The sequence below is a fragment of the Vigna angularis genome, chromosome 1 (assembly GCF_016808095.1).
Source record: "Vigna angularis cultivar LongXiaoDou No.4 chromosome 1, ASM1680809v1, whole genome shotgun sequence".
Taxonomy (NCBI): domain Eukaryota; kingdom Viridiplantae; phylum Streptophyta; class Magnoliopsida; order Fabales; family Fabaceae; genus Vigna; species Vigna angularis.
In genome coordinates this window covers 27,865,305-27,928,880 of record NC_068970.1, presented here as the reverse complement: position 1 = coordinate 27,928,880, position 63,576 = coordinate 27,865,305, and the positions used below count along the sequence as shown (strand labels likewise).

The 63,576-nt window shown below is 32.6% G+C and overlaps 4 protein-coding genes and 1 non-coding gene across 10 annotated transcripts; 3 read left to right on the top strand and 2 right to left on the bottom strand.

The window, feature by feature from the left end:
- The first annotated feature begins 9,484 nt into the window (after positions 1-9,484).
- On the top strand, positions 9,485-16,529 carry LOC108342899 (probable E3 ubiquitin ligase SUD1). Of its 4 annotated transcripts, none has more exons than XM_052871521.1 (9): positions 9,485-10,019; positions 10,689-11,381; positions 12,364-13,131; positions 13,220-13,431; positions 13,516-13,878; positions 14,075-14,232; positions 14,299-14,462; positions 14,568-14,714; positions 15,802-16,529. In XM_052871521.1, exons 1-9 carry the CDS (start codon positions 9,657-9,659, stop codon positions 16,306-16,308), a joined length of 3,375 nt encoding a protein of 1,124 aa, XP_052727481.1. In that variant the 5' UTR covers positions 9,485-9,656; the 3' UTR covers positions 16,309-16,529. The 4 variants fall into 4 exon arrangements, with proteins under 4 accessions (XP_052727481.1, XP_052727480.1, XP_017436289.1 ...); XM_052871520.1 differs by having other exon boundaries at positions 14,072-14,232; XM_017580800.2 differs by having other exon boundaries at positions 9,486-10,019; positions 12,367-13,131.
- A 7,349-nt stretch (positions 16,530-23,878) lies between these two features.
- Positions 23,879-25,649, bottom strand: LOC108343562 (caffeoyl-CoA O-methyltransferase). The gene is made up of 5 exons (XM_017581916.2): positions 25,466-25,649; positions 25,271-25,350; positions 25,047-25,191; positions 24,600-24,731; positions 23,879-24,485 (listed from the first exon to the last, which is right to left on the bottom strand). The coding sequence occupies exons 1-5, from the start codon at positions 25,556-25,558 to the stop codon at positions 24,192-24,194; spliced, it is 744 nt and encodes a 247-aa protein (XP_017437405.1). The 5' UTR covers positions 25,559-25,649; the 3' UTR covers positions 23,879-24,191.
- A 9,771-nt stretch (positions 25,650-35,420) lies between these two features.
- TRNAA-UGC (transfer RNA alanine (anticodon UGC)) lies at positions 35,421-35,493 on the top strand. Its single transcript has one exon. It is a non-coding gene; the product is annotated as a tRNA-Ala (tRNA).
- A 4,981-nt stretch (positions 35,494-40,474) lies between these two features.
- LOC128194132 (uncharacterized) lies at positions 40,475-44,876 on the bottom strand. The gene is made up of 6 exons (XM_052868966.1): positions 44,557-44,876; positions 43,517-43,743; positions 42,603-43,209; positions 42,365-42,458; positions 41,554-41,929; positions 40,475-41,112 (listed from the first exon to the last, which is right to left on the bottom strand). Exons 1-6 carry the CDS (start codon positions 44,874-44,876, stop codon positions 40,475-40,477), a joined length of 2,262 nt encoding a protein of 753 aa, XP_052724926.1.
- Positions 44,877-56,212: 11,336 nt separating this feature from the next.
- LOC108341058 (E3 ubiquitin-protein ligase MBR2) lies at positions 56,213-61,778 on the top strand. Of its 3 annotated transcripts, XM_017578670.2 has the most exons (7): positions 56,260-56,459; positions 56,968-57,035; positions 58,489-60,169; positions 60,562-60,612; positions 61,059-61,157; positions 61,239-61,382; positions 61,488-61,778. In XM_017578670.2, exons 3-7 carry the CDS (start codon positions 58,508-58,510, stop codon positions 61,617-61,619), a joined length of 2,088 nt encoding a protein of 695 aa, XP_017434159.1. In that variant the 5' UTR covers positions 56,260-56,459; positions 56,968-57,035; positions 58,489-58,507; the 3' UTR covers positions 61,620-61,778. The 3 variants fall into 3 exon arrangements, with proteins under 3 accessions (XP_017434157.1, XP_017434159.1, XP_017434158.1); XM_017578668.2 differs by lacking the exons at positions 56,260-56,459; positions 56,968-57,035 and adding an exon at positions 56,213-56,252; XM_017578669.2 differs by lacking the exon at positions 56,968-57,035.
- The last annotated feature ends 1,798 nt before the right edge of the window (positions 61,779-63,576 follow it).

Sequence of the window (63,576 nt, the reverse complement as noted above, 5' to 3'; positions counted from 1 at the left end):
CTTTATTTTGATTAAGTAATCGCTTCTACTATAATAATTTCATTGATGATTAATACCTTTCACAGATCTTACAATAACATTTCAAAAATTGTTTTTAGAATTAGTGGACATTCCTTTAAATAGTCTAATAATAACATTTTAAAATTATAAAGTTTTTTAAAGCTATATTTAACCATAATTCTAAAACTGCTTTTTTTTTTCACCACCTACTAATCACCAAATATTTTAAATTAAAACTAATCATTAGTATAATATTATAATATGATATATCTTTTTATATTAACAAGATTAACTATTAATATATAATCAATACAATATACCACAATATAAATGTGTAATGTATCCAATAATTATTTATTTTTTGTTAAATAAAACTTACAACACTAAAAACAAATATTAAGCGCCAGTACATAACAGTTTTTTCTCTGTTTAAAAAAAATAAGCTTCTACGTTAGATATGTATAAATTTAAATTTATTATGCAAGATAACTTGTAATTAAATGATAATATTAAATTTTAATATTAATGAATATATTCTTTTCTTTTAAATAATGAGAAATACCATCCACTATAATTTTTTTTTCTGGTTTAACAAATCTTAATTTTATAATCATTAATAAAAATTAACTAATTATAAGTTGGGTTAATTAAAATTGAACCAACCCAATTTAGAAATTGAAAAACCATAAACAATGAAATATTGAAGTTATACTGAAATTGTATTTGCTTTTTTATTGCAGTAATCGTGGGAGTTGAAGATTGACCAAATTAAAACTAAACTGCAGGACTATTATATTTACTTAATTTATGGATACGAAATGTTTTCTTACATCTTAAAAGATAAATATTAAACCTAATTTAATCTCCCAACACATTTTAATATACTATAAATTGCCTAATCGTCCTAGCATCTTCAATATAACACGTGTAAAAATACGAACACCTGACATGCTTCAGAACTCCATGCCTACTAGGACTTGTATGAGAACATTTCGGAACACTGCCAACAAGACCAACCTTTAATCATGAAAGATCTACGAGAATATTGATGATTTTTATGTAAGCTTTTTCTTTTTCATTCGCTTATGAATGTGGCCCATGTCCAACGGTGGCTTCAACAGTAAGAAAAAGAAACAACCGACCATTGTCTCCGAATACGTGTTTTGAGTTGAACCATTGTTTCTTAACTACTTTTAATTATTGTTTCATTGGTCATTATTTCACACTTACATGGTTTTTTACTGCTGATTTTGCACCCAACGTTAAGCTACTCTGGCAGATTGCCCCACATTACCTCCCAAATAAATTAGCTTTAAGAAAAGTGAAGACCATAAACAATCATACTTTTGACTTTGAAAATCATGAAATGCATACTTTATCACAAAGGGTTTTTGTTTATCATTTTCTTTTTGCAAAGGGAAAATTATGAGCACAGGTTGATGCTCTAGAATGCTAGTTCAGATGCCTCAGTTTCTTATAACACACACAAGTTTAGTTGAGAATAAGATTAAAAGGTACTTCACTAACGTACCCATAGTCTGTGCATTAGTGTTAGTAAACTCGGCTAGCATGACACTCTTACTTTGGTTACTGAACATAAAGACATCAATTATAAATAACAATCAAACCTTACCATACAATAAATTTCAATTAAGAAAATATGGAAAAGTCAAACTAAATTTTTCATTAGAAAAAACATAGATAAAAAAGTGGTTTTCTATTTTATGAGAATAAAAACAGGAATACATAACTATAACTCCTTTATGTAATTTTACTTTTGTAACTTTCAATATTTTTAATTTGATGCCTCGTTTAATTACAATATTGTTTATAGTCTTTACCAAGTTAATTTTTCATAATATATATCCTTAATCATATATTTATATTAATTATATATTTATATTAATTAGATCACTTTAATAAATTGATTAATAAAATATAATGATTATAATTGTAAAACCTAAAGAAAAATAATAAAATAAAGTATATAATAAAATAAAATAAGTTAGTTTGGCGTGGATTTGTATTAAAATTGTTGGTGGATAAATAAATAAATTTATATTTTTATCTATTTATTCTTTATTTATATATGATGTGTTCACTAGTGTAGATTTGATGTAATAACTCGCGTAATATGCTTTGATTTTGAAGAAACCGAAATATATAACGACGCAGTGACATTTTTTAAAATTTCAAGAACTTATAGACCTCAATTGTAAAATAACTGAGAAGAGAATGTGACATTTTTTTGTATGGATAGGTGTAAGACCTATAGAAAAATAAAAGTAATTTTATGTATGTTGTGGTTTTGAATAATTAATTATGGTGTGCATTAGTATGTAGAAAGTGTGAAAAATAATAATAATAAATAAATAAATTTTTTGGTTAGTGTAATTAGTTTCAAACATATTTTGCATATGTAAGATAAAGACTATTGTTTGTATATTTTTTTTTTTACCATTTTGTTTAGCTTGGTTTTTCTTGTATTAATTATTTGAATTTGATGCAATTTGTGCTAGCCATCTTTGGTTAAAAGGAGGGACATAATTATAAATTAATAATAAAAAAAAATTAATACTAATATGGAAAATAAGAAGACAATATTGAAGCATGGAGTTGATGTTTTGTTTCCCGTAAAACATGGGTGCATGTTTTGGTAAAGGGGACTCATCCCTTTCATTTGTTTGTTTTTTTTTCTTTCCATTGTATTACTGCAAGCATCTTCCAAGAGGCTTCATTCTCTTGATATAAGCTTGTTAAGGTCATAAGAGAGGAGGAGAAGAGAAGAGGGATTTAAGTTAGAATTTCTTTGAATTTGAGAGTAAAAACAAGCAAAGGTGGTGGTCTAGGAGTATCAAGAGTGAAGAATTTCTTGCAAGGAGAAGAGGTAGGGGAGCTAATCATTTCTTGTTATGATCATAAATATGAATATGAATATGTTAAAATTTTGGTAATGGTAGTTATCTATTAACTTGTGTAAATTTGGTTTTCATGATTATAATTTCTTATTTTCGAGTTACTATGGTGAAAATTTTCTATTAATTGTTTTCACCGTTGGATTTAGCTAACATTTTTATATGTGAATCCTAAGACCTATTAGTACACTTTGACCGTTCGGAATTAAAAATAGAAGTCTGTACTTGGAGAAATAAATCCTGCAAGTTTGAGTAAATTAGTTACCCCTGTAGTTCTATTACTAAGTTGTCTCGGTAAAATATAGATTCTGACCTATTTGACCGTTAGATCAACCTCAAAATTTGATATATGATCCCGAAGACATATTAATACACTTTGACCGATCGGATTTGCAATTGAAGGTCTACGCTTAGAGAAAGAAATTTCGAAAGTTTGAAATATTTGATGAACACTGTAATTCTGTTCTTAAATTATAATGGTAAAATTTTCATATATATTTCATTTACCGTTAGATTGAGCCCAAACTTTAGTATGTAACTCATAAGACATATTAGCTGATCTTGACCGTTAGGATTTGGAATTAGATGTCTGTGTTTAGAGGAATTCATTCCGCATTTTGAGTTTAACCGAGAACCACTTAAACTTTTGTCTCTGAGTTACCTCGGTAAAACCTCCATATCTGCTTAGTTAACCGTTAGATTACCCTGAAATTTTAAGATGTTGTTTCTAAAAGATAGTGACATACTCTGACCGTTCGGATTTTAAATCGGAGATACAGATCTATAGATATTAGTTTCGTATCTTCTCAAGGATCTCAATACTGCTTAATTTATGTTTTTGGATCATTTATACATAAATTATGATTTCCGCCTCATTAACCGTTAGATTGGACTGAAAATTTTACCATATGATTTAAACATATTGTTTGTTAGTCTGATTGGTTCAGATTTTAATTATTGATATGAGTAAAGAGTAATTTTTCCATGAAATAGTAAATTTATTTGTATTGGATAAATTCTTGAATAATTATATTCTTAAATTGTATGTGTAGTTGTAATTTGAAAATTTGAAGATAAGTAATATAATATATTCTATAGTAGAATATAAAAATTATATTGAATATTACTGAGTTGGTAATAATTATTTGAGTTAAATCATGAATTGTAAATAAGTTTATGGTAAAATTTGATGGGTAGTATAAGAATTATTGTCATAATTGTAAATTCGAAATTTATTTATTTTCTTACGACTTTGGTAAGTCGGGAGGGAAGATGTTCGAAGTCGGACGCTACTTTGGTAAGTAGGTGAGATAATGAGAGATTAATTTGGCATAAACCGTACTACTTTGGTAAGTAGGCGGAATATTACCTTGTTGTGCTACTTTGGTAAGTAGACAATATCATCTTATTGTACTACTTTGGTAAGTATGCAATATCATCTTATTGTACTACTTTGGTAAGTAGACAATATCATCTTATTGTACTACTTTGGTAAGTAGACAATATCATCTTATTGTACTACTTTGGTAAGTAGACGATATCACCTTATTGTGCTACTTTGGTAAGTAGACAATATCACCTTGTTGTACTACTTTGGTAAGTAGATCACCTCGTTAGATTACTTTGGTAAGTAGTCAGTATCACATGGTTATACTACTTTGGTAAGTAGATAGAAGGATTGTTGACTGCTTTGCTTTGGTAAGTAGGCAGGTTAATAATATGTTGCATTGACTCTAGTAAATGTATTGATAGTTCTGACTTGAGGAATATTATATAGTATCAATGTAATAGTCTGTTCTTGAGTATGTTCGAGATGCATGTATTGGACTGATTGCCACACTTGTGATATTAGTAAGATTGTGGATAATGTATATTTCTTGATTTGGTTAGCTCACCCTACTGTTTGTGTTTGTGTATGTGAATGCAATGATCGTATAATGTGTGATATTATACGGGAGCAGAAACTATTTCAGATGAATTAGCAGATGGTTCTGGACTTGCTTAGAAGATGAGAGATCTGTGGGGATAAAGGAGACATGGGGAATTTCTAAAATAAATCTATGTTTGAATTTTCGAACTGTGTGAAATTTTAAATTTTAGAAGTTTATGAACTGTGTGGAATTTTATTTTCAAAAGACTTGTGTTGTAATAAAGAACGTAATATTTTGTTGGTGTTGAAATTAAAAAAAAATTATATATGTATTTTATGGAACATAAATTGTAACGCCTAATTCGGGGTGTTACAATAGGCCCACGGGAACATGACAAAAAAAAGGTTAAATGAAATGGTTAAAAAGATCATTAATAACTTTTTAATTTAAAATCTAAGTCCTTTATGAAAATAAAAATTATTGTAATTAAAATAGTATTAAAGAGTTAACCAAAAAACTAAAATATGAAGATATTTTATTGACTAAATAAATAAGGAAACATGTTACGTAATATATATTAATATATATATATATATATATATATATATATATATATAATGAAAAATAAAATCTAAACTTATACTTTTAAGTATACAAAATGTAATTAAAGATACTGCAACTTAACCACTAAACTTATTTATGAATGGATTAATACAATCCAATCAATTTTCAACAATCAACAAAAGATACTAATATGTCATAAATAAAATAACAAATCAAAACATTGAGTTATATTTAATATATAAAGAGTTATGTAATCAATAAATAATTAAAAAAAATCTATATGGATTACGAGGTGGGAGGAGGAATCACTCTATGGTGAAGATTGAAATGTCTAACACATTCTATATTTTTCTATTAAGTATTAATTGTAATATCCAAAAAATATATCATAAAATTATATACAAGTGTGATCATTTAATAATATAGTAAAACAGTTATTGAAAATAAAATTAATCTTACAGTTATTATAAAATAATCATAAAATTTAAAACTTTACAAAAAGTCTTACACTATTCCAAAACTATGTGCATAACCGAACGGTTATTACCAAGTTAGGATTATAACTGAACGGTTCATACAAAAATATTCACAAGATCGAGCGGTCTTGTACTAAGCCGAAAGGCCCTCTCCTTCCAAGGACTACTCCACCGAGAACTCCTTTCCAACTGCTCACACTCATAGGGTGATCATTGTAAAAGAAGAACCGAACAAAAAACATGGACAAAAACAGGAAATAAGGGTAAACTAATGTAATTTAATTGTATACACATACATACATTTCACACAAGTCCAAACAATGCAAGACCGAACACTACAACAAACCAAAACCAAATACAAGCAAGCATATACAAATTGAATACTCAAGTAGTATGACCAAACATTATACTCATGCATAGACCAAACATCATAATTCATGCATAGACCGAACACTTGACTTGACCATCCGAATTGTATGAATGTGTAGCTATAGACATTCCTACACTTGTGGTGGTGCAACAAGACCCCATCAAGCTACCCCACAAGGTTAGTCTAGTAAATATTACCTCGATACCTTGAGGTTAAAGGACCTCCTGTCATTCTCACACATGAGTTACTCCTCTCTACTTGAGAATGAGTAATCACAGAATATCAGGATAAACGCCAGCTTAGCACGATACCCACATTCATACTTTATAATTCAAATACCATCCACGAGACATTCCTCCTTGGAATTCTCTTCCATATTACTTGAAAACATAAATCCCCATCAATTAACGTAGCATGTCATTCACCAATCATATACTCACTCATAACACTGAAAACCCTGTGAACTTTGGAGACCGAACAGTTTCTCACCTCCCCATGACAAGACCAAATAGTCTATCACAAACAAGACCTAACAATTTACCGAACACTGACGAAGGTTGACTACTAGGGAAAGTCTAACACTATATTAAAATTGAGTACTAAAACTAAGTTGAATATCAAGACTAAACCGAATGTTAGTATAAAACCGAGCGCTAACACTAGCATAACTGCTAGTATAAGACCGAACGCTAACACTAGCATAACTGCTAGTATAAGACCGAGCGCTAACACTAGCATAACTGTTAGTATAAGACCGAGCACTAACACTAACATAAATGCTAGTGTAAGACCGAGCGCTAACACTAACATAAATGCTAGTATAAGACCGAGCGCTAACACTAGCATAAATGCTAGTATAAGACTGAGCGTTAATACTAACATAAATGCTAGTATAAGACGGAGCGCTAACACTAGCATAAATGCTAGTATAAGACTGAGCGCTAACACTAGCATAAATGCTAGTATAAGACCGAGCGTTAATACTAACGTAAATGCTAGTATAAGACCGAACGCTAACACTAGCATAACTGCTAGTATAAGACTGAGCGCTAACACTAGCATACTGCTAGTATAAGACCGAGCGCTTGACTAAGACCGAACGACCAACTGTGCACACTCCGCGTTCTGCAGAATTTTTACAGAATTACGAAGAACACCAGAATATACCACTTTTATACATTTTTGGCTAACTTAATGATTCTAATAGGTCACAATGCACTTGTTCAAACTCATTGCCAAAAATCACTCCCAACCTCAAACTCTCATTTTCACTCTCTCACTTCCTCAAATTGACACTGGTCGAACACTTTTTCTGCATAATACTCCCCAAGTCCAGTTCACAGAGTTCAGTCCTCACATTCATTCGAAAACAAAAAATCAACATGCATTTCAATCAATCATACAATTCATTACAAACATATAAACATACAAGTTAAATTATTTAGCTTCCCTTACCTCGAATGAACCAAACAAATTTTATACTTCCACCGTCTTGCCTAACCCGCAAGTGACTAACTTCTAAGGCAGCCTACAAATTTCTGATCGGTGAAAAGGAACCAACCAGAGGATCAAGACAGAAAACAGATTCAAAGGAGTAGTTGATGAACACATGCAAGCTGAACAGTGCTTGCATGTAACAGAAAATGTAGGAACCTCAAAGGACGAAGGAATTGAACTTACCAACTCCAAAACAACAACTTAATCGATGAAAAGAGAAGCTCTTGGCACCAGGAAAGCTCAGGCACGACCTGATTGATGATCAGATGAAGAAAATGTGAGAATTTCTAGAGAGAATTTGTAGACAGAAGGTGGAGAAAAGGAAAACTCAGAAATTTAAAGAGAGGAAGTGCATGCAGAGAATTACACGAAATAACTACCGAACAAATATGTAATAAAAATAAAATCATGCTCATGGTTTCTCCATAAAAAAGAAGAATCTGAACACTATAACAATGTTTAACCACAAAACACACGCCCCAAAGCTGTTTATAAATCCCGTGATTTAAATATCTAATGTTAATTGCAAAATTATAGAGAAATTTTAAACTAAGGGACCCATGCTACCGTAACAAATATATAAACAAAAAGAAGTTACTTAAAAGATTGTTCCTTTTATTTATTATATTACGTTTAAGATGACATTAATTATTTTCACTCATTTATATATTATCATCATGTGATGTATAGATATATAAACTAACACTGGAAAAAATAAAATAAATAATCTTATAAATAATTCATTAAAGTAAATTTTCATATTTTCTAAATAAAGCCATTAAACAATACATAAAAGCAGTAATATAACCTTCTTCCAATACAACAGGAAGTAAATAAATTAATTTAAAAATACAAAACATAATAAGTTGTATTTAATCAATTATAAATCTGTGTTTACAATCTATTTAATAATAAATTTGTGTTTAAAATATAATCAATTATGTCATAAATATTAATAAGGTATTTATAATATAATTGATGGTATAGTTTCCATATATTATGTATTTATTAATATTTATTAATATTTATAACATTTATATTGTAATTAAAAGTCGTAATTAATTGTGCTATTAACTTTTATTAATATTTATATTCCCTATTATAATAAAATAAATAAATAAATAAAATATGAATAATAAATAATATTTTATTGTTTATGTTTTATATTTATATATTTCATTTCATACAATTTCATTTTTTATTTAATTTGTTCTGTTTTCACTCTCTCACTTTCAATTCTCTACATGTACCTTTTATTAACTCCATAGATTTTTTATATTTTAAATCAAATTTGGTTTTGATACCTCTCTAATTTTTAATTGTGAAATTAATTCTTTAACATTTCGAAAACATGACATTCTTTTAATATGTAATTTTACCATAATCAAAATTGGTAAACAAAAATTCAATATAACAACAACAAAAATTCAATGAAGGTAGTCCTAATCAATAAAGTTATAGCTACAATTAGTTGTCAAAATTAATATTTCACACCAATACTTGAACAGAAAATACAATAATTAAAGCATATTTTAAAACAATATAAGATTCATTCAATATTAAATATTAATCGTTATCTGAAGAAAATCAACCTAAAGTCAAAACATAGTTTTAATGATATTGGAATAGTTAGTAATTAGTATTTTCATACATAGATTTTGGCGTAGAGTATTACTATAAAACAGGTAGAACAAATCAGACGATGCCACGTGATCCAAAACCCACATGACCATATACGTCACCCAACACCTACACATTGGCGTAATATACTATAACCACCAAACGAGGGCAATCTCGGGAAAACCCTAAATCTCCACGGCAAAATCTTCAATCACTCTCCATTTTCTCTCATCTCTCTCTCCCTTTTTTCTCTCCCTTCATTTTCTCGCCCTCACCGACTTTCTCCCTGACCCGCCCTGACTCACCGCCGACTCGGTCCCCGGCCGTTTCGGTCCAAACCGTCATGGAGATCGCCCACGAACCACCTCCTTCCCTTGACGGAGGTCCCATCCCCGTCGAGACACTCGCCAATTCCCCGTCGTCGTCTTCCCCTTCCTCCTCCTCTTCCTCCTCCTCCGCTTCGTCGCCGCGCGGTCCCAAGGGAAAGGAGATCGAGTCTACCTCTTCGGCGACGGGGACGGCAGCCGTGCCAGCCAAGTACGATGACGAGGAGGAGGAGGAAGAGGACGTATGCCGGATTTGCCGGAACCCTGGCGACGCCGAGAATCCACTCCGGTATCCGTGCGCTTGCAGCGGGAGCATCAAGTTTGTGCACCAGGATTGTCTCCTTCAGTGGCTTAATCACAGCAACGCGCGCCAATGCGAGGTTTTACCCTATCTGATCTTCAACGTGAATTAACATGTTTTTATTGGATTTCTGATCCGAATTTTTTTGTGTTTGGGACTTGTTCTTGTGTAAACGACGTCGTATTAGTTATTTTTATCGCAGAGTAGCGTGTATTTTGTACTGCTTCTGATTGATGAATGAATTACGGTAACTTGTGCAGGAATAAGTTTTCCAGTGATGAAGTTAAAGATCGAAAAATTTCTTAATTTGTCATTTTTTTGCTAAGGATGATGGAAAGTGGAAACCAAATAGGGCTGCCATATGTTAGATTTTCTCTTCATGTTAAAATATTGAACGGCTAATGCTAGGAATGTATTATACCTGTTTATGCCTAATGGTTATAGTTGAAAGCTAAAGTCGGTTGCTGAGGCACAACAATTTGCAATTTTGAATTTGATAGCATCAACAAAAAGAGAATAAAAAATAATCATCCTTGTTCTTACTCTTACAAGAGTTTATTAAGCACGCTATAGATTTGTTTTTGTAAATTATGCAAATGCTATGTTAAATGGTAGGTTTTTTATTCCAAAATCTGTCAAAAGTAAATTAACCCCTCCTTGCACCATTTTTATGTACCTGTTTCTTATTGGGACCTGTTTCTTATTGGGATTTTTTTTTTCTTATAAATGTGCTTCATATGTGCTGCAGGTCTGCAAGCATGCATTTTCATTCTCTCCTGTTTATGCTGAGAATGCCCCAACTAGGTTACCTTTTCAAGAGTTTGTGGTTGGAATGGCAATGAAAGCATGTCATGTTCTTCAATTCTTTTTGCGCCTGAGTTTTGTGCTATCTGTGTGGCTCTTAATTATACCTTTCATAACATTCTGGATATGGCGGTTAGCTTTTGTGAGGAGTTTAGGTGAAGCCCAGAGGTTATTCTTAAGCCATTTATCGACAGCTGTTATCTTGACTGATTGCCTCCATGGTTTTCTACTTTCTGCAAGCATTGTCTTCATTTTTCTTGGGGCCACTTCTTTGAGAGATTACTTTAGGCATTTGCGAGAAATTGGGGGTCAGGATGCTGATAGAGAAGATGAAGTGGACAGAAATGGTGCTCGAATGGCTAGAAGACCACCTGTACAAGCTAATCGAAATGCAAATGGTGATGGAAATGGTGAAGATGCTGGTGGAGCACAAGGAATTGCAGGTGCAGGCCAAGTAATTAGGAGAAATGCTGAAAATGTTGCTGCACGGTGGGAGATGCAAGCTGCACGACTTGAGGCACATGTTGAACAGATGTTTGATGGTCTGGATGATGCTGATGGAGCAGAAGATGTTCCCTTTGATGAACTTGTTGGCATGCAGGGTCCAGTTTTTCATTTGGTTGAAAATGCATTTACTGTAAGTCTAACTGATTTTTAAATAACTTCTGATTTAATGAATTTTAATAAATTACTAAATTCCATTACTTAGTAAGTGTTTATCAAAATGTATTAGATTATTGAGGTAGACAAGCTCTACTGTCTACTCAAGTATTATTTATATTATATATGCAGACATGATCTTCTTGGTCTGCTTCTTTGGGGTAATGAATGAGATGTACCCTTGATAATTAACTTTTGTAATTCCATGTAGATGAAAGGATTTTATATGATATAAGCTGGTTAAAATTTGTTGTCTCCTTAATATTAATTATAAGTATTAAGTACTTAGGAACTTGTAATCGCATGATTTTCAATGGTTCTGTTGGAGATCTTATGTTAACTAGAGATATGACCAAGTCTCAATATATAAGTAGGTGAAAATCTTACCTTATAAAGATTGAGTTAGATTTAGATTTTACTTTCTTAAGATACGATATAGCCTATCATGCCATCCATTATTTGATTCCTCATGCTCTAGATGTTCAGTTCTCGGTGTGAGGGGTGTGTTGGAGATCTTACATTAACTAGAGATATAATCAAATTATAGCATATAAGTGGGTGCAAACTTAATCTCATAAGTTGCTTTATAAGATTGAGTTGGATTTAAATTCTATTTGTTTGATGAGTTTGTTCACTCAATCAAATGTGGCATGAATTTTTTATCACTAAAGAAAGAATTTGTAGTTCACTTTATTTTCCTTATGTTGATTGATCATTCTGTTGATGCTATTGTTTGTAGTCTAAATTTTATTATATTTAACTGAAAATAAATTTTTCTCTGATTATTTACCTATGTCTAGGGTTCATTGTATATTGTTGACCGAAGAAATTCTTATGCTTTTTAAATTGTTGCTTTTTCTGATTAATTTTGTATGAAATCGTTTTTTTTTTGTTCTCTGGAAAAATGAATTTGCTACTTGTCACATTTCTTACTTCAAACTGAATTTATTTTCTCTAAGCAGGTGCTGGCGAGCAATATGATTTTCCTTGGTGTTGTAATCTTTGTGCCATTCTCATTGGGTCGTATCATACTCCATTACCTATCCTGGTTCTTCTCAACTGCTAGTGGTCCTGTGTTGTCAGCTGTGGCCCCAATTGCAGACACATCTCTTTCTCTGGCAAATATTACATTAAAGAATGCATTAACAGCTGTTAAAAACTTGTCATCTGAAACTCAAGAAAGCGGGACAATTGGTCAGGTTGCAGAAATGGTGAAAGCGAATGCTAGTGAGTTGAGTGAAATGTCAAACAACATAACATCTGCCTCAGCTGTTATCTTGAAAGGAGGCTCGATTGGAACCTCAAGGCTTTCTGATGTTACTACTCTAGCTATTGGATATGTTTTTATACTTACTCTAATTTTCTGCTACTTTGGGATTGTTGCTTTAATTCGTTACACAAAGGGTGAGCCTTTGACCATGGGAAGGTTTTATGGCATTGCTTCTATTGCAGAGACAATACCATCCCTCTTCAGGCAGTTTTTGGCAGCAATGAAGCATTTGATGACCATGGTTAAGGTTGCTTTCCTCTTAATAATTGAGCTTGGGGTATTTCCTTTGATGTGTGGGTGGTGGCTTGATGTTTGTACCATTCAGATGTTTGGGAAGACAATGGTTCACAGAGTTCAGTTCTTCTCTGCATCCCCTTTAGCAAGCTCATTGGTTCATTGGGTTGTTGGGATTGTGTACATGCTACAGATTAGCATATTTGTCAGCCTTCTTAGAGGGGTAACTTCTTGTCACACGATATAGTTTTTAAAGTCCTGCTTATATTGTTATTCACCGTTTCACATGATTTATTTGTTTGCAATGACAGGTTTTACGTAATGGAGTTTTGTACTTCCTTCGGGACCCTGCAGATCCAAACTATAATCCATTTCGTGATCTTATAGATGATCCTGTGCACAAACATGCTCGCAGGGTTTTATTATCTGTTGCAGTTTATGGGAGTCTGATTGTGATGCTGGTATTCTTGCCTGTCAAACTTGCCATGCGGATGGCACCTTCCATTTTCCCACTTGACATATCGTAAGCTAGCCCCTTCATCAATTTTGGTAGTTTCCATGGATATTGTATCACAGTTTTAAATTGTGAATATGAATGTTTTTGCAGGGTATCTGATCCGTTCACCGAAATTCCAGCTGACATGCTTCTCTTTCAGATTTGTATCCCATTTGCTATTGAGCATTTTAAATTGAGGACAACTATAAAATCCCTACTGCGCTATTGGTTTACTGCTGTTGGTTGGGCTCTTGGTTTGATTGATTTCTTACTGCCTAGACCTGATGACAGTGTAAATCAAGATAATGGAAATGGAGAGCCAGGTAGGCAAGAAAGGCTACAAGTAGTACAAGCTGGAGTGCATGATCTGGGCTTGATGCCATTTGCAGGTGATAATTTGAACAGGGCCGTTAGTACAGTTGGAGAACTGAATGCTGTAGAGGATTATGAGAATGATGAGCAATCGGACTCCGAGTGAGTTCCCTTCTAATGGAAATCCTACAACTATCATTTATGAATTATCTTATATTTCATTCTCCCAATTTTTTTAGTTAACTCAATACAAGAAACGAATCTAGCAGACTCATCAGTTTCTTTACATATGCTTGTTTTAGCTGTTGTTAGTTACCATGTCACCATCTAATTAAATATTTTGCTATGGCTTTAGCAGTTATGCCTTTGTGCTTCGCATTGTTCTTCTGCTGGTGATTGCTTGGATGACACTCCTGCTCTTCAACTCTGCTCTGATAGTTGTACCAATTTCTCTAGGCCGGGCACTTTTCAATTTTATTCCTCGCCTTCCCATAACTCATGGGATTAAATGCAATGGTATGTAAATGATTGAACTAGGTTTTCAAACTTTGCATGTGTTTATGACCTTATTTCTTTTCACAGATCTGTATGCATTTATCATTGGAAGCTATGTAATCTGGACTGCTGTTGCTGGAGTTAGATACTCAATTGAACAGATAAGAAAAAGGAGAGCTTCTGTTTTGTTTGGCCAAGTATGGAAATGGTGTGGCATTCTGGTGAAGAGTTCTGCACTTCTGTCTATATGGGTAAGGATGATCCTCTTGCTAATCACTGTGTTACTGAAGCTGGTCATTTGATTTTGCATATATCTGTATTTGCTTGTAAGTATATTAATTCCTATGTTTTATCAGATATTCATTATCCCAGTGCTAATTGGTCTTCTCTTTGAGCTTTTGGTGATTGTGCCAATGAGAGTTCCTGTGGATGAAAGTCCAGTATTCCTCCTTTATCAAGACTGGGCATTAGGCCTTATATTTCTGAAGATATGGACTAGATTGGTGAGTTTGTTTCCTTTTACTATCAGCTTTTTTCCTGGCTTTAATTTTTCTGGTACAAAACTTTAACAAGTTTATTAAATACTGAATGGTATGTACAAAATATATTATGATTGATGTGATGTGGAAAACCTACTTTTTGTGTAAAAAATAAGAAAAAAATCTTATTTCTGCTGTACACTATTCCTGGTAAATTTATATCCTGCTGAATCGGTATTTATGGTATCAATTTTCTGGAATATTTCTCCTATATGTTTATTTTCAACCCAATGGCATTATGTGATTCATGTAGCCCCAACCAATCACTCTTAGTTTAAGACTTGTTACGTTTTTTTCTTGTTTGTTTCCTCATCTATTATTGTCACGAAAGACTAACCAAGTTTTATGCTAGTTGCTGACAACCTAAACATACCTCATTGTAATCTGGGCTGGGGAATTTGGGACTGGTTATGTAAGTATTGGCTTCAAATCACAAAGAAGTTAGTATATAATGCCAATGACATGTTTTATTGATGTTGCTAACACCATTGTGGGGTTAAAGGTTGGTTATTTCTTCATATTTCTGATATAATTTTTTTTGGGTACATGGTATTTTTTCTTCATTTTCTGGTAGACTTAAAAAAGAAACATAATAGGGTATTGTGAAGTTAGGGGGGTGGGGTTAAATTGGCAAGGGTTGATAAATACTGAATTTTTGAATGATTTATAGTAGGTTGGTAAGAATGAATAGAATTTGGAGAAATGAGTTTAGAGGGAAAATCTGGGTGAGTTTACTTGGTTTCTTGGAATTGTAATCAGAGGAAAGCTTTTTACTTGGAGATTTAGTTTGATGAACTACGACTTAGTTTGGTTACCATGTACGAATTTCAGATGATCAATTTCCATTCAGCTGACGAAGATGGGAAACCTTTTCTTAACAAACTAACAATTTGAGTTGCCCCCTTTTGCTCTTCCCTGTCCTTTTATGTGTGAAATTTATTTGGCACATCCCGTTTGTAAATGATTAAATATCTCCCAAATGTTTGTTACATGATTGAGTTGAATGTATCTATTTGGTATTTTTAAATTGTTGACTTGGTTCTTTCATTAGGTTATGTTGGACCACATGATGCCTTTGGTGGATGAAAGTTGGCGAGTCAAATTTGAGAGGGTGAGAGAGGATGGGTTTTCCAGGTTGCAAGGTCTCTGGGTCCTTCGGGAGATTGTACTTCCGATCATAATGAAGTTGTTGACGGCATTATGTGTACCTTATGTTTTGGCCAAAGGTGTATTCCCAGTGCTTGGGTATCCGTTGGTGATCAATTCTGCTGTCTATCGGTTTGCATGGTTGGGATGCCTCTGTTTCAGTTTCTTGTGCTTCTGTGCCAAAAGATTCCATGTCTGGTTCACAAATCTTCATAACTCAATACGCGATGACCGGTATCTCATTGGCCGAAGATTGCATAACTACGGAGAACATGTTGAGAAAGCAAATGAAGCAGCAACTTCTACAGAATTGCAGGACACTATTTTACTTGGTACGGGCTTAAATCAACAAGATCATGATGCAGATGTTGGACTACGGTTGAGGCGTGTAAATCATCAACATGTAGGCTGAAATGTATTTTCAGGTAGGAAGGCCACTGTAGGTTGGTGAAGTCTATCGGGCAGACGAGGTTCGTGAATCTCATGTATACTCCACCTATTTTGGGTAGTTATAACACCTCGTCATGACGCAACTGTGCTGTAGTTAACACTTAACACTTCTGTGCGTGCTTGTTTAAATTTAGCTAAAAGGGGAAAAATAAAATTGTTGATAGCGCATTGTTTTTTTCAAAATAATTCTTTGTGAAATAGGGAAGTTGAAGGCATGCTATGAGACATACCTAACAACATAGTTATTGTAGTTAAATGTTCTGGTAATTACATTTAGTTACTAGTTTGATTGATACTTTTAAGCGGTTAAACGTGGCTGGAATCTATGTACCCTTGATGAAAGATTTCCTTGTACATCCAACGCTAAGTAATACATCTTTATAGCAGAAGGGTGAAAGGTCAAAGACGCGATATTAAAATATAGTTATTGGGATCTAAGTATTAGTTTAAATCTCAATAAAAATGAAACAGTTAAGCACCATATAATGAATAGATTTATTAATTCATTGTTTTAAAGTTTAGTTAAGATTGGTATTAATTTTTTTTTGTGATTGAGCTTGATTCTTATTGTGTTGTGTTTTTTTGTGAATTTTTTTTTCAATAAATTTAACAAGTGATATTAGAATCAAGTTAGTCTTTCTGTTTCTTGGGAAAATTATTGGAAATTTTACATTGAGTAAAAATTGATATAAAGATGAAGATTTATTAAATTTAAAAATATACTAAATCAGTTCTAAAAATTTTCGAAATACATCCTACCTGTAGTTCAGATAAAAGTTTTCGGAAGTCTGCACTGGGATGATGCTAGAAGAAATTTGATTTAGTATACAGGAATGAAGTCGAGAAAACAAACAACTAATTCTGGATGTTATAGGTGAGGTTCCAAGATTCAACAGAGACTTTGGATTCAGCTTGATAAATTATATTGAAATAATCAAAGATATTTACGGATCAGTCCTTAGTTTTCATTTGCTTTATTTTTTTTTCTATTTTTTTAATATTTTTCGATGTTAGGTCTTAGGTCTGTGACGTATAACGTGGCACTCATATTCTCAAGTATCAGTAAATTATATTTAATTTATTCTTATATTTATTTATTTTATTCAATTAAATTTCCAATTATTTTAAAATAAAATATTGCTATTTTTTAAAATTAACATTAATATTATTAATATAAATATTTTATTAATATTTTTGTTAGATTTTAAATTTTTATTAAATATTTATGAAATCATTTTCAAACCAAATCTAACATTATTAAATTTCGTTCAAATAAATTACTTTTAATATTATAAAATGTATAGAGTTAAATAAACTACTTCTAATCTTATAAATTGTATAGATTAACAATATAGTAATTCTTAATACTTCCTCTTTATAAAGTATTAAAATTTAAAACAAAACTAATATAAAAAATCTATTTTTATCACAATTAAAAGTTACAATATACAATAATTTAAATTATTAATATTATAAATTATTTTTTAATAATTATTATTAATATTTATGTAATTATGTTAATTTATTTAATTAAAAATATTAACAAATTATTAAATAAAATCATGATAAGATTAATAAGATTAAGTATTTTTTAATATATATATATAACTGGTGTAAAAAGGGGTTTCGATGTTGGTGTTTTTGGTCTTTAACGTTTAATACGAAGCCGACATTATATCAAGAATGTTAAATTAACGTTGGTCTATAAAGTCGATATTACTTGATGTCGAACTCTTATAACATGTGGCGTTATATGGAGTTCAACACAATTCTCTTGCACTTAGCGGTGATTAATGGGTGTGGCTTCTATGGGATGGGAAGGGAGAAGTTGACATCGACTTTATAGGTAGTCGACATAAATTTCGCTCAACGAATATTTTCTCCTAGAGTTGCATTGTAAGTAAGTTGACGTTGGCCATGGTATAAGCTGACGTCAATATACATTTTAACCTTGAGTAGTGCATAGGTCGACATAAATGATTCATTTTTTTTTAATTTTACCACACCTAAAAATTAGAAAATCAGTATTTCCAATTGATATATCTAGAATTTATCTATTCACAATTCAAACTATATCAAAACTAAAAACTAAAGCTATCAATATTAAAACAAAAAATAACTTAAAGTAAACTATTTTAGCCTAACTCCATCTTTTCAAAAGATATCATGTCCATTCCTACCTTAGCTTCCTAATTGTGGCATCTGTTAATAAAGATGGATTGTTGGATCGCTGCAAAATCAAGAAAATTTTACTATTATTTTCATTCTAATGTTGAAAGTGAATGTGATTTGTAAGATTTCAAAGCTAAATTATTACCTTAGTCCAATCATCTTTAATTCATACTCGGATGATGGTCTTCATCCTTGACATTATGTATCACCCGCATGCCTAGAAATTTTTCTGCTTTTTACACTAAACATGACAAACAAAATAGTATGATTAGAGCGGTCAAAATGGGTCACAACCCACGGGCCAACCCGGCCCACCACGGGTTTGAGCTGGGTTGGGTTTGAAAAAAAATGTATTTTTTTATGCTGGGTCAGATTTCAATTCGGCTCATTTAAACCAGGCTCATGCAGGTTGAACCCGTGGTGGACCAGGTTGGCCAACCAACCCACCTACCTAATTTTATTTTATTAAAATTTAATTTTATTAAAATTTAATTTTATTAAAATTTAATTTAATTTTATAAAAAAATAGTTATTATTTTGTTTTTGCTTGAAAAAATTATTTAAGTTTCTTATTTTCAAAATTAATTAAACATACATGTTAGAAGTGAAATTTGTTTATATTTGAATTATAGAAAGTTTGTAATTTTTTTATTTTAAAAAAATTGTAATTAAGTGAGCCAGTGAGCCAACCCGTTTACCCACCAACTCGTGGTGGGTCGGGCCGAGTTTGAATTTTTCTGACTCACTAATAAATGAGCTGGGTTGGGTTGGTTCACTAAGTGACCAACCCGTGGTAGGCTGGGCCGGGTCTGGCCAGGTGGCTTGTTTTGACAGCTCTAAGTATGATGGTCTAAATTTCACATACAAAAATTAATAAGTTAAATATCAATGAATGTCAACCTTAGGATATATTATTTCAATTTGCTTTAATTTGGGCCTACCCATAACTCTAAAAAATTTTGAAACATAAGTTAATATAATATCAGAGTGAATTGATATGAAATAATATAATACTTACGTTTGTAACAAATATTTCAAGTCAGATTTCATCTATTTATGTAGGGAACAAAACCATCAACTTGGGCTTGTCTTGGTATGATCAGAGTCATTTGCTAATGGCCCCTATCATGTACCAAAAAATAGTGAATCTATTAATTAAATGTTGATAAAAGTGGACAATATTGAGTAACACATACCCATCAATGTATAACGCGATATACAACTCTCTTTTAGACTCATTCATCGATGTTTGCATATATAATTGCTTGTATTCTAGTGTGTTTTCAGATGGTTGAATGACTTGAGGTTGAAAAAAGCCTTACATGGTTGCCCGACCTTGATCCACTATGATAATGTCCATGTACCTATAACAATAAAGTTAAGTATATATTAAAAAGTAATAATTTGAATTTTTAAAAAGTGAAAGACAATTAAAAATCTTACATGTACCATAGTTGTATGATTGAAATGTTTAACATTATTTCTCCACTAACGACCTCTAGTGCATCATTTAGAATAATATAGAATGGCACATGATACTAGAGGCCAAATACTCTTAACTCCCACTCTAGCTCTATCGATTCTTTATTCAACTTGTGTATTTTTTTCATCAACTTGGCTAGAGGATCATGACCATCTTCTGCTATCGTATCATCTTCATGGCTTACAAGTTTAGCCATTAGCTGTTTGTCAAGACGGTAGAACTAAAAAAAACATTTATAAAATTTATGAATCATTTATTTATAACTTGAACATTAAAATACTAAGAATAACAATATAATATCGCTAGTGGGCTAAAATATGGCATGATCATAACCTTAGGCCAAGCTATAAACGTGCCTAAGGCCTTCCCCACGAATTGTATTTCAGAAGTTGGCACAAGCACTTGAGCATGGGGTCTTTGACTTCATGAATTGTTACCCGCGCATGGGTGGACAATAAAAGATCACCATGAATGGTTTGTCCTCCTGCAATCTGTCATCCCACGATCACTACGTGCGGAGGATCTTCATTAACCAAAAGCTCATACTAACAACTGTAATCAATAGGATTTGCAGTAGGGCATGAGCTTTTGGTACTCACACGACGTATGGTTAGATCTTCTGTGGGGATGTCCTCCCTCTTTTGTTACAACATCATCTAAATTTTTTCTTTAAGAAGCTTGTGATATTGCTCTTGTTGTTCGAGGCATTCCATGACAATGCTCATGAGCTCATTGAATTTTTCCTCCATTTGGAGCTCCATCTGTTGCTCCAACTTCCTCAACGCCTCCTAACTCAAGGCGTCTGTCCTTTTTGGTTTAGGGCCAAAGTAGTTTCTCAGTCCAATAGATCATCTAACGACACACCCATGATTTGGGTGGTCTAGCCGATCTATGGTTGCTGCTAGGATGTCCTCTCTACCTTGGCCCACAAATGTACCCTAAGTTTGTTTCTCAACTAACTCATCCTGCATATCATAATGAACTTTGATACATAAAAAGGTTTGTTACATAAAATTGATATGAACTATGATAATGGGTTAAGAGTGTCTACCTACAATTCTTTGTGATATAACTTGAGTCGTCTGAGATGTCATTTGACCATCAGACTTAGTCCGTGTAACCTTCCATAATTCATACTTAGCTGATGGAGGTACTAAGTCAGGTGACTCAAGACTTAAAGCCTCAACACTAGTGTCTTTAATATTCTTTTTCTAATAATGCATAACCACCATGTGGGAGTATGTGTGATGCATCATTAAGTCTTTATGTCTGCTGGATGACTATCTTTTTTTTCCTATGAAACCATAAAAATTAATAAGTTTAAATCACAAATTAATGTCTTGTATAACTACAACAAAATATTAATAAATATACATATATGAGTCCTCTAAATGTCTAGATGCTTTAAATTACACTCACTCCTTCTCAATTATTTTATATTTTGGATAAGGAATATCATCTCTCTAGCGTTAATAATTTATTATATATTAAATGATAGAATTAAAATATATTTTCACTTGTATGGTAAATTAGCATAAAATAAATTAAATGGATAGAAAAATAAAGTGACACTTTAAAAAATAGATAGAAAAATAATTAAAACCTTAAATTTAAGTTACTATTTAATAATTTATTAAATGATGAAGTAATTAAAAATTATAAAAGGATAAAATTAAAAATGAAAAAAATAGTATAAAAAATAATTATCACTTTTTATATTATTATGTAATAATTTATTAAATGAGTAAGTAATAAGAAATTATAAAATATTACAATTAATAATGAAAAATAGTATAGAAATGTATTTCCATTTTGAGGCAAATCAATTTAAAAATAAAATAAATAGATAAAAAATAAAATAAATTTTATATACGGCAGCAAGATAATATAAATAAATAAATAAATAAAAATATCAAATGATTAAAAATCTAATTTTTGAAATGCTTGTATGGATATTAAAGTAAATCACTAGTATTTAAGGACACATATTAAAAAAAATAATTATTTATTTATTTTAAAAATCAACTATTTTTTAACAAATAAATATTTTAAGCATAAAGTTTTTTAAAAATTTATTAAATGAATAAATAACTAAAAATTACAAAAAGATAAAATTAGTAATAAAAAAATAACATAGAAATTTATTTCCATTTTTAGGAAAATAAGCTTAAAATGGGTGGGTGGATGAGAATGGGGTGTGCCCGTTTGTGTATATGCATGTGTGCTAAATTTATTAAGTGTGTTATAAGTAAATCACAATATTAAGTTTTTATTTATAGTTTTTAAAACTCAAGAAATTATGAACTATGTGTTCTAAAAAAAATTAAAGAGACTACTTGAAAAGTAAATTATGATTTTTATTTATTAAATTTACTTAAACTCAATTGTTACACATTATTTTTGTTATTTATATATATGTTAATAACTATTAAACTATTAAACATCGATCTTTATTTGATTTTTCAATTAAAGAAAACTTTAATAATATATATATATATAATGCTTTCAGTTAATACGTTCTTTTTTACAATATTTACTTTACATATATACTTTAACTGTTTTAAATAATTAGAAAATATGTTCAACATAATATGAAAGAATACAATATATTAAATAGTGAAACAATTCTGTAGACACAAAATACAGTCACCAGTGGGTCTTCCCTGCAATTATATTGTACTTACAAGTTTAATCATTAAGAATAAAAGTTTAATTATATAATAAATTTATTGAGTATTAAGTTAAAATAAAAGTTGAAAACATGTTTGTATTTTATATTTAACTTTTATATTTACAAAAACTATACAAAAACACACACACACACACACACATATATATATATATATATATATATATATATATATATATATATATATATATATATATATATATAAATCATAACAACTGAGATGTTGTCAAAGCTATTAAATTAGTCTCCCTTAGCATAAAGGGATTTTTTCCAATTGACTCGTGGCATATGAAATATTAAATGCGTCTATTGAATGTTTATGTACCCTTACACCTTGTGAGAAAGGTATCAGATAGTCACATTGTGTAATCCTTACATAGAGTGCCCAATCTGATTTGTCTGTGATTAGGGTAGTTAACCAAAATAAATTAATATTGGTGGTATTTGGTAGAACTGAAGTTATGAAAAAGAAAAAAAAAAGTGAAATACAAGAAATTGAAAACTAAGAGGCCAACAGGTAGGAATATGTTTGATAGAAAGTAGGAAAGATATAGAATGCGAAATCAAAAGGTGAACAAAAATAAAAATTCCGGAAATAATTTCTAACAATGAAGCATTTTTCTTCTCTCTTGCATTGTTAATTCAGCAATTGTTAAATATAAATGATTGGACAATTAAATTCATTCAATACTCCTTTATTTCCTTTTCTTTTGTTTACCGCAATTGTGGAAAATTTAATTCAATAATATTAGACAATGCAATAAAGAGGCAATATTCTGCCACAAGAATCCACTTGGAAAAATGATTCTTCTATTTATGCAACATTTCTCTTGCTTCACAAAACCTAAATCTGCTAATATATCAGAAATTTAATCTCTATCTCTCTTGGCGAAAACCAGCGCAGTTGGTTGAACTGATTTTGCCAATACTTCATTCAGTCCTTATAATTCTCATTTCAGATTTATTCAATTCTTCAATTATTTTTTGGTGATCCACCTTCATCACAATAACTGTAGTCATCATTACTTAAAGAATCATGTATATGGATCTTTCAACGAATTTTTTCATGAAGTCTTTAAAAAAATTAAATTAACTTGTAATTTTTTTTAATTTTATTTTCCAAAGTTCTTGTGAAAAACCTGTACAGAGAACTTAAGATACACAGTGCCATATTAATGAATTCCAAAATTAAAGAAAATGAATCTTTCGACAGTTTTTTATTTGAAACAGAAGTTCTTGATCCACCCTCTCCTCAACATATGCATCATTTCCTAATCATTGGCTTCACAATAAACCAAATTGGTGGCAATACATCAAATAAGAGAAAAGTCACTTGGCAATTGCATATGAATAATAGAGAAAAATACAGACAGAAAATATTTTGCTGAAAAGTAAAAGAAAAGTATAGATTTCTTTTAAATCCATTAGCTGCAACTCAATGATCAATACAGCAATCATCATCATGAGGTGTGAAGAAGAAGCAAAGCAACAACACAAGCAATCACTTGATCCGGCGGCAGAGAGTGATTCCATCACCAACCGGAAGCATGCAGATTTCGATTCTGGGGTCCACAGCCAAGGCCTTGTTGAGCTCCAACACGAAGTCCCTGTAGTACCTAACATACTTCCTGAGAGGAGCATCAGGGGGTGCCACCACAGAACCGTTCCATAGGGTGTTGTCGTACCCGATCAAGCCTCCAACTTTGACAAGCTCAATCAACCTTTTGTGGTAGTTGATGTAGTTGTCCTTGTCCGCATCCACAAAGATGAAATCATAGCTCCCATGGTTCTTCTCCTGCATTTCCCAACACACAATAACTACTCAGTTACCCTCTTTTCACTCCTCCAACCGATGTTTCTTTTTCATCTTGCAATTGGGACAGGGAGGATAAGAGATTAAAAAGCTTACATCCTTAATCATCTCATCGAGAACTGGAAGAGCAGGACCTTCTCTGAATTCAATTTTGTGGTCAACACCAGCTTTTTTAATTACAGGTAAACCCAGCTCGTAATTCTCCCTGTTAATGTCCATGGCCAAGATCTGCGCCAAATACAAGCAGTAATCCATGGTTTAGACATTTTTTCTTATCACGTGATGCCAAAACTGGACCCATTTGATGAATGAGTTTGTGGTTAGATTGAAGTTTGAAGCTAGTGAAAAAGATAAACAAAATTTATATATCACTTATATCCGAACCTTATACTATATTCAGTTACTCTTTCCCAAAACTTGACCAAATCAATGAATACCCACTTCACTATGCTATAATTGCATAGAAAATGGTTATCGGAAATTTTTTTTTTTTAGAGAAAAAATAGATTTATTACTGGTGGTGCAAACCTCTGGATTTTATACCTTTCCATCATCAGGAATAGCGAGGGCGGTGGCAAGCAGTGAATACCCAGTGTAGACACCAATTTCCATGGTATTCTTGGCATTGATAAGCTTAAGGAGCATGTTCAAGAATTGTCCTTCGTCAGCAGAGGTAGTCATGATGTTCCTGTTGTTTTCAAAAACTCAGAAATCCAGAGCAGAGAAACCAAGCAATAGGTGTCAATTGAACAGAGAATTACACATACCAAGGGTGTTTTGCCGTCAACTCTCTCAATTCTTTCATGGATTCAGGTTCTCTTGGGTAGACACTGGTCTCCAGAATATACTGCACACAGCATAACCAAAACCATTTTGTCAAGATCCCATAATTGATATGTTACAAACATTTGGGGGGCAAAATTAGGAAAAACATATAAGCAAAGGAATGCAAATGGGTGTACCTGGTAAAGAGCATCACTCTGGAGAAGACTCTTGTGCCCAACCTCCTGGTGCCTTCCAGCTTCAGTTTGATTTTGTTCACCGTTGTTTGCCATTGGAATATTTTTTGGTTCCTTTTCAATCTCCTTTTTCAGTGACTTGATGAGTTGATCTGAGCTTGAAGGTGTGGTGGTGCTGAAGGGAGGTTAATATAAGGAATGAAAAGGCCGGTTCGAACCGGTTGGATGAATGGAAAAAAGGACAATGGTGTTTGGTTGAACCGTTGGTGTTTGGTTGAACCGTTTGGAGTCCGGTCCGGGGTAGGTGAGGTCTGTCTATTAGTACAAGCATGGTTAAGGCTCCACTTCATAACGACCGCTAAGGTCTTGTTTATTTTGTTGGTAGAGAGATTTTCTGCATTTATGAAAAATAGGTTATAACATCATTTTAATGAATTAGGATATTTTAATGATGTTCAAGGTTTGGCCATCGAAGTGTAGTTTTAGCAAAAGTATTTATCAGTTACTATGCTTTTGGATTGAATTTATTTTGCTTGGATAATACGTCATAATTGAGAATTGTGAAAGAGTGGCGGGGCCCACACACATGGCTATTGAAGTTGGTGCGGAGTTGGTGAAGGCACTGTGTGTAGTTGCAGGAGTTGGTTGTCTTCTAAAGTTTTTCTATTTTCAGTTTACCAAATTCTTGAAGCGGAATTTATAGTAAAATATTGGACTGTGATTAAGGTTTGTTTCGGTCGTTTAATCCTATTGGTGTAGATGCATGCAATAGTTGCCTATTCTTTTGGTAAAGCTTCATCATTAGCCCTGTTCACAGTCCACGGCTAATGATGAACATGAATATTATATTTTTGCGTTAATTATTTTTAAAAATTTTATCATTTGCAATAAACTACAAATAAAATAATTATGATAAAAGATAAAGACTCTTTTTATTATTTTTATTATATGTATACAAATAAAAAATATTTGTATAATTAATTCCTTTTATATATTTACTTTCTTTTATAGTTTAATATTATTCTTCATTACAATAATTATTATATAAAATTGTTTAATTATATTTTTTTATTATCATAAAAGTATAAACATATGTTTATTATGATTAATAAATTTAATTAATTTTTAATTAAGTTTAAAGTATTTGACAAATTTCGTACCTTCTACTAAAATTTTTGTTGTGCTTTGAGTAAGTAAAGTGTAAAATTCCAAAAAATGATATTTAGAAGTGATGATAGTTTAAATATAGTGAGACTCGGTTATTTTAATATTAAATGGTTTAGTTATAAATAGTTTTATTATTTTAAAACCTATCATCTCTTTAGAAATCACTTTTCTAGAGTTATCTACCTTCTTTATAAGTGTTCTCGCTCCTAAGTCATTTGTTTGACGATCAGGAGGTGTCTAAACGATCATAGTGTCAAGGTTTACAAATCCAACCGATCAATTTATGTTTTAGAGCAAGTAAGTTTCTACTTGTTTTTCTGTCCTCTTTGCTTCGGTCAATTATCATGTATAGAGTTGTTATGCATGTATCATTGAGTTATCTTTTGTTGCTCTTGGTGAATTTAGAGTTCTAAAAACTCTGTCTGTTTCAATTTTGCTCTTGGTGAATTTTTTGGTCCGTTTAGGAATTTCTTATGTTTTAAGCGACCAGCGGGACGTTTTTGTGGGTTAAGGTTGTTTTTTGTAAGGTAAGGAAAGCTAGACCTTGTCTTAATTGTATTTGTAGTGTAAATTTTGTAATTTTATAAATTTTAGACGTTTTAGTAGAAATTGGGGTTGGAGTAAAGTTGACGTATGTGAAATTTGTGTTTTTATGATATGGTGTTAGCGTAATTGATATGGAGATGAATTTGTTGTTTTATACTATGTTGTTTGTGTGTGATGAGGATCTTTCATTGTTTGAAACATAATTAAAGTGGTGGTAAGAGTAGAAATTAAGTTACTTAGACTTTAAGCTTAAAAAGAAGGGGTCTTAGGTAGTGAAACTTAGAAATAAATATGGGAATGTAATGGGATTTGTTTTAGTATTGTCATGAGGTAATTTAGAACATGTTAGGAGGGTTATATGGTTAAAATTTGTATGAAATGAAAAGAGTAGTTTATAGGGGTTGTTTTCATGCATTTTTGGTGTAAAAAAAGGGTGTTGAGTAGTGAAATAGTGAGGAAAAAGGTATGCACTATTTTGGAAGGTTAGGGGTATGTTATCACACCTATTAGGACTTATCTAGCTTATCCTTGCTTGTGTGTTGTTTGTCTATTGTTGTTTTCTCTTTTGCGATGATCACTTAAGTGGTGTGAGCTTAGGGAGACAATCTTTTCAGTTGTTCCAACGAGAGATGATGGTGAAAGAGATGAGGAGTCAGATGGTTCCACATGTATAGATAACATTTCTGTAGATTTGTTTACATCTAATGGTTTTATCATCATATATGTAATATTTTATTGGGTTAAATATGTTTTTAGTCCCTAAACTATCAAGCATTTTTATTTTTCGTCCCTATTTCAAACTTTGTACGATTTGATCCCTATCTTTAAGGGAACCATTATTTTTGGTCCTCCAAAACAAACGGCGTTAAAATTCGGGTGATGTGGCTAACGTATGGCCACGTGGGATGACATGTATCCTTTCTAAAGTTTGCCACATGTGTTTACATTTTAAATTGAAATTGATTAGTGAATAAATGAGATGACGGAGATAAGGGCTTATATACTTACTAAGGGATGAGATCTTCTTAAGCGAATCAAAGACGAGCAAAGATGAGCACATAATTTCAGCTGGAAAGAAGGTTGAAGGTGAACCGCAAAAGGGTGGATTTCATCTTCTTCAACATTGGTGTAGTTGGTCACGTAAGTTCATTTTCCTCTTTCGTTTCGTGTGAATGGATGGATTTGGGATATAGGGTTTTGTTGGGAGTAGTCGAACTTGATTTAGTTTGGAAATTACTGTATCAGGGAAATGGAAGCTGACAGAGGAGGAAATGGTTGCACACGAAGGAGTATTGGTTCTGGAATGTCCGAAACATGTGGATCCTCCTCTCACTTAGCTTCAAGAAATTGTGGTTGTGGGGAAAGATTGTTGCTGTTGAAGGCAAGTACATTGAAGAACAAAGGGAGACTATTTTATAGATATAGAAATTGGGCAGTAAGTGAGAAAATGTTTTACTTATTGTGATGAAGTTTGTATTCGTGATTTGTAATTTCTTTTGCAGAGTACTTCAAGTTGTAACTACTTTGAATGGGTTGATGAAGGAGACTCTAAAATTGAAGGAAGCTTACAAAGGAGGAGTGAAGAAGTTGAAGTCTGTATTGAAAATGTTGTGTTGGATCTAAGGAAGAAAAGGACAAGTTGAAGAGGAAATTAGAGCAAGAGAGAAAAAAGTTCAAAATGATGTTGGTCTTGTTTGTATTGTCATTATGGGCATTAACAGTGATGTTTTGTATTATGTTTCTGCTGAAGATAAATTGTAATTAGATTCGTAATGTTGTGTTGTGGATGTACTTTGAAGTTTTAAATTGAATAAAATGTGGACAACATATGTGATTACGTTGTGTTATGTGCATTTCTGTTATGTGATTATAGTTGTTATTTTAAATCAAAGAGTTTGACAGCATAGTTTATAAAAATCAGTTACACCCAAAATCTCTACCAGTAAAAGCATTATACTGGTATGCGTAATTTGGACATGTGAATGAAGTCTTGAACCAGTAAAAGCATTATAAAGAATGACCAAGTATAATTGGATGTGGATGGTTTATATAAAAATGTGACAAAAATACTTATAACATCAGAAAGCACAATGTGACAACAGAAACCATCAGTGTTGAACCTGATAAGGTTTTTCACTTATAACATCAATCTTGCAAGTAATTTAAAGCACAATGACTGAAATGGACAGTGGAGAATGAAGGGTAAATTGTCATCGAAGTACATAGCATTGCATTTAACAAAAATAACACAAGAAATTACAGAAGTGGTCCCCGAGCAGTTTAATTAACAGAAGAAGTGGTCCCTGAGCAGTTTAATTAATAGAAAAAGTGGTCCCCTAGTACTTTAATTAACATTGGATGTGGTACACTATATGACAAACAAGTTGTCCAAAAAATATTGTGCCCACTACAAATGGTCTCCCTAAGTGGGGGCCAATCAGTACATTATAGCATTAAAAAAAGTGTGTGGATGTCAATTGGAACTTGCTTGAGACCCTAGAAATTGTGCAGCCAATCTTGAGGAGGTTCTTCTTCCCCCTTGACGCATATGTGCAGCCCCTCTTCCAGTTGATGCAGATCCTCCCCTTCCAGTTGATGCAGATACTCCTCTTCCAGTTGATGCAGATCCTCCCCTTCCAGTTGATAAAGATCCTCCCCTTCCACCTGATGCACTTCTTCTTGCAGTTTGTCTCCTTCCAGTTGATATAGATTCTCCCATTGCAGATGTGCCTCTTGTGTCCTGTCAAAGGCTTAAGGTAGTTAGATTTGATGTATGTTTTAAATAAATGAATTTGTAAATAACATGTTCAGGAGGAAGTACCTTGCTTTTCTGCCCCCTTTTACAACTTCTTACATTGTGTCCATATGCATTACAACTGCTACACTTCATACCAATATTTTTCTTGGACAACTTTGAATGGCTGACATATTCATCAGCTTCTCTTCTTCTTAACTTTTTAGGCCTCCCAGGAGGTGTTTTATAAGTGGGTGGCAGTAGTGGGGCAGTGTCGGATGTAGGCCAAAGTTGTTGTCCATTGATTGGAATTATTTGAGGTGCATAACAAGTGTTATAAGCATGTTTCTTGTAATATGGATGAACATAATCTTCTGGGTTTTCTAATTTATAATGTATGGCAGCAACAGCATGTCTACAAGGTATTCCAACCAAATCCCAAAAGTAACAACTACAACTATGATTACTTATATCAACTACAAACTTGTCCATTGTAAAGCCATGAGTGACTTCAAATTTAGCACCCCCTGCCCAAACTGGAAGCCAATTCCCACTCTTTTCAACTTCCCTATCAAGTCTTTTTCTCGGTTTAGGCATAACATCACCAGGATAATTGATCACTTTTTCTCTAAGTGTTGCAAACCTACTCATAATATATGACCTAATCCATTCCATCATAGTAATTATAGGTTTGTCTCTTGCCAGCAAAATAGTACTATTAAATGACTCAGTCAAATTATTGATCAACACATCACATCTAGGATAAGCACTAAATGCATGTTTACACCAAGATTTAGTTGGAATTGTCATTAACCAATTATAAGCATCACAATTCACACTCTTCAACTCACCCATTTTTTTTCCCAGTCCTGAAAGTATGTTGCCTTGGCAGCCCCCATCATAAGGTCTCTAATGAGTAGTCCTCCACCAAATCTCTTCTTATAGTTGTTGTACAAATGCCTTAAACACAGCCTGTGCTCCACCCCATTCAAAATCTCATCAAATACTGCCATTAATCCCTGTCAACAAATGCCAACAACCTTTAATAAAGTTACTTAACAATTTTAATAAAAGAGGGAATGAAAAAACTTATTGATGTATAAAGTAACTTACCTTTTGCTGATCCGAAATAAAGATCCACCGTTGACAATCTATGCCCCCAATATCACCCAGTAGCAGGCTCAAAAACCACCTCCATGTCTCTTTGCATTCATTTTCAACCACAGCAAAAGCTAGTGGGAAATATTGGTCATTAGGGTCTCTTGCCACTGCCACTAACAACTGACCTCCATATGTTGTCTTCAAATGACAACCATCTACCCTAATGAATGGCCTGCAACTACCTAAGAACCCCTCTTTACAGCCCTCTAAACACATGTAAAATGCCCTAAACCGTGGTGGCAAAGTGGGTTGGGGTTGATTGACCTTAATCTTGAATGTTCCAGCCTTTACTCTTACCAACTCAGCTACATAATCATACAAACGTCCATATTGTCGTTCTCCATCACCCACTAAAGAATCCATAGCAATTTGCTTTGCTCTTCCTGCTTTCCAAGGAGAAATTCCAACATTAAAGGACTTTTTGATTTCATCTATGATTTGGTTCACTGTCATGCCTCCCACATTTACAAATCTGTCTACCACTACTTGTGCAATCCATTGCACACCTGCACTTTTGTTACCAAAAACCCTTCCACACTTGTGACGTCCAATGAGAGTTTTCACTCTAAAAGTTTCCCTTCCTCCTACCTTGCTAGCCATAATTACAAAACCACATCCCTTTTTACAAACTGCCATCACTCTCTTCAAATCATTCTTAACAAACTTCACTTCTTTTCCATTTAATACGCTATGCTCCTGTAGGACACTTTTAAAATCTTTCAATGACTTACACTCCATCCCCAATGTAAATTTGAAGCTCTTGACATATCATCTGCTCTATACTTTGGAAACTTCCTCGTATTCTCACTAATAGCCTCATCACTATCCACATTTGAAGATAATTCATCAGTATTGTAATCTTCATTTATCTCATGCTCATGCTGTCCAACATCTTCGTTAATCATAAATGACCCCTCACCACCACCGTTTCTTCTCCTCACACTTTTCTTCCTCTTTTTCATTGTACTCCACCTCTCTAAAACAGGATTAATACTTCTTCTTTCTTCCTCCACCCTCTCATCCTCCATCCCGAACCCATCATCATCATTTTCCATTCTTTCCTCTTCACTATCATCCACATTTTCCACCACTTCTTCCTCAGCCACATTGCCCTCTTCCTCTTCCTCATCAACATAACTCTCTTCCTCACCCCTCTTTACATATTCGTCCTCAACATTCCCCTCTTCCTCTTCGTAATCCATTAGGACATCTTCTACTTCGACATTCCCCTCCACCCCACCAACATAACCATCTTCTTTATCCACTGCATCATCTTCTTCAGCCACATAAGCACGTGCTTCACCAACATAACCATCTTCTTTATCCACTGCATCATCTTCTTAAGCCACATAAGCATGTGCTTCACCAACATAATCAACTTCTTCATCCACAATAGCATCTTCTTCAACAACATATGCATGTATATGTTCGACCTCTTCTTCCATATTTACCTCTTCCTCCGTCTCCTGTACTGCCTCTTCACCAAAACACAGAAACTTAACTTCATCTGGCTGACTAGGTTGTACATGTTGGACATAGATTTCAACCTCATCATTATTTGCCTCTGCATAGTTAGCCAAGAACAGTGCTTCCCTGTCATCACTGAGTAATCTTAGGTTGTTCATCGCCTTTTGTTTTGCCCCCTTCCACCATAGCTTGAACTCTGCATCATACTTGAATTCTTTAACATATCCCACTGCTTCAAAGTAAGACCACCTGTCCGAATCAATTCCTTTTATAACATGTATTTCTCCTCCCACATATTCTATTCCCATATTCTTCACGAACTTCCCCATGTGATGCAGAGAAAAATAAAAAACCATTGCTAATCCTACATTGTAAAATGCAAATTTTACTCACACAATGCACAACAAGCAATGGAGTGACAGTAAACGTAAACGAAAAGAACAAAATTACCTTCTTCGAATCACCTTCCTTACACACACAATGCAAACGAACACTAGAGCAACAACAATCGTCAAACCAAATTGATGGAACCACAACCCTAATCGCGACTTAGGTTCAAGATAAAACAAAGTTATCAACCCCAATTTTCATTCGCTTAAGAAGATCTCATCCCTTAGTAAGTATATAAGCCCTTATCTCCGTCATCTCATTTATTCACTAATCAATTTCAATTTAAAATGTAAACACATGTGGCAAACTTTAGAAAGGATATATGTCATCCCACGTGACTATACGTTAGCCACATCACCCGAATTTTAACGCCGTTTGTTTTGGAGAACCAAAAATATTAGTTCCCTTAAAGACAGGGATCAAATCGTACAAAGTTTGAAATAGGGACGAAAAATAAAATTGCTTGATAGTTGAGGGACTAAAAACATATTTAACCCTATTTTATTTTAGTAGTTTTATACTATTAAAATGTGATGTTACATAAAGAGTTTTATATTTTTTTAATTAAGTCTTAATTGTTTAATTTCTTGTTCAGTTGTAACTTAATTATTGTTCGGTCCAATCGTATTATTTATTTCATCTTACATATTATTTTATAATTTTATTATCATTTATATGACAATTTTCTGTACAAATTTCAACCACTAGAATTTCACTATTCTATATACAATCCAAAATCAATAAATACTTAGTGCAGAAATTATTGACCACGTCTTTGTTCGATAAATAAATTTTTCAATAGGTCATAGGTTTTTAAAGACGCTGTTACGCCAGACAAGTAGTAGGAGATTTTTATTGTAATAATAATGTAGGCAAGATTAATTTAGTGATCATTGGTTGAAAAATAATATAATAATAATAAAATATTTTGATGAAAATTATTAAATAAGTGATGGTTATAAAATTATAATATTATAAATAATAAAATTATAAAATAATGCAATTATAAAATTATAAAATAATGAAATTATAAAATTATAAACTTGTAAAATAATTAAATTTTGAAAGTTGTCAAGGCAAGATGATCTAAATAAACTAGATTGTCTAATAACTTAAGTTTTGAAATTTAAATTACAACACTTAAAGGAAATATCATTGAGTAAAACATCTAAAAAAATGTATATTAAAACATCTTTATTAAACGCAATTAAGATAAACAATAAAATGATAAATATAAAATATTAAATTGTATTTGACAAAAGCGCATATAAAGAAAGTAATAGTAAACTTTGAATATTTTATCAAATGAAATACTATTCTCAAAAACATAAATTCACACTAAATATTCGTATTACAGATCATGCCTAAACGTTATAAGAACATTAAATACATGAACGTATTATCGCTCTATCTACTTTGCTTTTGTTCTTTTTATTTGTATAAATATAATGATTATACCTATTCAAAAGCATTGCACAGAAAATCACAACCACGTTAAGAAATAAAAAGACATTTATGGAATTTCAACAAATATAATACTAACAAAAAAATCTAATTATTACACATTTTAAAAAATAAAAAATAAATTAAGATCAATCAATATGGAAACTTATTTGAAATTTTCAAATAAATACTACAACCAAAAGAGTATTTTAACCTAAAATTACTTAAATGAAATTAGCTAATATTTATTAAATTATAAAAATTATGTAAAAAATTATTTAATTTATATTATTATGAAGATATATAAAGAAAAGGACAAAATTGGATGTTCAAAATAAAAATAATTATCAAGAATAAAGAGAAATTCATTTCTAAAATCAATAATTTTGGTGAAGATGAATCCAAACAATTTTTATTATTATCGTCACTGTTATTCTTATTTCAAAACTTAGTCTAAAGTATTTTTTTATCATCCTAGTAACAAATAAGGAAGTACCGTTTCTTTGTGTACTAAAATTTTGTAATATACTTTCATTTTAATAGAAAATAATCTCTTCAATTGATTAACTACTTCTAATTTAACTTAAATCAAACTCTTTCAAAGCTTTGAAATTCATCCATCTATTTAAAAAATATTAATTAAATTCATTTTAATCTTTTCATTCTTTTAATGAGAAATGTACGCTAATAACAAAATCCAATATTCATTAACTTACATTTCACCTCTCTAAATCATTCCTCTTAATGTCAACCTTCACAACTAATACCTTAAGGGAAAAAAAAGAATAAATAAACACCCATTAATAATAAATTCATTGTTAGGTAAAAGGGGTAAAAGAAAAAATAACTATATAACAAACCTCAAATTCATGAAATATAGCGAAACTAATTTGAGAATAATTGAAATGCGATTTAAGTTTTTTCAGTAAATAGCAATCCATAACGAAATCAATTGAGATTTCACAGTTACAAAATACATTTATGTGTTAAATTTAGGATCAAAATAGTTGAATTTAATATATTACTTCATTAGTAGGCTTGATGTAAATTGGGGATGTAGCTCAAATGGTAGAGCGCTCGCTTTGCATGCGAGAGGTACAGGGTTCGATCCCCTGCATCTCCATTTCATCCAAAATTCTTTTTGGCATAAATATAATTTGTACTGGCTTGTTTCGACTAATCAACAAACTAATTAGATTTGAAAACTATTTAACCTATTTGATTTGATATTATTTATCTTTTAAATTTATATTAACATATAAACATGTCTATTTTTAAATGGTTCAACATGTCATAATAATGGTTTGAAGAAAATTCAATTTTAGTTGAGCTAACCCACTTTGCACCTTTGATCCATTAGGTTGAGTCAAACTCACGGACTAATTTTACGGTTTAATAAAATAATTTAAATTTTGTATGATATTAACAAAATTAGTTTAAGATTATATTCATCTTCGGCAGTAATAATTCATGTGGACTATAATAAGTGAAGAAAAAAAACATTAGAAAAGGAAGTTTGAATAATGTTTTAAAACTTTTTTGCCAAATAATATTTAATAACTTTTGCAGCACTTAAACGGTCTATAATAATTATTAGACACTTATGTGATTAAAAGTCATTTTAAAAAACATTTGTAAAGCAAAGGAGTAACACATAACTTTTATACTGGTTCACTCCAACTTGAATTACGTCCAATTCTTTCTTTTCCTCTTAAGACTTCTTAAGAGGTTTAGCTAATCTTTAACAAAGATTACAACAAGTATCAACTATTCTTAGTTTACAACGTGTATTATCAACCACTCCTAATATCAATGAGTATCAACCACTCAAGGTATATAACAAGTGTAGAAAAAGTTAGGCCAATTATCTTAACCAAGAGGGGAGTGAATCGAATTTTCCTTTTTAAAAAATGTTCTTTCAAAAGCTTTTCAAAATTTTGAAGTTTTCTTGAAATGCAATCAAACAAGAATATGAACAATTATAAAAGAGAAGGGATAGAAAGATCAACAAATAAATATATACTAGTTCGGCCAAGCCTACATCCAGTCTTCCTTCAACAATTTGAGTTGAAGGGAAGCACTATATTGATAGAGTTTTACTAGTAGGAAATACAAATAGTTCCCTTCAACTTGGTTATTAAGAGGCACATACACAACTAAAATGAATTTTTTGGGAATTATAAGAAAATCTTTCTTGAGGAAATTGGTTAAAGAGAAATCAAGTTTCAAAAAGTGTCCTAAAATAGTAGAACTGAAAAAGAAAAAGGGAAAATTTTGGTTGAATCCATAGTTAAATGGGATTAGGATATTAGTGCTGGATAATTGGTTAAGATAATCAATTGTAACAAGTGATATACCAAGGAAAGAAACCAAACACAAAACCCAGTGAGTGTGTGAATCCTTAAACAGTTTGAGAGTTTCCATTGTTTGTTGTCAAGTTGATATTGCTTGAGTTTTCATTTGGATAACATCACACTTGAAGCATGGAAATGATCAAGGAAGTTTTGTTGAATTTAAATAACTCAGTGCCAAACATCCGACCTAGGAATAATCATCCTTTTGTGATAGCCCATTTAAGCCTAATTGCTTTGAATTATGCACCTTAACCTTAACTTTAATTAGTATCCTTTCCCTCTGCACACTTTAGGGATAGAGAGCATAGGTGCATTTTATTCAATTTTAAAATGGGAATTGGTTGGTGGAATTGTACTTAGAAAAGAAAGGGGTTGAGTATTTTGTACTATAATTCACTCCTTAGTATTGTATAGAAATGTAAAAAAAACAAGAAAAGGAAAGAAGAAAAAGAAGGAGTGAATAATGAATGTAAAAAGAAACATTGGGTTTTGAGGTATGAGATGGGATGAATTGAGAGTAGAATTGGAAGTGGGTTTAAAGTGTAGTTATGCTCTCTTTTCTAAAGTTGTTCTTTTGTTATCTTGAAAAACCATAATTCTTGGAAGCCCAGCCTCATTACAACCTTTAAAAGTCCTTGAGATTCATGTTGATTGTGTGTGTGGTTTGATTGAAAATGACTTGCAATTTTAATTTGTTCAATTTCGGTGGAAATGAGAGAAACACACCCTTGTAAGATTCAAGAGAGAATTTCCTTGGTTAGAATCAATGGTTCTTACAATTGATTGTCTTGAAAAATTTGCTGCACTTTTATCCTGCTTTTATTTGATAAGTGGATTCACCACTTGCTTCTGATTTTGAATCTGTAGTTTGGAATGCACAATTTGTCTTGTAAGGACTATGAAATTGATTTCTCAAATAACCATTTTCAAAGTTTGAGTTTTGAAAAGCTGTTGGGATCTTATTACTTTGCTTGAGGACAAGCAAGATGCTAGGTTGGGGGAAGTTGATAAGTGCAAAAAAAGTAGTAAATTTTCATATGGAATTTTGGCACTTCTGTATTAAATTGTGTACATTTGTATCAATTTTCCCCAATCTAAGAAAGATGAAATGTAATCACATGTTTCCGAGTTGTTGATTAAAAGGAAATCATTTGATCCCTATTTTGTATATGTTCCAGGTAAATTAAGATAAAAGAGAAAAAAGAGAAGAGTAAATCCTGCAACAATTCACCCAAGCTAAAATGATCTCGCTTAAGCTAGATTCATCCAGGAAGCCATTGATTTAAAAGTCATTCTCGCTTAAGCGAAAATAATTTAGCTTAAGCGAAAATGACTATCTTCTCCAAGAAGTTTCTTCTCGCTTAAGCGATAATCATCTAGCTTAAGCGAGAATTCGCATAGTATATATACTGACGATTCAGAAAGAAAGAAGGAAGACAGAGAGCGTAGAGAAAAGAAGACACAGAGCTACCCAAAGAGTTTTTCTTCCACTTTAACTGTAGGATTTTCTTCTTCATCTCTTAGAATGTATAGGCCACCATGAGTGACTGATCTTTTCTCTTGGGATTGAATGTAATCGATTCGAACTCGGATGTAATCTGGTGATATTTATATATAGCATTTATGTTTTATTCAATATTGGTATTTTTGTTTTGCTCTTAGTGCTTTATTCTATTTGATTAATAGTTTCATGAATGTGGGTTTTATTTTTGACTGGAAAGTATTTCTAAAATCTGATCTGAACAAGAATACTTGATATCCTACGATGCTAGGGATAGATCTCAGTTTATCAATTGCTTATAACACTTGAATATAATGCTGGAAAATTTGTTGGATATGTGAGGAATCAATATTCAAGGAACTGATCTTATGAATTTTATACGCGAGGAATCGTTATAAATGACTTTTGTGTGTTGCATCAATATTGGTAATTTCAGTTGCTATATGTTTATATTCATTAAGATTGCAGACGAGTGAGATAGATGAATTCAATCCCAACTTCTCATATTAAACTTTCTTTAACTTATTTACTGTTAATATATTACTTTTACGCAACGTAGTATAAATTATCAAAATCCATTATGAATCAGGTTGAATACCCTTGTATATATACTGTTTGAGATAAATTTATCTATTTAGTTGAAGTTGTTCCTCGTGGGATCGACACTCTTACTTAAAAATCATTATACTACAGTTGACTATTGGTACGCTTGCCAAAAGTTCAACAAGTATTTTTTGTTCAAGCATAAACATAGATATAATCAAGCAATTGTTTTGTCATTTTGTTGTGCAAGAAACTATAAAAAATTTCTTTTGTCATCATCAAAAACTCATGTGAGATATGGGTTCAGTTGTACTTAGCTCTCCCTATCAACAAGTATCATGAATCATTCCTGGTTTACATTAGTCAACCTGAATAGATCGTTTAGCTCATATGAGCTAAACAAACAAGTATTTTAATTCACTCATGAATTTACAATTATCAAAATGTTCTTGAATACAAGTACAAATTCAAATAACTCCCAAAGAGAGGATAGATTCAATACAATGAAATCTGAATACTTGAAAAGACTTTCCCTTTTAAATAAGTGTTAGATCATGTAGAGAGGCAACATAACAACAAGCTTATCTTTATGCACATATCTCTTGGTCTTCTCTTCATGCAATAATCTATATATACCCTTCTTCGACAGAGATTCAGTAGATAGAGAATTGACTTCCACATAGACTTCGTAGCCTGTTTAGATAGGTAGTCAGACTCAAGTCTACGTTGCAAAGTTGCAGTGCTTTGTCAGAGCTTATACAAAAGTAGCTTATACAATTCTGTAGAGCTTGAAGCATTAAGGAAACATTCTCGAAATGTCTTCCTATCTCTTAACGTCTTTATCCTTCTTGTGCAGGAATTTGAATAAAGGTCTTGCACTTTCATGATTTGCACAGATAAAGAGAATAAAACATACAAGTAAAGATGTGTTTTTTGTACATGCATTAAAAGTTTTAAACGTTGGTAAATGTTAAGGCGTATTGGATGTTTAAAACATATTGCCATATGTCAACTGATAGCTCCAGCTTTGGGGCGAATCCATAGATCCGTGAGCTTGACGACAAGAACAACAATGGCAGCGGAAGAACAAAATGAAAACCAGCCGAGACGGTGCAGTAGCAGCGGCTGAATATGTGGAAGAAGAGTTTGGACGAGGTGCTTTGAGGAATGGAACTAGCTCAGACAACCTTCATCAATGGAAGGAAGCTAGAGGAGATTTGGGAGGAAGCACAGGAGTGACTTTTGGTGGGAGAAGACGCTGGAAAATGCATCAGCAAATCTATTCTCTCAATTCATCAAAAGTGTTTTTACAATCTGTGTAAGGAGAATTTATAATGGATTCTCCCAGCTTTGAACGGTAGGGATTAAATGCCCAATACAAGTCCTGAAACACGTGGCAAATGTGTTGAACGTGGAAAGCTTCATTTTGCAAACAACAATTAACACGTGGTAGCAGAGTGGAATGCATGAGCTGGATATTTCCGGATTGATGAGCTCCAAGGTTGGTACGTTGAGTGCCAACCTTTATTTTTCTTTTTATTGTATTTGGGTTATCCTTCCCCTTGTGCTGGTTTGGACCATGCTGGATCTTTTGCTTGTTCTCCTGGTTTCCACTCAAAGCATGTGAAGAGCACTTTACTTTCGGGATGAAGATCTTCAAGATCTTGTTGGAGCTTTTTGGCCATACCCCGTGTGATGGGTCCTTGCTATATGATTGTGCTTGGCGCTCTTGTATCATCTCCTTCTTCTTGAGAAGGATTTGTCCTCAAATCTAAAGGATCTGTATTGTCATTTTCAATCCCTGAAAAAGGCATAAGGTCAGATACATTGAAAGTGGGATGAATTCCATATTCTTGCGGAAGATCAAGTTGATATGCATTATTATTGATCCGTCTAAGAACTTTAAATGGACCATCTCCTCGGGGGTTTAGTTTAGATTTTCTTAGATTTGGAAATCTTTCTTTTCTAAGATGAAGCCAAACTAAATCTCCTTCATTGAAGATCACCTCTCTCCTTCCTTTGTTATGACTCTTTGCATATTTCTCGTTTTGTTGTTGTATTTGTTTTCTGACCCTTTGATGTAAGTCTTTAATAAATTTAGATTTAGATACGCCTTCCTGATGAACATAGTCAAATGATTTAGGAAGGGGTATTAAATTTTTAGGTGTCAAAGGGTTGAATCCATATACAGCCTCAAAAGGAGAAATTTTAGTAGTTCCATGAACTACTCTGTTATAAGCAAACTCGACATGAGGAAGATATTCATCCCAAGATTTGTGGTTTCCTTTTAGAATTACTCTCAATAAAGTTGATAGAGATCTATTGACTACTTCAGTCTGTCCATCTGTTTGTGGATGACAAGTAGTAGAAAAAGAAAGCTTAGTCCCTAATCTAGACTATAAGGTCCTCCAAAAGTGACTAAGAAATTTTGTATCTCTATCAGAAATGATAACACGAGGTAATCCATGAAGTTTTACCACATCTCTAAAGAAGAGCTTAGCAATGTTTCTTGCATCATCTACTTTGTGGCAGGGTATGAAATGAGCCATTTTACTAAAACGATCTACTACCACAAAGATAGAATCAAAACCCCTTGAAGTCTTTGGGAGTTCTAAGACAAAATCCATACTAATTTCTTTCCAAGGAGTTGAAGCAACATGCAAAGGAGTATAAAGTCCATGAGGCATTGCTTTAGATTTTGATTCTAAACAAGTAATGCATTTGAAACAATGTCTTTGGACATCTTTCCTCATGTGAGGCCAAAATTTTTTTTCTTTCAACATGCCAAGAGTCTTTTCTACCCCAAAATGACCCATTAAGCCTCCCTCATGTATTTCTTTGACAAGAAGCTTTCTATGTGATCCTTGAGGTATACATATTTTGCCTTCTTTAAAAAGATATCCCTCTCTCACATAAAAACCTCCTTGAGCCTTGTGTATGCATTCCTCATAAATTTTGGGAAACTCAATGTCTTGAGCATACAATTCAATTATGTTATTAAAACCAAGAATTTGTGCTCCTAATGTGGCCAAAAGATTGTTTCTTCTGGATAAAGCATCAGCCACAATATTAGACTTGCCTTTCTTGTATTTAATAACATAAGAGAATTGCTCAATAAATTCAAGCCACTTAGCATGTCGCTTTTGCAACTTGTGTTGGCTCTTCAAGTACTTGAGTGACTCATGGTCACTGTGAATGATAAACTCTTTAGAAACAAGATAATGTTCCCAAGTTTGAAGAGCCCTCACAAGAGCATAAAGCTCTTTGTCATAGGTGGGATAATTACAAGTGGCCCCATGAAGTTTTTCACTGAAATAAGCAATGAGATGACCTTCTTGTAATAACACAGCACCTATGCCTAGACCAGAAGCATCACATTCTAGCTCAAAAGTTTTAGAAAAGTTGGGTAGAGCTAAAATGGGTGCTTGAGTGAGCTTCTCTTTGAGTAACTCAAAGGCTTTTTGTTGTTTTTCTCCCCAGTGGAATGTAACATCTTTTTTCACCAACTCATTGAGAGGGGAAGCAAGAGTAGAGAAGTTAGGAACAAATCTTCTATAAAAGCTTGCCAACCCATGGAAGCTCCTTACTTGTCCTACATTCTGAGGGGGTGGCCAATCTTGAATGGCCTTTATTTTCTCAGGATCAACATGGACCCCATTTTTATTGACCACAAAACCTAGAAAGATGACACTGTCAACACAAAAGGTGCATTTGTCAATATTTGCAAACAATTGATTGGTTCTGAGAATTGTCAAGACAACTCTCAAATGTTGTTCATGTGCTTGCAAATTTTGACTATACACCAAAATGTCATCAAAATAAACAACTACAAACTTCCCAATGCAATCCCTTAAGACATGATTCATAAGTTGCATGAATGTGCTTGGAGCATTAGTAAGGCCAAAAGGCATTACAAGCCACTCATATAGTCCAAACTTAGTCTTAAAAGCAGTTTTCCACTCATCACCCTCTTTGATTCGAATTTGGTGATAACCGCTCTTAAGATCTATTTTGGAAAATATTTGGGCGCCGTGTAATTCATCTAACATATCATCAAGTCTAGGGATTAGATGTCTGTATTTTATTGTGATGTTGTTGATAGCTCTACAATCACAACACATGCGCCATTTCCCATCTTTCTTGGGCACCAACAAGGCAGGTACAGCACATGGACTTAAGCTTTTTTGAACCCAGCCTTTATCTAACAAGTCTTGGACTTGTGACTCAATCTCTTTAGTTTCTTGGGGGTTAGTCCTATAGGCAGGCCTATTAGGAAGAGTTGCCCCTGGCACAAAATCAATTTGATGTTCTATTCCCCTTAGTGGTGGAAGACCAATAGGTATGTCTTTGGGAAATATATCATCAAATGTTTTCAAAAGGTTTTGAATTGGATGAGAGAGAGTCAAAGTCTGAGACTTGCTATTTGTACAAGTGAGTGTTCCTTGACACAAGAGAAGGTATGAAGGTTGCTCAACATGAAGAATATTTTCCAAAGTTTTTTTATTCAAAAGATTTTCATGTTGGCTAACCTTGTGAGAGGGAACACTTTTCTCCCACCCTTATTTATCATCTCTATGGATTACTTTTGTCTCTCTTTTTTTTTTGACTTTCTTTTTTTTTCTTCTCTTCCTTTTCTTGCTCCCGATTGAGCTTCATTTGTGCTTGATCTTTGGCCACCTGAACAGGTGACAAAGGATGAAGCATAAACTTTTTGTCATTTTTGTGCACAGTTATGGTATTGGTGAGACCATGGTGTGTAGTGTCATTATCAAATTGCCATGGTCTTCCCAATAGTACATGGCAAGCTTCCATATGAACTAGATCACATATAACATCATCTTTAAAGTTTCCTATGGAAATTGCCAGTTTAACTTGATTCTTAACTGTTATATCCTCATCTTCATTTAGCCAATGAAGTTTGTAAGGTTTTGGATGGGGTATTACAGTAAGATTCAACTTTTCAACCAGCCTGGTGCTACAACAGTTGCAGCAAGATCCACTATCAATAATGAAAGAACAATATTTTTCTTGAATTTGACATCTTGTGTGAAAGATGTTCTCTCTTTGTGATAAGTGGTCTAGGTTTGGTTGACTGTTAAGCACTCTTCTCACCATGAGAAGTTGACAATCATCCGCAAACACTTCCTCTTCTTTCTCTTGCTCACTCTCACTCTCAATGGTGGAGGATTCACTTTCACTACTATAAATGTCACTACCTTGTAAAATGATGGTTCTCTTGGTAGGACATTGAGCAGCTATATGACCTCTACCCAGACAATTAAAACACTTGATTTCACTAATGCGGGTGTGTGAAGAGGATTCCTGTCTGGGTTTTTCAACTATTTTGGATAGAGGTTTGAGGGGTTCTTTTTCTTTGACAATCTTATGTTCAAAGGGGGATTGAAATCTTTTCACAGAAGCTTTTCTCAAATTTTGTTGTTCTACCTTTATACACATTTGAACAAGATCATTCAAATCTCTATAAGGTAGAAGTTCAACCCTATCTCTGATATCAAGATTCAACCCACTCAAAAATCTAGCCAAGGTAGTCTCTTCACCCTCTGTTATCCCTGCCCTCATCATGTATAGCTGCATCTTTTGTCTGTATTCTTCAACAGACATAAACTTTTGTTGTAATCTTTGGAGCTTATCCATGAGTTCTCTTTTGTAATAGGAAGGCATGTGCCTCTTCCTAAGGGCATTTGTAAGCTCATTCCAATATTTTATTGGAGGAAGTTGCTATCTTAGTCTCTCTTGGACTGTAGCAGTCCACCAATACATTGCATACCCTTGAAAACTTAGGGTAGCAAGAGAGACTTTTCTTTCTTCTCCCACTTGATGGCAAGCAAAAATTTGTTCAACCTTCATTTCCCAATCTAGGTAAGCCTCAACATTATCTTTTCCATGAAAGTGAGGCAATACCACATTAACTTCCTTAGGAGGAGGAGGATTTTCAAATTCCCTCCTGTGTCTTCTTGATGAAGAGGGTTGATGATAATATTCTCCTACTCTTAAGGTCTCTTGTTCATATTGAGACTCTCCACTATAACTTCTCTCCCTATGTTGGACTTGTTCCTCTCTCAAAAGTTTCAACTCATTTTCAACCATGGCACTATGTAGCTCTCTCTGGACTTTTTCTTGACTGATTTTTCTCTCAATCTCATTGAGTTGATTGACTAGAGTTTGGAATGAAAATTGATCTTTGGATGTCTCACTAATTCTAGGGGATTGTCTTCCAGACATTTTAATGAACTTAAAAGTTTTCTTGAAATAAAGAACAAAAGTTTTCACTTGAGGATAATATTCCAGGTAAGAGACGTGAACCGTATAGGTTGCTTAAATACCAAGTCTTGCCTTGCCAAATATATCCCTAGTTACTTACTAAAATCTTTAAATCAAAATTACTTGTAAATTCACTCAATGTCTTAAAGACAAACAAACTTAAAGAAAACTAGACTCTAGAATCGGACTTTAATGTGATAAGGCTTAGAGTTTAATCCCTTCTAGCCCAAATCACCCTAAATCGTGGAACAATTAAACCAAAAAGAAATGAAAACTAATCCTATGGTGAGAGCTCCTAAGTGAGGCTTGAAACTTTGGATCCAAGACACACTCACTGTCTACCAATTTTAAAATGGAACAAGTAAAACAATGTTTGCAAATGATGGAAGAACACTTGTGAGTTCTGTCCAATCACTTGCGTAATGGCCCTTTACAAAAAAAAACAAAAAGAGAGTTGCTAATACAATTATACTTTGCAAAAAAGGAAAAGAGAAAAGGTTTGACAATGCAACTTTGGCTTCCCTCAAATAAAACTGGGTGATTCTGGAGGCAATCACGCAAGGCTCACAGTTGCTGGTTAGGAGGATTTTACTTGGCAGCACTCAAACTGCTATTACAGTATCAGCAAAGACGTTTCCAGCATATCAAATTCTACAGCACCGTAGTCACCATGCCTTGTTGTTTCCGTCAAATCTCCACTTCCTAGGAGGCTACCAACGATGAAATATCTCTAGCTAGCCCAATCCCATGTAATTATACCTCAAACAGACTATAAATCAGCAAGAGATTAGAGAAGGAAATGAAGCACTGCACAGACTTGTCTCAGGAAAATACTGCACTACAACACCTTTTATCAAACAGGTGGTAGGCCAGAAAAGCAATGATTGAAAATAAAACAAGAAAAGGAGATGCAAACACGGAAGCACAACAAAAAGAACCTAGGAAGAGTTCTAGAGCGTATTAAGAAAGCAAGAAATCAAAACAAGCTGCAATTAAATCAAATTCGGAGACAATTAGAAATTGATCAAACTGTTTGATGAATTGTTTGAATGAACAATCAGTTTGGTGCACCAGATTTCGCAGATTCAACTTGCACTGGCCAATCAACTTTTTAATTTGCAATATTTGTTTATGTTATATTGCCTTTAATATTGAATACACTTGACCAAGATTTTGCTAACAAGTTTAGATTATTGGATTGCACCAAAATAGATTGTACAATTAACGTTGTAGTATGCAGCTTACACCAAAAAGATGAAGACTAAAACTGGTGGTTTAGAGAGTCAAAATTGTGCAGGGTTGTTTCAAGGTAAAATTTATTTGCATAACCAGTTTTAATTCATCAAATCAAACATGTTGATACTGAAATTGGATGCAGAAACTTAGGATAACAGATTTTGACTCATTCAACCCTGTTTATGCAGCAAATTGAATAACTCAACCACCCAGATTTTAGTGCACTGAATTAAACGACCTTTGAACATTGACATATGTCCATACACAGCATTTAAAACTTGCCAAAAGTGCTGGAAATAGTTGCAAAGATGTTCAGCAATGATCTAATACTGAAACAGGATTTCTAAAAAAACAATGGACTAAGCAAAGTAGTGCAGTTCGGCCAACTGCAGATTGGATGCAAAGTGAGTTTTCCAATGATGCTACTAAGCCTTTTGCAGAAGCAATTCAGTGCTTATATGATGTGCATCAAGTACTAGCTCGGTTTGGACATTCAATCACAGATCCAATTCATCAATTTCTTTCAAATAAACACAAAGTTATTCTACTGCTCAAAATTCTGAAACTGGAATTGGTGTCACAAATCATGCACTTGAGCTCCCACTAAGTTTGTCACGGCTCATTTAGTGTGCAGATAATGACAACTTCTTCAGTTTGTTCAGATGTAGCAGAACACATAGTTTTTAAACCAGATTTGAAGACAGAAATGTAAACACACATGACTAAACATTACAGGAAAAGATGCTCAAACAAAAAGGACTCAAACAACACAAATAGACCGATTAAAATAATGAGACACAATTAAAATAAAACTAGCACACCCGAACAAACTCAAACAGAACCTAATACACCAGAGAATGAATATAACAGTGAAACAGATTTCAGAGACAACAAAAGAACAGGATTACAGTGTGAAATTTTAAAGAAACACTTAGCTCACAAGACTAGCTCACTGGTGCACTTCGAACCAGGCTCTGAATACCACATGATAGCTCCAGCTTTGGGGCGAATCCATAGATCCGTGAGCTTGACGACAAGAACAACAATGGTAGCGGAAGAACAAAATGAAAACCAGCCGATACGGTGTAGTAGCAGCGGCTGAATATGTGGAAGAAGAGTTTGGATGAGGTGCTTTGGGGAATGGAACTAGCTCAGACAACCTTCATCAAAGGAAGCTAGAGGAGATTTGGGAGGAAGCACAGGAGTGACTTTCGGTGGGAGAAGACGCTGGAAAATGCATCAACAAATCTATTCTCTCAATTCATCAAAAGTGTTTTTACAATCTATGCAAGGAGAATTTATAATGGATTCTCCCAGCTTTGAACGGTAGGGATTAAATGTCCAATACAAGTCCTGAAACACGTGGCAAATGTGTTGAACGTGGAAAGCTTCATTTTTGCAAACAACAATTAACACGTGGCAGTAGAGTGGAATGCATGAGCTGGATATTTCCGGATTGATGAGCTCCAAGGTTGGTACGTTGAGTGCCAACCTTTATTTTTCTTTTTATTGTATTTGGGTTATCCTTCCCCTTGTGCTGGTTTGGACCATGCTGGATCTTTTGCTTGTTCTCCTGGTTTCCACTCAAAGCATGTGAAGAGCACTTTACCTTCGGGATGAAGATCTTCAAGATCTTGTTGGAGCTTTTTGGCCATACCCCGTGTGTTGGGTCCTTACTGTATGATTGTGCTTGACACTCTTGTATCATCAACTCGTTTGATATAAGCATCGTTTAGGAAGCAATGTGTCTGATATATGATTTGTAGACGATATAAAATTTTAAACACTTACTCAATAAAACTTTTTATAAGTTTCATTACATCATTTAACAAGTTTTTTTCTAAATGATTCTTTTCTTAAAACACTTATTTGTTCAACACTATTGGGATATAAAATTTAAGCTTTAGTGTTTTACAAAGTGTACACTTAAACGTTTCCTTTTGTTAGACGTTGTTTTGTTAAGCATTGTTTGTTAGACGATATATGCTAAAATTTCTTAAAATGTTATAAATGCTTATTTTGTTCAACGTTGATCTTTTTTGATAAATGCTTATTTCATTCAACTTTATTTTTAATAAATGTATCATTTAGCCGCTTATTTCAATAAACAATATTTCGTTAAGTATTGTATGTTAAACTTTAAAACATAAGTTGCTAGAATATCTAGTTCTCTAAATGATCTTATCTTAACAATAATCAGAATTTCAATACAAATAACAATTAGGATAATGATCATGCTCATGATGACTATTGCATTAATATTAGTAGTAATAATAAAAGGATACTATCATATATAGTCAAGGTTAATAAGTCTTGTCCGAAAATTTAATAAATTTACTATTAAGTGTAAAATAAAATATAATTTTGTAAGAAAAAATATATAATAAAGTTTTATATTATTTTTTTTCATTCTTACAAAATAGGTTGAAATTATTTCAATGTTGTCTTTATGTGTAGATTTCACTTGTGATTAAAAATATTACTATTCTTTGTTAGCTTTTTGATAAGGGTGTCGCGGCCCATCAAATTTTATTGCACACGAATTAATGCAGTATATTCTAGGAAGTGACTCCTAGGTCGTCTCTCAAGGACCAAATTGTGTGGTTCAGTCTCAGATTTTAACACGAAGTGGGGGGGGTTGTTTTTGGTTCACGCTGAAAAATAAATTAAAACTAAAATTGGAATTAAAACAAAACAAAATTTAAAACGCCAAAATAAATCTTAAAGACAACGGTAAAAATAAGCGGTAAAAGATGGTAAAAATAGACAATGAAAAATTTAGCAGTGTTTGAAATTAAAATGCTAGAACAATAAACATGCAGAAAACATAACAGTAGTGTAAATAAAATTTACCCAAAGCAACAGTGAAAATGAACAATAAAAACGACGTTGAAAATAAACCGAACGGAAAAATATATTGACTGAACTTAACGGTTCAGAAAATAGTATACAATAAAATAAAACAGATAACAAAAATAAAACACTTAACTGAAAATAGAATTCAACAAAGTTTTAACACTTGAAATAAAATTACTGAACAGTTAAAATAAAATATACAAACTGAAATGACGAAACTGTTTTAATTACTATAACACTGAAGAAAAATTCTACATTGCATTGGAAAAATGAAAATCAAGAGATAGAGCTTCCTGGAAGAGAAGAACCCGAGAGCCTCTTCCAGGCCTCCAGACGTGTCCCTCCTCTCTGCTGCTTGAAGTTCTCTTATAGCCTAAATTTTGGACAAGTGGCTTTCAGCTTTTAGACTTTTACGTTATTCATTTTGTCTCTTTGCATTAATTTCTTCATCAGCAAATTATACCTTGGACGTGGGAAAAGAAGGTGAGGGGCCTCCATTTTACCAACTAACCTTGTCTTCATCTTCAATACCATTCCAGCTCACACGTCAGTGGCCTCCCCTTTACTCGTTGCAGCCGCTGGATGGAAGTGCAGCGTGTTGCTGCCAATGTTACTGGATGTAGCACACCAAGGTTGCTGCCTTGCTGCTGCACCGCTTCTATTCAAAGCCAAAACTGGTCCAGCAATGCTTCTTTTTTTACGTCACAGCAGCTCCCTCAAATGTGCACCTCCCATGCTTGTTAGATGATGATTTGGATGCCTCTTCTTCATGTGTGTGCTGGGCGTGAGCTGCTGTGTTCTTTCTCTGGGGTGTGGACGTGGCTGTGTTGGCCTCCCATGCCTGCACCCTCTTGCTTCCTGAATCAATACCGTGAAGTTCTGGATGAGCTGCTCCGTGAGTTGATCTTGCGTGGAAGCTGGCCGTTAACTCCTCAAGAGAAAGAAGATTCCTTGATGGTGGCTGGACGTGTGCTGGTCTTCAAGCCGTGAGACTTCTCCTTGTCACGCTACAGTATGCTTTTCTCAATGTTGCTGTTACACCTCCATTGCTTGTTGGCTTCTCTTCAAAGCTGAACTGGTTTACCTTTCTACTTCTAAGTTTGCTGGACGGGTGCTTCAAGTTTCTGGCCTGCTGGTTGAAGATTTGGATGTATGGACTGCTTGTGTGGTGACTGCAGTACCGTGGTCCTTGAATCAATTCCTGTGGCATCCTTTTCCATACCCAGAATAATATTACAAGTGGAGCCCATACTTTTGTCTTATGCCTTTCAAATTTGGATGGTGGAACGTGCACATGTTAATTGTATAGCATTTGACTAAACTAGTAACCAAAACCGTGAATAATGGCCCCTCCTCTTTTTTTATTTTTTTCATCCATTCTAAGCCATATGCCTCTTTACAGTATTTCCACAAACATATAATGGTCCCACATTAATTGACAACAATGCTTCAATAATGGAGCAAATTTATAAGTGAAGCACTAAACCCACTTTTGATCTAATTGCCATTTCAGCCGAGAGCCGTCCAAGGCCATGCATACTTCTATTTTTGATTTTCACTCTCAAATAATTTACTAAGTGTTACCATTCAAACAGTGACACCATTCCTTTAATTCCAAATTAAAATCCAAGAGCTTCTAATTAATTGCTTCAAAAAGAAGTTAGTCCCACAAATTATTACCCAATAATTTCCCTAGAATTAATAATGTAAATAATTTAATCATAGATAATTCAAATTAATCAAAATAAGAATTATCGGCCAAATTAAGTACATTTATGAAAAACGGGAAAATATTGGACAATTAAGCATAATTCCCTGATTATTTTTAGTACAATAAGATAAGTGAAGTGAAGAAAATAATGATTCATCACTTTTACTAATGTGTTATATTTATAAATATATACTAAAATAGTTTTAATTTATTGTTAGTAGTAGGGGGTGTGTATAGAGAAATTATAGGGTATAGAACAGATTTTCTAGCCCAATGCTGAAAACGGGGTTGCATTTTTTAAAAGCTAGGGGTGTAGGAGAAAAAGGTAACTATTCGGCCTATTTCAAAAAAACAGAGTGTATAAATGAAAATCAGGGTTGCTTTTAGCTCTTTGTAGTTTCCTTTCATGAATAAACTAATTTTTGGCCTTATTTTTCAACATGGACAATTTAATTTCTTGCTTTAAATTAATCAAACTTTAACTCTAACTGCATAAAAAACATTAAAATATCCAAGACTCTCATAAACAACCAAACAGTTAACAATGTCAGTAAACCAAGGTTCAGGTACATACCTTTTACAGTTGTCAAAGCTAGTAGGACTTCATCAGAAAAGTCATTCTGAATTGGAATGTCATCTTCTTCCTTTTCAATCCTACTAAGATGGTTAGGTACTAAGTTATGTTCCCCACTTTTGTCCTAAATCTCAATCTCAACCTCTTGAAGCAATAACATCTATCTAATCAACCTTGGTTTGAAGTCTAATCATAATTCATTTCAAAATCACATTGTTTATTATTTTTATATAAAAAATTGTTTTTCATTTTTTAAAGAGGTTTTCTAAAACGAAATAAGTTGAAAGCTTGTTGACTAGACTTCTAGGAAAGACATGTGTGTCTCAATGGACAACTTAAGTACCTTATCTTTCCTTAGCCAAACTATTCTCCAACTAGTTTTACAAATTTCCCAAAAAAAAATTATGATAAAAATCCAAAAAACAAATTTCCTAAACTAAAGAAAATTAAGTAAAATAAATGATAGAGAAAAAAATAAAGAAAAAGATAATGTAAATGAAAAAAAATGATAAAACACCTAACCGTGTTTCCTAGCAACGACGCCAAATTTGATAATAATAACAATGCTTATCAATTAGATCTTCCTAAGGAATATGGAGTACATGCTACCTTCAACATATCCTACCTTCGTCCTTTTGCAGATAATAATGAAAAAATGGATCCTTTAGATTTAAGGACAAATCATTCTCAAGAGGGAAGGGATATGAATAGGGTCAACCAATGGACCTTTTACCAGAGGAATGGTCAAAAGAATACAAGAAGAACTGGAAGAAAGGCATCAAATGCTAAAGAGTCAATGCAAATCAAGCTAATTTGGCAAGTAGAGGACCGGTCAGCATAGCCACATGGTGCTTCATAACTTGCCTTATGGACCAGACATGCGCCCATCGCTAATAGAGCTTCTAGAGTAGTACCATTCTTCTTGTCTTGTATATGTGTAAACCCACTTTAAAAACTTGTTTCCACATGGAACATGATTCGTAAGACTTGGCTGATGATCAATTAAGGTTGATACTCGTGTATAGGGCTAAAGCTACTATAAATTCAACACCTCACCCTTTGTATTTTTTACTTTTGATGCTTAGTAAAGATATGTTGTTGAGATCACTACAACTTCTTTCTTGCTTGAGAGTCACCTTACCTGAGTCCTTCTCAGTCTCCTCTAGCCTCCTTCCTTAGGTACGTTGGTTGGCTAGGCTCATTATCACCAAACACTACACCTTCAATTCCACTTTTGCATCAATCACAAACTCATTTTTCCCTGCATTCTTCAACTCGCTTGCTTCATTTCACTAAAATTTGGAGTATAGTTGTTCGAGCACCTTGGGGTTGGCCACAAATACCGCTAAGAATCTAACCTTGTGGACCTTAGGAATAATAAATTCATTGGTGGATTGACATTGTCTATGCAAGAGACACACTCATTAGAAGAATTTGTTGTGTCCAACAATCCATTAGGTAGAGATATCAGGGCATTAGGTTTGAAAATTAAGGATTCTCAGATCTATTAGTGAATCCTATAAAGAAAAATTTCAGACTTGATACAAAATGGATAACAACAACATTGTCCGATATAAACACATTTTTTAAACTGAAATCGGGTTCAAGTAACATACCTGTACATAGTGAATAAAAGTAGACATTCTCCACCAAGCTTCATCTCCTTTAAGTTAATGTCGAGTGAACTTCGATTAAACATCAATTAATAAGATGGTCAGCGAAGTGAAGCAAAGAGGTTATCAGTGATGAATTTCGTGGGAAGAGTGCATAAGGAATTCGTGTGGAGAGTGCAAAAAAGAAATGCTTAGTGTAGAAGGAAATGGTTAGAAAATAATGGAGGGAACATGTAAAAAAAATGAGGGAGGAAAAAAAATAAAACTAAAAAATATATTATAATTTCTTCACGTGATAAATTTCTTAAAAAAATAATTAAAACTTCATTATTATTATTATTATTTTAGACAACCTATCTACCAATTTAAATTATGTTAATTTATTGAAGGTTTTTGTAACCTTCATAAAATAGCTCTCACTAAATATAATTTTTTTAATCTTAAAATACAAATAAAATAACAAGTAGTATACATATTAATATGTAAAATAACAAATATTATTACAAAAATTAAATTTTAATTTAATAAAATAATATTTATTGACATACCTTGTTAACCACGACCCTCATTTAAATGAACCACAATTATGGGTCCATTGACCTTAGGGTCCAATGACCAACTTACCAATGAAGTGATGCTTGTTTTTGGTTAAATCTTGTGACATTAGAAAGTCCTCAACAGACATATAGAGATATCAGTAGGCGGTACGCGACTCGGTTTCTGACCTCATGGTCTTTCTTGAAGTATGTGAAGGTTGTCACCCTAGTCGCAGACTATTTAATATCAGGTGCCTAGTAACTGACATCATATATATCTGACTTGTAAGCCTTAATTAATAGGGTAGAGAGGTTTTAGGCCATATATAATACACTATATTTTAAGGTTGCTAATTGTTAGAAAAGTGAAGCCTTATATCTCAAACCAAGAGGGGGTGATTTGGATTTTGCTTTAAAAATTGTTTTTTTGAAAAGCTTTGCAAAATCTTTGAGTTTTCTTGAAATCAATATCACAAGTATATGAAACAACAATAAAGGAGAAAGGATAGAAAGATCAACATAGCAATATATATTGGTTTGGTCAAGCCTACATCCAGTCTTCCTTCAACAACCTTAGTTGAAGGAATTCTACTATAATGATAGAGTATACAAGCAAGAATACAGAGATATCCTCTTTCAATGCACTCTCTTTTCCCACTCAATATCACTTACAGTACAAAATGTGAACACCTCACAATCTTACAAACCTAGAAACCAATCCCAACTTTTTGAACACCTTGATAGCAATCCCAATTGTCAATGTAGAACATTACGATTCTCCTCTTGGCCAACAAGAACAGGAACACAATCCTCTTGATTGCAATGTAGACATTGGTCTTCAAAGATTACACCAAAAGTACATATATGATAAGGAATGTTTCAGCTCAACTTTCTTACAAGAATTTTTATGAATAACCTAAATGTATGATCTTGATTCTCCAAGACTTTCTTAGACGCTCTTGCAATCAATACTCAGCAAACAAGTTAGTTATGAAAGTGAATGTTCATAGAATTGTATTGAAACAACACACAAGACACTTATTTATAGGATTTTCACATCCTTACACAATTTAATTGATTAATCAAATAATGTAATCGATTAAGTTTTTCCTTTTACTTTAACAGTTTTACTTATGTTTCAGATTTAACATATTAAACAGTGCATACAATCGATTAAATAAATCATATAAGCCAACAACCAATTAATATGACTGTTATATGCAGTTATGACTTTGAATGAAAATGATTTTCACAAGATAAACAATTTAACCTATTATGAAACTTATGTAATCGGTTAAGTTCAACACTTAAGCAAATTTCAAATCATTTTTCATTCCAAACACATTAATGCACTCAACAAACACATGTTGGCATAGAAACGTGTTTAAATCGATTATACAACGAATGTGATCAATTATTACACAACTATTTTGCCCTATTAAACATGTACTGAAATATGAAGAAATTTAATCGATTATATACAATGTCCAATCGATTATTTCTTTCATATATTAATTATTAATCACATTTGTATTTTTTTCTCAATGATAATTCAATCTAATTTCAAATAAAAGAAATAATAAAGCATGTCAAAATTCAAAACCATCTCTTCAACATAAAATTAACTAATTATAAATAATTAGCTTTAAATTAAAAATTATATAATCAAATTTCATAATAAAGTTTCCTTTTGTAATATAGTTATCAATATATTTATAACTTTTACACATTTTTTTAATAAATTCTAATTAATAATAATGTTATTACTAATTTTCTAAATTATATATATTATTAAAACTGTTATTAACATTCTAAATTATTACCTTAAAATTTAAATTTAATATTTATATAAAAATATTTAACTTTATAATATTAATATTGTTCAAGTGTTCTTCAAGTATTATTATTCATTAATTTGATATTTTATGTTGAAATTAACTATCAATGTTATTTTTTTATAAACAAAAACTTTTTATATATTTTTAATATTCTAAAAAATATTAGTCGAGTAAGTGAATTTGATTTTAAAAATATTTATTTAGAAATTAATGTTTTAAATTATTAAACATTTTAAGTATGTTTGAGAAAAAGATAAGGAAAAAAAAACTGATTTGGTACGTAAACAGTACTTTTTTATTTGAGTAACTAGTAAGGAAGGTTTGATAATTTTTATTTTTAGGGCATATTATTGAAGAAAAAATCACCAGATTTATACTATAGAGGATTCACTATTTCTTAATTTTTTTATTATCTTTTAATTAAAAAATTTTCTTAACAAAAAAAAATGTATTTATTTAATTATTTGAAAAAAAATATTTAAATGTATTTTTCTTTTAATAGTAACAGTTATATAATTTTTAAAATTAAAATTATAAATATTTTAAATTAGATTATTTTTTATATTTAATTAGTTATTCATAAAAGTAAAAAAGTTAAAAAATTATATATATATTTTAATATAACAAATACAAATGTGTGAACAGAAATACTTATGTAATAAACTTTTCCGTAAAGGATAAAGAGATTAGTTTTTATGAGCAACATAATTGATTTCCATGCAGTACAACATATGACCAACCCAAAAGGCTTTATTAAATATAAAACAACATTGTTCCTTCCTATTTTCTCTCGCTTCCGAAAATCTTGAATGAGAGTTTATAGATTACTGTGCGCTAGGTACTCTGTCCCTTTAATCCCTTTCTCTCTCTTCTTTTTCTTCTTTCTCTCTTCCCTTGTCGTCTTCTCATTGCTTCCTTCTGCTCCTGAAAGCCACCAATAATTTAATTAAACAAAAACAAACACTGTAATTCAAACAGTTGAATCATCATCATCATCATCATCCTCAATTAAACCTACCCATTTGAATCTGGAGATCTCCTTCTGGTAATAAATTCTCCATTTCCAAATTCTTATTCATTCTTTTTATCTCAACCTCACCTTCCTCGTTAATGCTCTGACTATGCTTGTGAAAATCCCTTTTTGTTTTTTTCGGCTTTTAAAGTTATCTGAATTGCGGATTTTGTTTTCATTCCCAAGTTCTCACACCTCTTTCATGGTTCGGGGATATAGGATTGCGTTAAATCATTGTTTTTTCCCTAAGTTTTTCTTCCTTTTTTTTCTATTTTTTTTTTTTAATTTTCACGCATACCCTTTTGAGCTTTTGAATCAGTTGGAAGGCATGTTTGCTCTTCTTTATAAGTTTGATTCAAATTTCTTTTCTTTAAGTTTGGATTCGGTTTATTTTAATTCCCCAACTTGATTTTGCTGCCTAGGATTGTAGGATTAGGTATTGTGAAGTTTCACTCATTTGATGATATGGCTGGTTTTATCTTCGTTCAGTTTAGCCTGATTAATCTCAAGCTATACTAATGTCCTAGTTTTGGTGCCTTAGGATGCAGACATTTTGTTGCACTTACCATCCTTGGTGTAGGGGAGAAATGAGGGAAAAGAAAATACTTTGTACGTTTTAATACTTTCTGAGGTGTTGATAAAACTCATTCCTTGGCCTTCTTCTAACAACTTTAGCTTTTGCAATGGTTTGCTCTTGTCATTTACAAGTTATGATTTTGGAGCAATTGATTTTTAGGGAAATAGTGCAATACCGATAAGTTTTCCCATTCATCCCTCTTAATAGGTACTTTAATTGAGCATACTATGGATTATCTGTTGTCAAAACTATGGAATTTTGTCACTTGTCTCACAATGTGCCCAATTCTAATATAAATGGTATTTTATTGCAAGTTGACATGCTTATTCTTGGCACAAAATATTAAGCTACAAAGACGATTTTAGGATCCACAGAATCAATGATCCATGCCATGACTTTTGAGCATCTTTTACTCCCATATAGCCCGTTCATCCTTATGTTTGTCTCTTTATCAGGAGCAGAAGCATTGCCATCAATGTGATTCCAAAAATATTTTCCTTTGACAAATATCTATAAATGGAATCTTCAAGTTATAGTTCTTTCCATTAAGGGGAACCATTGAAACATCAAATTTATTCTGAAGACATGACAAAGAACCAAAACTGGATTAGGAAAAACTGTAGAAAAAAACCAAGATGGTAAGAATTGTGAAATTTGAAACAAGGTGAAGAAAGAAGTAAGAAAAACTCTAATGGTGTTAGGATTGTAAGTCAGCTTGATACCATGTAAAACTCATAAAATTGCGTTATCTTGCTTGAGAATTCTCATATAAATCGCATTCTATTATAAGCTTACATCCCGATTCTCAGCTCAAAATATTGGGTAACTCGAGCACAAACATTTATCCCAAGTAAGAAGAGAATAACAATTAATTTAATGTCCAGAAATTTTTTTTATTTATTCAATTTAAGGAGAGAATAAAAACTACAAAATATACAGCTAATTCAAAGTCCATATATTTTCCACTAATTCCATTGACAAGAACATGCCTTAATTCTTCTATTCATCTTTACCCAGTCATCAGCCAGTGGGGGGTCTAAAAAAAATATCCACTTATCTGCGTAATATTATAGTTATTGCTTTTCTTAGTGATAATGTACATGTATTTATTTTACTTTTTATTTCTCTTCCATCTAAATCTCCTGTTAAGGTGCATGTGCACCAGCAGCACATTTAACAATACTCTTTTTTGTCAAAAAAAAAAAACCTTCATTTTTGAGATATCTGGGCTAGTTCTACCTGATTTATGTGTTACTAGAGTAGTTTTAGGCTTTTCATTGAACAATTTTGCTATCTGTTGTTTGTATATCTTACCTCATTTATTTTATTGCATTGATTAAATAGTTAAATTCCGACTGTATATGTGACAAAGCATGCCCTTTAATTTCATGACAACATCTGCAGGCTATATACATGACTCTGGCACTCCTTACTTATAGCTTGAGATTTGAGGATCTAATATATGTTTTCTGTTGATTAATTTAGGTGGGATAACTTGATTCTGATGCAAGGTCAAAGGAGAACTGTTGGATCGTTCCCAACAATTATTAGTATGATGCAAGGGCCCAGTTCTCGTGGCACTGATACAAATCATCAGTCTTCCTTGAATCATGTGCAAAATGCTGTAGATTCCCGATTTTCAGATTATAGGGGATCTTTTGGTGAGACTGCATATTTATGTAGTACTAGTCATGATGTTCAAAGCTTCAGTTGTTGGAATTTAGGGGAATCTAGTTCTAGACTGAATCTGACCAACCAAAGCAATGCGGAAGGTCTAAAATCAGAACATGGTTCGTCATCTTCATATAATGCTACTAGTGAGGATGATCTCGAGTATGAGGAAAGACAATTTGAACCAAATAGAGTAATTTTTCCTGTTAGCTCAAGTAATAACCTACATGGCAATCAATCTAGAGTTTATCCTTCCCTTTGGCAAGGCTCTAGTTCTAATCGTATTACCCAATATATTAGTCCAGATATGGGGCATATTGCCCATGCTTCTGACCGTGGGAAGGGAAAAGAAGCTAGTAGTAGTGTTGATGACTATAATACTAGTGGAATAGATAGAGAAAAGACATTATTTGGCAGTGCATCATGCAATTACATAGGACCTTCATCTGAAAACTCTGGATCCATGGCTTGGGTTGAAGGTGATAGTTCTAGGCAACTGTGCTCAGGAGGAAGCTCAAGCACGCTTGCACAATCTGAAAATGATTATTGGCCTATTGGTCCTGCTGATCCTAATGCTTCTAGCAACTTAAGTGATGTTACAACTTTGGAGGATATTCCTGTTACCAGTCCTCCATTACTGCAGAATGTAAGAAATGAAGTGAGACAAAAAGTTTCCAATGCATTTCCTTTGATAAGTATTGCAGAAAATCTAGAAAGGCCTGTAAGAAACTTCAATAGAAGAATGAGCCAACTACAGGATCAGGAATCTATACATGTCAATTTACCATCAATAGGGTGTTTTAGGCATCATAATCATTCTTCGCTGAATCAAATACCCAGCTCTCAGTCACTTAATGATTCATTGGAATTGAGGTTAATAGCTGAAGTAACAACTGCTAATTCTGGTACTTCTTTAAACCAATCACCTGCCCAACGCATCCATTCTTTTCCTTTGAGTAGAATCGCCAATCCTAGGGAGGGTAGATCTTCATTTTCTTATAACTCTGGAGATAGAGTTATTCGAGAAGATTTTAATTTGAGAGTGTTTCCCAGAGTTAGTACTGAGCACCTTATGAATGCACCTGCATCTTTACAATATGAACCTACACATTGGCATACACCTTCTGGTAATGTGAACTTTTCTGAAGGTGTACCTCCTCGATCCTGGATTGGATCTAGTCCAAATGCCCACTCTTCACATAACTCTGGCTGGAATTTTAATCATGAAGTCCCAATTGAAAATGTGCACAGTGTGTCAGAGTTCAATCTTTGGCCCCCTTTTCCATCAATTTGCTCTGCATCTGGTGTTCATAATGGTCATTCTACTCCATCTTCCTCTGGTCCTCCCTCGTTTACCCAGGGTTCTGGCAACAATCAATCCTATCTAAGAACAACATTGTTAACGGAAAGAAGTGGTGCTGATGTTCTCTCTAGTCCCCATTCATTGCAAGCACTAACCTTCGGCAATGAGGGGAGACGACAACTACTATCCGAGGTATAATTTTTGTTTCTTTCCCTCTCTACAAATTATTTGTGCCGTTATTTGAAGGATACAACATGAATCTGTGATGGTTTTACAAAACAAGATATGTTATATAGCCAAGTTTAAATTTTTAAACAAGAAATATGGATGAGTGAATAAATAGAACAATTTTTTCAGATTGATATTATTCTTTGATAATTTTTAGTGTCTTGATGTTTGTGCAATTTCATGTGGTATCTCATTTTTTCATAATCTTTTTTTCAATTTACTTTTTACAAAATAGCTTATTTGTAGCAGCCCACTAACAAGCATCTTTAGGAAGTGAAATTTGATAAAGAAATTAGCTAAATTCGGTGACATCATTGTCGTATCTGTTCGAATTATCTATTTGTTCTTTGTGCCAGATTCGCGAGGTCTTGATGGCAATGCGAAGGGGTGAGAACTTACGAGCTGAGGTTTGAATCTCACTGTACAGATATATCTCGTGACACTTTATGACATTTGTTTGATGTATTGTGAAATTAATATTTGATTATTTATGATAATTGTATCACACTTGATAAACTTTAAGTGTGCTTATGACCGTTTCATCTTAGCGAGAAATCTATTCAAGTATAAAATATTGGTACTAGAGTTGGGTTAATAGAAGTATCTGAGCAATTATCACAACTAGGAAGTTGATGCTACTTCTTCTGCAATGTTTATTATATCATGTGTTTCACATTGCCCCTAACAAGAAATGAACTGAACTTTGTATTTCAATAGCTCAAAAGAATTATTTGGATTCGAAGTAAGCAGAAACGGTTAGCTTGTGTAGGCCATGTTGTAGTTGACCTTGCAAACGCTAAACTATTGAGAAGTACTCTCTTAACATTTTCCTTTGCCACTTGTGAAATATCAGGATTATACGTTATTTGACACTTTCCTATATCATGGCATGGCTGAAATACACGACAGACATAGAGAAATGCGCCTTGATGTTGACAACATGTCTTATGAGGTAAAAAGGGATATATGGTCATGGTATCCTCATCCACCAGTTGCTTTCTGCTGTTTCTTCTAACTTCAGTTGGTGTTGTAGGAATTGTTGGCATTGGAGGAACGTATAGGAGATGTTAGCACTGGATTGAGTGAGGATGTCATTGTTAAGTTGATGAAGCAACGACTTTACACACCACTCATGACACAGTCTTCTAAAGTTTTGGAACCTTGTTGCATTTGTCAGGTATGATTGATGTTTGTCTCGGTATGAGAACATGAAAACCATTACAATGGTGTGTTTAACTTCTGAGATAGATACTCACTGCATTTTTTCTTATTCTGATGGCAGGAGGAATTTGGTGATGGAGAGAATGTTGGATCACTGGATTGTGGGCATGAGTTTCACAGTGCCTGCATCAAGCAGTGGCTAATGCAGAAGAACATCTGCCCCATTTGCAAAGTAACAGCCTTAGCTACTTGATAGGGAGTAACCTTTATCCTGTGTCAGTATTTATAACTTGTTTTACTTTATGAAGTTCTTTTTGTCATGATCCGGGCACATGTCTTCTTAATTCTACTTCGAGTCCTTGCTTAATTTCATTAGTGAAGACTCTACAATCTTAGTCTATTTATGGATTTAAATATGTTTCAAGTCTGTAAACTTAGACGTGAAATTGGATATCATTTTTTATTTCAAACTTTAATGCATTTTTGTTTCTAAAATTAAAAAATAACTAATATAATTTTTTAGCTTATTAAAATTAACATGTTAAATAATGTTTCAAAAACTAACATTTAAATTATTAAATAATTTAATACGATCTTGTTCAACATATTTAAACGTTGTTTATATTATCTAATAGTATCAATCTTCTTTTATTATCTATTTTTTTTTTCAATTTGAATATCCACCAATCCAATTAATAAAAATAAAGATGGATCCATATGGGAAAAAAAGTTATATACAACACAGATATTATTTTTTATACTGATGTTTTTTTAATTAACGTCTTAAAAATTAACTTTTTATTACCAAATTTTAATATAAACTTGTATATAAAGATATTAAAATTAATATTATTCTATTATTTATCATAACCTTGTTTCTAAAATATTTTAAAACACAAATGAAAACTAAAGTATCATGAAAGAAAAATGCTTTTAATATTTGAAGGAACAGGCTTGGAAAAAAAAGGAGATTGGCAATGCTTTAATAAAAATATAAGCAAATATTTATACATTTGCAATTATGGTTTTATTAAAAAATATATTTATATTCTTATTAGCAATTCAATTTAAAATTATTATTTTATGCTTTAATTATCTTTCAATTTAAATTTTAAAATATATTATATGATATTTTTTATCATGTAAGAATATATTATTTATAATGTATGAACATAACAAAAACTTTCTATACATAATTATTAAATTATTAAATATAATAAAGATATATTTATTAAATATAATAGTTATATAAAAATACCAGTACATCCATTTATTTATATAACTAACATATTAATAAAATTAGCATAGAAGTACTAGACGTAATTTCAGAAAAAATGAATTACGGCTGTACATTTGGAATCACAGACCTATTTTCATACTAACTATAGTACATGAAAAATAACTAAGAAAAGAAATTCAGTTAAAGTAGTGATTAATGGAGTTCGATGAAAAACTTAATGATCATCAAATCAATAATATTAAGATTATAAAACAATAATAGATTAATATAATACGAAATTAAGATGAGCGTAAATTTTCTCTACGGTTCTCATTATATTTGTTTCTAAGCCAACTTATGCTCCACTCATGTTTTGTTTGCAGATTTGAAGCTTCTGCTTCTGCTTCTAGAAAAGTCGGTTTTGCCACTTTTCAAGCACAATTTGTATATCAGTGATTCAGTGAAACCGTAGTTTGTGTATTCCAAACGTGATTTGTTTTGTCTAATTTCAAACTATAACGTTTGTATTGTGGCTTCCAGTCGGTGCTGCCTTTTATGGGAATGATGACGCCACCGCGTTTCCTCAAAAGTGATTACCTTTCTTTCTGTACCTTTTCAGATTAAAATAAATGTTCTATTTCATTATTTAAATTTCAATTCAATATTATTTTTCATCTAAAATAATTTTAAACCAAGCAACGGAAGGTAGAATATAATCTTTTGGTATTTAACATTGAGAACTATATCTTCACATTTTAATTTAATTCTCTTCGTTTAGTAGTTCTAACGGGTGGATACCTGTTAAAGATATTCTCACGCTCAAGTTAATTTTTAGTTATTGATCAGTTATTACAGCTAAATCTTAAATATTTAATAAATACAATTATTTATCTTTTTATCTTATTTTTATATTTATAGGTTTTAAAATGAGCTTTTGATTAAGCTTGACTCAACTGCAGTCCAATATCATCTAAGTATGTTTTTATCTTGT

Coding starts and splice junctions, on each gene's coding strand:
- LOC108343562 (XM_017581916.2), bottom strand. CDS start 25,558: ATGGCAAACAACGGTGAACAAAATCAAACTGAAGCTGGAAGGCACCAG. Junction 25,192..25,270: donor TTGACGGCAAAACACCCTTG/GTATGTGTAATT, acceptor TGAAAACAACAG/GAACATCATGACTACCTCTG. Junction 24,732..25,046: donor CTATTCCTGATGATGGAAAG/GTATAAAATCCA, acceptor TATTTGGCGCAG/ATCTTGGCCATGGACATTAA.
- LOC108341058 (XM_017578668.2), top strand. CDS start 56,224: ATGAGAGTTTATAGATTACTGTGCGCTAG. Junction 60,170..60,561: donor GACGACAACTACTATCCGAG/GTATAATTTTTG, acceptor TCTTTGTGCCAG/ATTCGCGAGGTCTTGATGGC. Junction 61,383..61,487: donor AACCTTGTTGCATTTGTCAG/GTATGATTGATG, acceptor TTCTGATGGCAG/GAGGAATTTGGTGATGGAGA.
- LOC108342899 (XM_052871520.1), top strand. CDS start 9,657: ATGGAGATCGCCCACGAACCACCTCCTTCCCTTGACGGAGGTCCCATC. Junction 13,432..13,515: donor ATTTTCCCACTTGACATATC/GTAAGCTAGCCC, acceptor ATGTTTTTGCAG/GGTATCTGATCCGTTCACCG. Junction 13,879..14,071: donor GATGAGCAATCGGACTCCGA/GTGAGTTCCCTT, acceptor CTATGGCTTTAG/CAGTTATGCCTTTGTGCTTC.
- LOC128194132 (XM_052868966.1), bottom strand. CDS start 44,876: ATGGTTGAAAATGAGTTGAAACTTTTGAGAGAGGAACAAGTCCAACAT. Junction 43,744..44,556: donor GCTACCCTAAGTTTTCAAGG/GTATGCAATGTA, acceptor CAACTGTTGTAG/CACCAGGCTGGTTGAAAAGT. Junction 41,930..42,364: donor ATTGGCCACCCCCTCAGAAT/GTAGGACAAGTA, acceptor AAGTACTTGAAG/AGCCAACACAAGTTGCAAAA.